At 44.3% G+C, this 72089-nt stretch overlaps 2 protein-coding genes across 3 annotated transcripts; both read left to right on the top strand.

Annotated features, from left to right (window-relative positions):
* The first annotated feature begins 20378 nt into the window (after positions 1 to 20378).
* Positions 20379 to 29134, top strand: LOC129860072 (uncharacterized methyltransferase YdaC-like). Its single transcript, XM_055930408.1, has 3 exons — positions 20379 to 20402; positions 28316 to 28595; positions 28911 to 29134. The coding sequence occupies exons 1-3, from the start codon at positions 20379 to 20381 to the stop codon at positions 29132 to 29134; spliced, it is 528 nt and encodes a 175-aa protein (XP_055786383.1).
* A 14369-nt stretch (positions 29135 to 43503) lies between these two features.
* On the top strand, positions 43504 to 62414 carry LOC129859542 (trafficking protein particle complex subunit 10-like). 2 transcript variants are annotated; one of them, XM_055929423.1, is made up of 23 exons: positions 43504 to 43704; positions 45267 to 45348; positions 45501 to 45636; positions 46968 to 47164; positions 47448 to 47643; positions 47739 to 47850; positions 48210 to 48457; positions 48838 to 48984; positions 52981 to 53095; positions 53446 to 53522; positions 53864 to 53955; positions 54217 to 54357; positions 55316 to 55428; positions 55837 to 56393; positions 56624 to 56765; positions 56901 to 57059; positions 57388 to 57617; positions 58371 to 58471; positions 58801 to 58927; positions 59006 to 59176; positions 59370 to 59550; positions 59718 to 59912; positions 60116 to 62414. In XM_055929423.1, the coding sequence occupies exons 1-23, from the start codon at positions 43644 to 43646 to the stop codon at positions 60370 to 60372; spliced, it is 3837 nt and encodes a 1278-aa protein (XP_055785398.1). In that variant the 5' UTR covers positions 43504 to 43643; the 3' UTR covers positions 60373 to 62414. The 2 variants fall into 2 exon arrangements, with proteins under 2 accessions (XP_055785398.1, XP_055785399.1); XM_055929424.1 differs by lacking the exon at positions 45501 to 45636 and having other exon boundaries at positions 43505 to 43704.
* Positions 62415 to 72089: the final 9675 nt, after the last annotated feature.

Genomic DNA, 72089 nt, shown 5'->3' with positions numbered 1-72089 from the left:
ACCTTTGATGAACTTTCATCAGAATGCAGTGCCAGGAATCTTAGTTCCACAATAAATCGTTGTTTTGTTTTACAATGTCCATTACTTCTGTCGAATTAGCAACTTTGGCTAGCATGTGTAGTTCATGTGTCCATACACATTTACGCTAATGAACGAAAACTTCAAAAAGTGAAATTACAAATCGAATAAACTGGTCAAACTCAGTTGAGAATCAATCTTTTTTCAAGTTTATTTTATATAGCCCTTCGTACATCAGCTAATATCTCGAAGTGCTGTGTTGAAACCCAGCCTAAAACCCCAAACAGCAAGCAATGCAGGTGTAGAAGCACGGTGGCTAGGAAAAACCCCCTAGAAAGGCCAAAACCTAGGAAGGAACCTAGAGAGGAACCAGGCTATGAGGGGTGGCCAGTCCTCTTCTGGCTGTGCCGGGTGGAGATTATAACAGAACATGGCCAAGATGTTCAAAATGTTCATAAATGACAAGCATGGTCAAATAATAATCAGGAATAAATGTCAGTTGTCTTTTCATAGCCGATCATTAAGAGTTGAAAACAGCAGGTCTGGGACAGGTAGGGGTTCCATAACCACTGGCAGAACAGTTGAAACTGGAACAGCAGCAAGGCCAGGTGGACTGGGGACAGCAAGGAGTCATCATGCCCGGTAGTCCTGACGTATGGTCCTAGGGCTCAGGTCCTCCGAGAGAGAGAAAGAAAGAGAGAAGGAGAGAATTAGAGAAAGCCAAGATGTTCAAAATGTTCATAAATGACAGGCATGGTCAAATAATAATCAGGAATAAATGTCAGTTGGCTTTTCATAGCCGAACATTAAGAGTTGAAAACAGCAGGTCTGGGACAGGTAAGGCTTCCATAACCGCAGGCAGAACAGTTGAAACTGGAACAGCAGCAAGGCCAGGTGGACTGGGGACAGCAAGGAATCATCATGCCCTGTAGTCCTGACATATGGTCCTAGGGCTCAGGTCCTCCGAGAGAGAGAAAGAAAGAGAGAAGGGGAGAATTAGAGAGAGCATACTTAAATTCACACAGGACACTGGATAAGACAGGAGAAGTACTCCAGATATAACCAACTGACCCTAGCCCCCCGACACAAACTACTGCAGCATAAATACTGGAGGCTGAGACAGGAGGGGTCAGGAGACACTGTGGCCACATCCGATGATACCCCCGGACAGGGCCAAACAGGAAGGATATAACCCCACCCACTTTGCCAAAGCACAGCCCCCGCACCACTAGAGGGATATCTTCAACCACCAACTTACAATTCTGAGACAAGGCCGAGTATAGCCCACAAAGATCTCCACCACAGCACAAACCAAGGGGGGGCGCCAACACAGACAGGAAGATCACGTCAGTAACTCAACCCACTCAAGTGACGCACCCCTCCTAGGGACGGCATGAAAGAGCACCAGTAAGCCAGACATTCATTTACTCAATAAATGTTCAGGATGTTTTTCTCATATATATCCAATAAAGTCCCAAACGGAGCATTTCTTCATGTCTATATAACCCATGGCAGAGAAGGACATCACATAACCAGTGTGCGTGACCAAGAACTGGTAATCTGCCTGACCAGTCACTCCAATGGCTCTCATCCGGTCCCACGTCAAGCTAGACGCTTCATTCCACGTTCTACTGCCTGTTGACATCTAGTGGAAGGCATATGAAGTGCATACAGATCCATAAATATGGGAGAATTGAATAGGCGATGACTTTCACAGTGACCCATTTCAGAATTTTCCCTTCCTGTTTGGAAGTTTGCCTGCCATATGAGTTCTGTTTTACTGACAGATATAATTCAAACAGTTTTAGAAACTTTAGAGTGTTTTCTATCCAATAGTAATAATAATATGCATATCATATGATCTAGGACAGAGTACGAGGCCGTTCAATTTGGGCACCAATTCATCCAAAAGTGAAAATGTCGCCCCCTATCCTAGAGAAGTTAATAAAATAGTGTCTGTGAGTATAACAGAACTGATTTTGCAGGCGAAAACCTGAGAAAAATCCATTCAGGAAGTAGGTTTTTTGTGTTGGTTTTGTAGTTTTCTATTCAATGCCAATACAGTATCCATTGAGTTAGGACTAAAATTGCAGTTTCTATGCCTTCCACTAGATGTCAACAGTCTTTAGAAATTGTTTCAGGCTTGTATTCTGAAAAATGAGGACGTAAGAGCAGTCTGAATGAGTGGACCCTAAAGTGTCACAGAGCTTTTTCATGCGCGCGACCGAGAGAGTGCGTTTCTTGTTTACGTTTTAAATTGACAACGTTATTGTCCATAGCGCACAGAACGCACTGGGCTAAAGCAGGCACAGAACGCACCGCGCACTGGAGGCACGGTGCACAGAACCGGAAAACATGGTATCTGAACCGTGATCAACTCCTCATCGTAATTACAGGGAGTTGGTTCATGTTCCCACCTTTGCTCCGCTCGCCACCCCGTGTGCCACCCCCAAAACATTTGGGGGGCTGCCTCTCGGGCTTCCGTCGTTTCCTTGATTCCTGGTTTCGTCGCCGTTCCTCTCTCGCTGCCTCCACCTGCTTCCATGGCAGGGTCTTGTTCCCTGCCATAACCTCCTCCCACGTCCAGGATGTCCTCCACTCTCTTTTCTCCCGGGCCCAGGTTCCCTGCTCCTCCTGGCCACGCTGCTTGGTCCTTTGGTGGTGGGATCTTCTGTTAAGCTCGTGGATAGAAGGAGACCAAGGTGCAGCGTGGTAGGCATACATTTTTCTTTATTAAAAATGACACCGAAAAACAACAAAATACAAAAAGAAACGTAAAGCTATATGCAGTGCAGAAAGCAACTACACACAAACAAGATCCCACAACTGAATGTGGGAAAAAGGGCTGCCTAAGTATGATCCCCAATCAGAGACAACGATAGACAGCTGCCTCTGATTGGGAACCATACCCGGCCAACAAAGAAATAGACTAACTATAATGCCCACCCAAATCACACCCTGACCTAATCAAATAGAGAAATAAAAAGGCTCTCTAAGGTCAGGGCGTGACAAGTCCATTCTAAATCAAAACAAACTTCACACATATATTATTTAGAGTAAAGACAAGATTAAATCAAGAATAGTCTGATGGGTGACAATATTAGCCTATCACTTGTGAATTATATATTCACTTGTGAATGATGCCCAGCATAAGGCAAGAAACAGTGCATGTCTTTTTTTGCAACTTTTTCGAATCATAGTCGCACACCTCATCTAGCCTAGCCCATGGGCTTATATGTTTTGATAAAGTTTGTATCACAACTAAAGTGGCCAAATAACTTCTTAAAATTAAGCTTTACCAGGGGTTTAGATCCTAACTGGCATAGATAATCAGCGTATTGTAGTATCTGGGATCTACATCTGTTTATATTAGTTACTATGCTGTTACTAAGCAGTGATGTATTACGGCAGTGTTACGTTACTACACCTAATAGGATATGCACATGCGCACTATTGTGTCTTTTGGAGGATGGAGGTTTGCACGGAGTAACCGGTAAAGAGGTGAATTCGTCATCTTCAACAGCATTCGAAAGCATGATATTATCCATAGGGCAAGCGTAGTTATGGCGGTTGTCTATAAGCACGTTTCTCTCTTGTTGATTAGCAATAGAACAGCTAACTTCTTCCTTTCGTTTTTTATCACGACTTTGCATGGACATGCCGAAATAAATTATCCAATTATTATTCCAGTAACAGGAAAGGTCTTATATCTTGAACAAATAAAAATAGTAATGACTGTAAACTTGTTTTTTTTCACAATCTTTCTGAAGTTTGGTACGGAGCTCGGTAAAAAAGTGTCTGTTCAAGCCGCCATCTTCTAACACACTCAACGTGAACTCTGACATCGTGGCTACCCCTCTCCTTACTCATCAACTCCAGGTCTGACGCCATTGAGAAAATGGTTGGCACGAACACCATGGTTATCGAAGGTTTGAAAAAGACTGTGGAGTTTGCATGTGGTGAAATCAAGGATGTGAAAACAAGAGTGGCAAAAGTTGAAAAAAGTGTGGAAAAGGTGGAAAAGAATAACAATGTCTACCATAGATGTCTCACTGATCTGGAACAATACACAAGAAGATGGAACCTGAGACTACGGCTTGCCAGAGGTGGAGAATGAAGATGTGCGAGGAGAGGCCATCCGCATCTGCCAAGAAGTTATGCCTGCAGAGAAGAGCAATGTCGGTGATACCATAGACGTTGTGCATCGCCTCAGCAAGAAGCAACAGCAAAACAATTAAATATCCTCTTCACTGCCAGATTCTACAGGGATGCTGTCTGGAAAGCTGCTAGGAAGAACGCCTTCCTTCAGAGCCATGGTATGCGTTTCGCCGAGCATCTCAGCCCGGAGGACATAGAAAGAAGGAACAAGTTGTGGCCAACGATCAAGATAGCACGAAATGAGGGAAAGGCTGCTTACTTCGTCGGAGGACGAGGCTTCATCAACGGTTCAGAAATCCATATCCCTCCCTAAAATCTCACCAGAAGGAACAGGTTGATGGTTTCAGCCATGGTATTCTCATTTTCCTTATGTTGTTTACCTAACAAGCATCAGGTGACTATTTTTCAAGAATACTCAGGTACTTCAATTTATTAGTTTGTTCTTGTATGACCAGAAGACCTATTTTGTTAACAAACTTACGAAGAAGATTGAAAGCTGCATTTATTTTCTATGTATACAGTAACTAAGATACTGTTTTAAAGGGCATACAAGTCTGCCCTGACTTTACATGGTTATTGTTCCATTTAGTTATTTCCAAAAAAAGAACTTAGGAACATGTATATGTAAAACATTTTTTATTCAATTATTTTATGATCAGTTTTCATATTTTATTTTTATTTTACCAGGTAAGTTGACTGAGAACACATTCTCATTTGCAGCAACGACCTGGGGAATAGTTACAGGGGAGAGGAGGGGGATGAATGAGCCAATTGTAAACTGGGGATTATTAGGTGACCATGATGGTTTGAGGGCCAGATTGGGAATTTAGCCAGGACACCGGGGATAACACCCCTACGATAAGTGCCATGGGATCTTTAATGACCTCAGAGTCAGGACACCCGTTTAACGTCCCATCTGAAAGACGGCACCCTACACACAGGGCAGTGTCCCCAATCACTGCCCTGGGGCATTGGGATATTTTATTAGACCAGAGGAAAGAGTGCCTCCTACTGGCCCTCCAATACCACTTCCAGCAGCATCTGGTCTCCCATCCAGGGACTGACCAGGACCAACCCTGCTTAGCTTCAGAAGCAAGCCAGCAGTGGTATGCAGGGTGGTATGCTGCTGGCGATATGCACTTAAAATAGTAGGTACCCTTTTATTTAAATTATTATTTTGTATTTTATTTCTCAGAATAGTTCCTCATTACACTAAAGAGGGTTTTAAGTCTCTCTTACTACAAGAACCCTTGGTTTGGTCTTGAACATAATTTTCAGTTGAGTTGAATTTCAAAGCCGGATAACGTCTAGCTCAAAGTTTATGGAATAAGCTATTTTCACTTTAAATGTACTTAAATGGTGCAGATCTCGGTTCCTTATCATTTACGTTCACTGCTCCTACGTCTTTGACTCATCCTACTACAGTTTATACTTTTATATAATCTTTGTTGTTTTGTGTTTGTCTATAGTTTCTCTTAATGCTAGGGGGTTACGATGTGAATGTGAAGCGCAAGGCCTTATTTTTATTTGCTAAACAATTTCAAACAGATTTTTGCTTTCTTCAAGAGTCTCACTCAATTTCGGCTGATGCTAACTTCTGGAGGTCACAGTGGGGCAACGATATTTGGCTTTCCCATGGATCTGAACACTCTGCTGGTGTCACTACAATGAAAAATACCTTTGGTGGTAATATTCTACACTCGGAATGTGACCCCTTAGGTCACTTTATTTGTCTTGTGATCAGTTACAATGACATTACGCTCATTACTGTAAACTTCTACGGGTACAACACCAAACAGGAGAATGATGAATTGCTTGAATCTATAGAGAAACATATACTTCATTGGTTATCTAAATTTCTCAATTCGTTATTATTGATAGGAGGGGACTTTAACATTACTATAGATAATTCAACTGATAGATGGCCCCCAGGTAGACCAACCAATCAAAATTTGGGTTTAATACTTTTTATGGAAAAGTTGGAGAGAGGTTTCCGGCCGACAGATCATTCACTTGGAGTAACAAAACAGGTTCCAGACAATCCAGAATAGATTTTTGGCTTATATCAAAATGTATTGATAGTGAGTGTGTTACTACAAATATCTGTACTACTCCCCTCACAGACCATAGGGCCATTTACATTGATATCAAAATATTTACCCCTGATACAAACCTTGGCAGAGCATCCTACTGGAAGCTAAATAGCTCATTATTAAATAATGATATAGTTAAATTTGAGGTTAAAGATCTGCTCTCACACTTTGGGAAAGGGCTTGTGAAGAAAAATCCTATTGCAAGAACTGTGAGCTCTTTAAATTTGAGGTGTCCAAATACCTTAGAAAATATGGTAGTAATCTTGCTAAGACCAGAAGAGCTGAGGAGGAAAAGGTGATCATTAAGATAACTTCCCTTTCTCAGAGGTCCCCAGCCGGCCTCTCGGGGGAGGAGAAGATGGAACTAATTGAGTTACAAAATAAACCTGATAATATATATAGATTAAAAGCAGAAGGAGCCTTTATTAGATCTAGGAAAAAATGGATTGAGGAGGGAGAACATAATTCATCCTATTTCCTTTAGACTTGAGAAATGTCACTCTAAAAATAACACTATCCATAAATTAAACATTGATGGTGTTATTAAAGATGACCAAAAATGTATCGCTAAATACTGTAGCAATTTTTACAGAAAATTGTATAGCTCTACGTACTGTCAGGAATCCACAGATATGTTTTTTAACTCACTGAATAATGTTCACTCTATCAGTGATATAGAATCTAAACAGTGTGATGAACTCATCAAAGTTGAAGAGATTATAGAGTCTATCAAACATCTAAAGAACAATAAATCACCAGGTGTTGATGGAATTACATCAGAATTTTACAAATTATTTTCTGAACAAATAGCTCCCTTCCTATTTGAAGTCTTTTTAGAGAGTATTAAAAACATTGTTCTCCCTCCTACAATGAGTCAGGGGTTAATAACACTGATACCTAAGCCTAAAAAATAAGTGCTGCTCATCGATAACTGGCATCCAATTTGTCTTCTTAATAATGACTATAAGATATTAGCCTTACTACTTGCAAAAATAAAGAAGTCCTGGATGCAATCATTGATGAAACACAGTCTGGCTTCATGAGGAACAGACATATTTCTAACAATGTCAGACTAGTATTAGACATACTTGGCTACTCAGACCTAATAACTGAGGATAGCTTCATATTATTTTTAGAATTTTATAAAGCATTTGACACAGTAGAGCATCAGTTTCTCTTCCACTCCCTTGAGAGACTTGGCTTTGGGTTTTTTTTCTGTAAGGCTATTAAGACTCTCTATGCAAATGGTAACAGCTCTATCAAATTGAAATATGGCACCTCACCTAGATTTGAGTTAAAGAGAGGAATCAGGCAAGGTTGTCCTATCTCCCCGTACCTGTTTTTATTAATCACCCAACTTCTTACAAATGCTTTAAATAATAGTCCTGTACAATGTATTTCCATAGCTGGTAAAGAAATTATTATAAGCCAGCTGGCTGATGATACTACACCTTTTCTGAAAGACGCTAACCAAATTCCCATATCGATCAATGTGATACAATCCTTTTCAAATCAAATCAAATTGTATTTGTCACATACACATGGTTAGCAGATGTTAATGCGAGTGTAGCGAAATGCTTGTGCTTCTAGTTCCGACAATGCAGTAATAACCAACGAGTAATCTAACCTAACAATTCCACAACTACTACCTTACACACACACAAGTGTAAAGGGATAAAGAATATGTACATAAAGATATATGAATGAGTGATGGTACAGAACGGCATAGGCAAGATGCAGTAGATGGTATCGAGTACAGTATATACATATGAGATGAGTAATGTATGAGATGAGTAATGTAGGGTTGGTAAACATAAAAGTGCATAGTTTAAAGTGCCTAGTTATACATGTATTACATAAAGATGGCAAGATGAAGTAGATGATATAGAGTACAGTATATACATATACATTATATTAAGTGGCATTGTTTAAAGTGGCTAGTGATACATTTTTGATCAATTTCCATCAATTCCATTATTAAAGTGAGCTGGAGTTGAGTCAGTATGTTGGCTGCAGCCACTCGATGTTAGTCTGATGGCCTTGAGATAGAAGCTGTTTTTCAGTCTCTCGGTCCCTGCTTTGATACACCTGTACTGACCTCGCCTTCTGGATGATAGCGGGGTGAACAGGCAGTGGCTCGGGTGGTTGTTTGTCCTTGATGATCTTTATGGCCTTCCTGTGACATCGGGTTGTGTAGGTGTCCTGGAGGGCAGGTAGTTTGCCCCCAGTGATGCGTTGTGCAGACCTCACTACCCTCTGGAGAGCCTTACGCTTGTGGGCGGAGCAGTTGCCGTACCAGGCGGTGATACAGCCCAACAGGATGCTCTCGATTGTGCATCTGTAGAAGTTTGTGAGTGCTTTTGGTGACAAGCCGAATTTCTTCAGCCTTCTGAGGTTAGAGGCGCTGCTGCGCCTTCTTCACAACGCTGTCTGTGTGGGTGGAACAATTCAGTTTGTCCGTGATGTGTATGCCGAGGAACTTAAAACTTACTACCCTCTCCAATACTGTCCCGTCGATGTGGATAGGGGGGTGCTCCCTCTGCTGTTTCCTGAAGTCCACAATTATCTCATTTGTTTTGTTGACGTTGAGTGTGAGGTTATTTTCCTGACACCACACTCCGAGGGCCCTCACCTCCTCCCTGTAGGCCGTCTCGTCGTTGTTGGTAATCAAGCCTACCACTGTAGTGTCGTCCGCAAACTTGATGATTGAGTTGGAGGCGTGCATGGCCACGCAGTCGTGGGTGAACAGGGAGTACAGGAGAGGGCTCAGAACGCACCCTTGTGGGGCCCCAGTGTTGAGGATCAGCGGGGTGGAGATGTTGTTACCTACCCTCACCACCTGGGGGCGGCCCGTCAGGAAGTCCAGTACCCAGTTGCACATGGCGGGGTCGAGACCCAGGGTCTCGAGCTTGATGACGAGTTTGGAGGGTACTATGGTGTTAAATGCTGAGCTGTAGTCAATGAAAAGCATTCTCACATAGGTATTCCTCTTGTCCAGATGGGTTAGGGCAGTGTGGTTGCGATTGCGTTGTCTGTGGATCTATTGGGGCGGTAAGCAAATTGGAGTGGGTCTAGGGTGTCAGGTAGGGTGGAGGTGATATGGTCCTTGACTAGTCTCTCAAAGCACTTCATGATGATGGAAGTGAGTGCTACGGGGCGGTAGTCGTTTAGCTCAGTTACCTTATCTTTCTTGGGAACAGGAACAATGGTGGCCCTCTTGAAGCATGTGGAAATAGCAGACTGGGATAAGGATTGATTGAATATGTCCGTAAACACACCAGCCAGCTGGTCTGCACATGCTCTGAGGACGCGGCTGGGGATGCCGTCTGGGCCTGCAGCCTTGCGAGGGTTAACACGTTTAAATGTTTTACTCACGTCGGCTGCAGTGAAGGAGAGTCCGCAGGTTTTGGTAGCGGGCCGTTTCAGTGGCACTGTATTGTCCTCAAAGCGAGCAAAGAAGTTATTTAGTCTGTCTGGGAGCAAGACATCCTGGTCCGCAACGGGGCTGGTTTTCTTTTTGTAATCCGTGATTGACTGTAGACCCTGCCACATACCTCTTGTGTCTGAGCCGTTGAATTGCAACTCTACTTTGTCTCTATACTGACGCTTAGCTTGTTTGATTGCCTTGCGAAGGGAATAGCTACACTGTTTGTATTCGGTCATGTTACCGGTCACCTTACCCTGGTTAAAAGCGGTGGTTCGCGCTTTCAGTTTCGCTCGAATGCTGCCATCAATCCACAGTTTCTGGTTTGGGAATGTTTTAATAGTTGTTGTGGGTACGACATCACCAATGCACTTTCTAATGAACTCGCTCACCGAATCAGTGTATTCGTCAATGTTGTTGTTGGACGCAATGTGGAACATATCCCAATCCACGTGATCGAAGCAGTCTTGAAGCGTGGAATCAGATTGGTCGGACCAGCGTTGAACAGACCTGAGCACGGGAGCTTCTTGTTTTAGTTTCTGTCTGTATGCTGGAATTAACAAAATGGAGTCGTGGTCAGCTTTTCCGAAAGGAGAGCGGGGGAGGGCCTTATATGAGTCGCGGAAGTTAGAATAACAATGATCCAGGGTTTTACCAGCCCTGGTTGCGCAATCGATATGCTGATAGAATTTAGGGAGTCTTGTTTTCAGATTAGCCTTGTTAAAATCCCCAGCTACAATGAATGCAGCCTCAGGATATGTGGATTCCAGTTTACATAGAGTCAAATGAAGTTCGTTCAGGGCCATCGATGTGTCTGCTTGGGGGGGAATATATACGGCTGTGATTATAATCGAAGAGAATTCCCTTGGTAGATAATGCGGTCGACATTTGATTGTAAGGAATTCTAAGTCAGGTGAGCAGAAGGACTTGAGTTCCTGTATGTTGTTATGATCACACCACGTCTCGTTAATCATAAGGCATACCCCCCCTCCGTCCCTCTTCTTACCAGAAAGATGCTTGTTTTTGTCGGCGCGATGTGTGAAGAAACCAGCTGGCTGCACCGACTCCGATAGCGCCTCTCGAGTGAGCCATGTTTCCGTGAAGCAAAGAACGTTACAGTCTCTGTCTCTCTGGAAGGCAACCCTTGCTCAGATTTCATCAACCTTGTTGTCAAGAGACTGGACATTGGCGAGTAGTATGCTAGGGAGTGGTGCGCAATGTGCCCATCTCCGGAGCCTGACCAGAAGACCGCTTCGTTTGCCCCTTTTACGGCAACGTTGTTTAGGTTCGCCGGCTGGGATCAGATCCATTGTCCTGGGTGGAAGGCAAAACACTGGATCCGCTTCGGGAAAGTCATATTCCTGGTCATAATGATGGTGAGTTGACTTTGCTCTTATATTCAGTAGTTCCTCCCGACTGTATGTGATAAAACCTAAGATTACCTGGGGTACCAATGTTAGAAATAACACGTAGCTGTCAAAGATTGTGTGACACCTTCATATTATGGTATTCCAGCAAAAAGAAGAACTTACATATTTAGGCATAACCATTACAAAGGATCAGAAGTCTAGAGGCTTACTAAATTTTAACCCTCTTATTAAAAATACCCAGAAGAAGCTAAATCAATGGCTACAGAGGGACTTATCTTTAAAAGGTAGAGTCCTAATAACCAAGGCCGAAGGTATCTCTAGACTAACATATGGCGCTCTATCTTTATATCTTGACAGTAAAATAAGCAAGGAGATAGACCAGATGCTTTTCAACTTTCTATGGAGAAACCTAATTACATTAGGAAAACTGTTGCAATGAACACTTATGAGAATGGTGGACTGAATTTTCTGGACTTCACTACTTTAAATAATGCTTTTAAGATCAATTGGATAAAACAATTCCTAAGAAGACCCACTTCTATCTGGAATTTTATTCCTCATCATGTCTTCTCTACTTTTGGTGGCCTTAACTTCATGTTGTTTTACAATTATAATATTGACAAAATTCCAGTGAAACTTTCTGCTTTTCATCGGCAGGTTTTCTTGTCATGGTCCTTCATTTATAAACACAATTTTTCTCCACACAGATATTATATATGGAATAATCGGGATATATTGTATAAAAATACTTCATTGTTTTTAGAATATTGGTTCCGAAATAATATCCTATTGGTGAGCCAACTGGTAAATGCAGAGGGTCTTTTACTCAGTTATAAGGAATTCTTATCACTTTACAAGGTCAATGTAACACTTACAGATTTTGCAATTGTTTTAGACGCCATTCCCTCAGGTGTTGCTCTGTTATTCAGGAACGTGTCAAGACCTGACCCTCAGAGCCTACCTTCTATTGACTCATCAGTAGGAAAGATTTGTTTCTCTTTTGGTCCATTCAACAACAGAGCGATACGAACCTTGTTTCAGCAGGATGTTGTATCTATACCTTATGTCATGCCTTATTGGAATGGATTTATTGATAATATCTGTTGGGGAAAAGTTTGGATGTTGCCACACACATACCTACTTAACAAAATTAAGTAAGTTTCCTTTAAAATTATTCATAAATATTATCCTGCCAACCACTATATGAAGAAGTTTAAGGAAAACATCAACTCAAATTGCTCCTTTTGTAATGACCACCCAGAAACAGTGTTTGCTACTTTTTTGGCATTGTATACATGTAAGAAAACTGTGGCAAGACATCAGTAGATTTATAATTGAACACATTTATGAAGATTTTACACTATTGTGGAGAGATGTACTGCTTGTATTCTTTACATACAATAGAAATAAGCTAAAACATTTTTATGCAATTCATTTCATTATTCTTTTGGCCAAATTTCATATACACAAATCTAAATTTACAAACAAAAAAACACATTTTCTTACCATACAAAAAGAAATTGAACTGTATTTTAAGACAGTTAAATACTCTACTAACAAAAAAGCTGTTAGAATTGTAAGTGTATGTATGTCCCTTAAAACCTGTTGATGATAGGGGGCGCTATTTACACTTTGGGGGAAAATCGTTCACAATTTAAACGGCCTCATACTCAATTCTTGCTCGTACAATATGCATATTATTATTACTATTGGATAGAAAACACTCTCTAGTTTCTAAAACTGTTTGAATTATTTCTCTGCGTGAAACAGAACTCCTTCTGCAGCACTTTTCCTGTCAGGGAGTGAGATTTCAGAAATCTAGGTCCCTGTTCTGAGATCGGTTTATAAGTCCCCATGCAAGCTATGAGGGTACATGCACTGCATACGTCTTCCTCTAGATGTCAGTAAGTGGTGAGACTTTGAATGGAGTCGATTGCGCAATCTGGGACCTTATATTAGACGTGGAACCGGAAGTACCGTTCTTTTCAACAGTGCGCTTGGCGCATGAAGACATCAGGATGGCGTCCTGCAAACGCTTTCGTTTTAGTATTTCTATATCTCCAGTCATGTTTTTATTCGTTATAGGTGTTAAAGACATCATAAGGTAGTTAATTTAAACCGACTTAGCAGTTTATAGCAGTTTATTGCGATTTTCTGGGATTTCTTTCTCATGCGCTTTCAAGAGTTGGACACCTCTCCAGTTGGTGGCTAACATTAGCAGCTATTTCGACCGGACAAGAGGACATCTTTCAACCCAAAGACGATTGTTCTGGAGAAATGACACCTTGCCCAAGATTCTGATGGAAGATCAACTAATAGTAAGCAGTCTTTATGCTCTTAATTCGTACTTATGTTGACAAATGTCAGATAATAATTCCGCCATGAATTATGGTGCGGTCTCGCTTTAGCGCACGCTGTATGCTTGAAGTAACGTTGATTTTAAAAATGTAACCCAGCGATTGCATTAAGAACTAATTTGTCTTTCAATTGCTGTCCAACCTGTATTTTTTAGTCAAGTTTTGGAATAGTTACTGATTAGAATAGGTGCCTTTTCAAAGTATTCTCCTGCCATTTTCTGGGCAGCTTTGCTACTTTTCTCATTGTATAACACGATTTGTGCAGCTAAATATGCACATTTTCGAACAAACTCTATATGCATTGTGTAATATGATGTTATAGGACTGTCATCTGAAGAATTCTGAGAAAGTTAGTGAACAAATTAATATATTTGGTGGTTTATACGTTATTGCTATGTTTTGCTTGAATCAATGCTATTGTGAGCTATTGTGATGTTTGCTATTGTGCTAAGCTAATATAACGTTATATTGTGTTTTCGCTGTAAAACACTTAGAACATCTGAAATATTGTCTGGATTCACAAGATCTGTGTCTTTCAATTGCTGTGTATTTTTAAGAAATGTTTTATGATGAGTAATTAGGTAATACACGTTGGTCTCTATAATTGCTCTGGCTGCTTCGGTGCTATTTTTGACGGTAGCTCTGATGGTAGCTGCAATGTAAGACTGATTTATACCTCAAATATGCACATTTTTCGAACAAAACATAGATTTATTGTGTAACATGTTATAAGACTGTCATCTGATGAATTTGTTTCTTGGATAGTTTGGTTGGTTCTTGGTTAGTTAGGTTGGCTTTGTGCATGCTACCTGTGCTGTGAAAAATGTCTGTCCTTCTTTGTATTTGGTGGTGAGCTAACATAAATATACGTGCTGATTTCGCTGTAAAACATTTTAAAAATCGGACATGTTGACTGGATTCACAAGATCTGTATCTTTCATTTGCCGTATTGGACTTGTTAATGTGTGAAAGTTAAATATTTCTAAAAACTATTTTTTGAACTTCGCGCTCTGCCTTTTCAGTGGAATGTGGGAGGACGCAGGGGCTAGACAGGTTAACCTTTCTAGGATGCACGTTCCGCAAGCAGAACCCCCCCCCCCGCTGAAAAGGCAGCGCGGGAAATTCAAAAATATTTTTTTGAAATATTTAATTCACACATTAACAAGTCCAATACAGCAAATGAAAGATAAACATCTTGTTAATAATCTACCCATCGTGTCCGATTTTTTTTATGTTTTACAGCGAAAACACAACATTATTTATGTTAGATCACCACCAAATCCAAAAAAAAGCCATTTTTCCCAGCCAAAGATAGAGTCACAAAAGCACAAAAAAAACTAATTTTCTTACCCTCCAAAAAGAAATTGAACTGTATCTTAAGACAGTTAAATACTCTACTAACAAAAAAGCTGTTAGAATTGTAAGTGTATGTATGTCCCTTAAGGTCCTTGTGTAATTGTATGTTGTATATTGTATGTGATATTGTACCCCCAAGCTCGATTGTCCATTGTATATAATCTATATATACTTGTGTTCCCTTATGTACTTTCTGTATTGATTTGTTGTTAATAAAAAACTTTTTTTTTTAATAAAAAAATGCACACTATTGTGCCGGGGACTGTAGAGCACGAGGTTTTGACTAAACGAAAACTAACTGTACTCCCGTCTCCTGCCTGGTCATTTCTTCATAACACAAATATTACAGTGGCGACGAGGTGATTAAACTTCTTTAACGGACATTGCTTGAAGGTTAGAATGTTGCGTGAGTAATGAAACTCAAAATAATTATGTAATTCGTCAGTTATTTTTTATTTTCTTTCGCCAGTAGAAAAGGCTAAACACTGCTAGTAGGTACAGTGTTCAGGAGCTGCCAAGTAGCAAGACTATTGGAGTCCAGAATAGCGACACTGCCCCCTGGTGGTTAGATAAATAAAAAACTGTCATTGAATCTATTGAAATTAGGCAATCTCAGTGGAGAAATATTGTCAAGAAAAAAAAAGGAAGAAGGAACGTAAGTACATTATTACAAATGAGTGCAGTGAATGAAGTAATTGCAGAAACTTCTGAAGTGAAAAATTTGATGAAAATTCAGAAAATTAATGAATACAAGGAATAAGGAAGCTGAACAATTAACTGTGAAAATGGCAACCATTGATCGAGTACCAGAGTTTGAGGCTACAAAAGAGGATTTTGATTCCTATTTGGAGCGTTTTGAGCATTGGCTGGCTGAAAATGAAATCAAAGATTAAAAGAAAGCAGACGTATTTCTCAGTGTTTTGGGTCCAACTGAGTATGGATTGCTGAAAGGTCTCATTGAACCAATGAAAGCAGTGGAGTTGAACTATGCAGAACTGACTGAAACTCTTTCAAGGCATTTCAAGCCTAAGCCAATTCTCATTACAGAACGTTTCAGATTTTACCAACGTCACCAGAGTCAAGGGGAAACCGTGGCTGACTACATCCTTGCTTTGAAAAGGCTGGCAAGTACATGTGAGTTTGCACAATTTCTTGATGATGCTCTTCGAGACAAGTTTGTATGTGGTCTCACAGGTGAAGCATATCACAGAAGGCTTCTGTCAGAGAAGGACCTGACCTTTCAGAAAGCCTGTGATATCGCACTTGGACTCGAGCTTGCCCACAGGGATAATATTGAGCTATCGGGATATGCAGAACGTTAGAAAGATGTTCACAAGGTCAGTGATGCACGTGGTGAAAAAGGCTCACAAAAGTCACACTTTTCTCAGTCCCGTCCTCAAGGTTACACAAGAACAAAGCAGCCCACACCTCAAAGGTCTAAGCCAAGTTGCTACAGATGTGGCGGAGATAATCATCAGCACAGTGAATGTCGATTTCAAAATGAAAAGTGCCACAATTGTGGAAAGGTTGGACATTTACAGAGGGTGTGTAAAGCCTCAAAACGCATTGCAAGAGCGCACAAAGTGTCAGACGCAGCACAAGAAGAGGAAGGTACAACTGAAACAGTATTGGAACTGTTCACAGTGTACACAGCTCCACAACAAAAAAATTGAATCTATCTCAACATGGAGTTAGCGGGAAAACCAGTAAAAATGCAGCTGCAGTTCTTTAAAACGTATGTATACGTGTGGGTTGGACACCAAGAGATTGTTGCTGAAGGGAAGACTTCCAGAGAGACTCTACAAAGAAAAACTGAAAGAGTGCCCTCTTCAGCCAGCGTCCATCCACCTTTCTTCATGCACTGGTGACACTATTACTATGTTAGGACAGATCCAGTTACCAGTCCGGTATGAGGGGAAGGAGTGGACGCTACCGCTTGTCATTGTTAAAGGAGAAAAACAGCCTTGCTAGGCAGAAACTGGCTACAAAAGATCAAGTTGAACTGGGGAAAAATCTTCAGTCTGCACCAACCATTGGAGATTGAGTACAGACGATCCAGTGACCATGCAGATGCACTATCAAGACTACCATGCAATAGTGACTCCGACAGTGAAGATAGAGCAGTCCTCCAGATCTCTCTCATTGACGAGCTGCCCATATCTGCTTCAGACATAGCAGAGGAAACAAGGAAAGATCCAGTGCTTTCCAAAGTCTTGGACTTAACATTAGGCGGTTGGCCAACCTTTGTAAATGACGATAACCTTCGTCCATTCATCGACAAGAAAGACCAGTTGTCCACTGATGAAGGATGTGTTCTGTGGGGATCAAGGGTGGTGGTACCTCACAAATTCCAGAGGAGACTGCTATCTGACCTGCATGAGGGACATCCAGGGATCACTCGAATGAAAGAACTCGCCCGCTGTTATTTGTGGTGGCCTGGACTGGATCAGGACATTCAACAGCATGTAGGCCACTGCTCACCTTGTGACGCTGTTCGCAACAAGCCTGCTGCTGCACCTCTTCATCCATGGTCCTGGGCTACTACACCTTGGGAACGCATCCATGTGGATTACGCCAAGATTGACAAGCAACATTTCCTTGTTGTCGTCGATGTCCATTCCAAGTGGATGGAAGTGTTCCCTACTCAACTGACCACAGCTGAGAAGACCATCAATCGTCTCAGACACCTGTTCGCATCCTTTGGACTAGTCAAGGAGCTCGTATCGGACATTGGCCCTCCTTTCACGTCAAACGATTTTGAAATATTTCTCAAGAACAACGGAGTAAGGCACATCCTGTCACCACCTTACCTTCCGGCATCAAACGGAGCAGCGGAGAGAGCCGTGCAAACCTTTAAGAAGGCCTGGACTAGACTCGAGGTTCAGTCTGTGCCCACCCACCAAAGGCTTCCCCGGTTCCTGTTTACTTACCGTAACACACCACACACAGTAACGGAATGTACACCAGCTCAACTGTTTCTGAGACGCCAACCACATACCCGCCTGACATTGTTGAAACCAGACTTGTCAAGCACTGTGGCAAAGCACCAGCTACAGCAGAAGAAAACTCATGACAGACACTCAAAGACTGTCAGAGAATTCAAAGAGGGAGAGAGGGTGATGGTACGTGATTTCAGAGACCCCAAGCGCCTGTGGAACTCAGGTGTGATCTTGCAACGCAGAGGACCTTTGACTTACCAAGTCCAAATTGGTCATCGCCAGGTCAACGTTCATGTGGATCATCTGCTACGGTCCAACGCCCCAGCAGAGACACGCCGAGAGAACAAGAACAATAACGACCCCCGGGACTATTCTCCTGACTGTGGACGTACGAGCCTGACCTTCCACCCGAACCTGGCCCACCACCGGAAGCCCAGGAGGAGCGGAGATATCCTATTCGACAGCGAAGGGCACCTCAAAAGCTTGACCTTTGAGTTAAGCTGTTTCAGGAGGTAACAGACAGAAAAACAAACAAACACTTTAAGATGTCCTAGATAAAAGGAAAGAAAAAGGACATTACCTGGGTTAGTTATTAGGACACAAACTCCATCTTCGGGGCAGAATAATCCCCTGGATTTGTGCTGGGCTCTGAAAAGTCTGCTTCAACCCAGAAGTTGAAAAATGTTTAAGAATGCATTGTTCTGATATTGCATTAGTAGTTCCCTAACATATTTACCTTGTTCTCTGGGAGTTACTACACTCCTCCCCCATAGTGTTTATCTAGGATCTACATCTGTTTATATTAGTTACTATGCTGTTACTAAGCAGTGATGTATTACGGCAGTGTTACGTTACTACACCCAATAGGAAATGCACATGGGTGCTATTGTGCCGGGGACTGTAGAGCACGAGAGGTTTTGACTAAACGGAAACTAACTGTACTCCCTGGTCATTTCTCCACAACACAAATATTACACGTATGAGTTTCAAGTTAGGGGAAGATCATTTTCACCATAAAAATGCAATTTTCTAATAAAAGCATCACATGCATAATTGCATTTGCGGTTACTTTCGATAGTGGTGTTTTCCCGCTAATGCAATATTTGCGCAGACCATGTGTGTATTGCTGCGCTTATAATGTGATGAAATAGCCTAATAGTTTATCAATATTTTAAGCTAAACATTTTGATCTGTTGCGTCAACCCTATTGCGTAAAAAACATTTTTTTGTATGACATTTGTATGAGGACTGTTGTCCTTTCATCCAAACCTGGAGTCACCATACATATAGACATTATATAAAACTCACTGTACTATCAGTGTCAAAAAAAAATTTAACTCTAAAATCCTGAACGCCTATGCGAAACAATGCAACAATCATTACATTATTAAACATGTAAGCTGACATTGACTAAAACCAACTAGCCTAGAGCTAACTAGCTCTTAGCCAAGAAAAAATGTGTTACCATCAAACTAGCGAACTGTGGAATGCTATTTTCGTACGAATATTAACACTAACACATTATATCGTGACATCACATTCTTACATATATTACCTAAAGTAAACTGAGCCTTTGTTCACAGGAAATGAAACGTTGTTGAAAAAAACTACAGAAAGTTCGGTCGCCATCTTAATCTCTTCTCTTACATGTAAACCATTAGCAACCGAGTCTAACTCCATTACTTACAATGGGTAAAGTACCAACCAGATTTTCACTCGGTTAAAATTCCCTTCAATTGCCTTCAAACATCATCCAACTCAGAGACTTTGTAATTAACCGTGTTACCTCAATATTTTGAGTCATATTGCTCTTTTCCACATTACATACCTGAATTAACAGAGCAAAATGATGAGACGGAAAAACGTTCGTTTTCAGAACTAGTCATTCTCCAAGAATAAAGAAGAAATCTCCAAGACCTCACGATCTCACTGATGTCGGCAGTAATTAAATACATATATTAAATGTATAAACCAACAAACAAAATACAACATCAGAAATATGACCATACATATGTTATCAACTTAAAAAATAATAAAATAATAATTTTCAAATAAATTTGACTTATAAACACAGTAGGCCTAAATATTTCCTAACGATATCACAACTTAAATAAAGCCTACTTACTCCTCAACTGGATTAAGGACATCTTGGTAATTATTTTCATAATCTCTAAGGAAACTATCAGGGGCAAAATCGCTTCTGCTGCTTGTAAAGAAACTAACAAATAAATGTCTGTGTCGTCGCCGAGCTCTCAAATACCGTGCCAGTCTCTTACTCTATGAACGGTCACTGCTATCCGGATTCCTTGGGACATTCTTACCCTGAACCCTAAACCTGAAACTAACACTAAACCATTGTATATTTATATTTGATAGAGGTAGAGACATCCCAAGGATCACAAATAACACGGACCCTCTGGGAAAGCCTATGAACTCCTCTATTTGACTGAAAGCCGTGGACACAACTCTTATTGGTTGTCTGATGTAGGCTACTGGAACTGGTAACACAGTCTGTGATTGGCTAACAACATTTAGATCTCTATATAGCGAGATAAAATAACATACCATGCAGATTACCTGTAGATTGGACATAATCTTTTCTAGGCCATTAGCGATAACAGGAAATACACAAGCCGCAGGCTACACTCGGAGGCTACTTTGGAATGTCGGCTTGCACGGGGAAAATGGTAAGTTCATCACATTTATGGTTGAGATTTAATTAATATAAATATCAACTATGCACCTTATCACTTTCATTTACCTCTTAAGGATCCGCCCCTTTTCTTTCAATTTTCGCCTAAAATTACTTTCCCAAATCTAACTGCCTGTACTGTAGCTCAGGCCCTGAAGCAAGGATATGCATATTATTGTCACACCCTGGCCTTAGTTATCTTTGTTTCCTTTATTATTTTTGTTAGGTCAGGGTGTGACATGGGGGAGGTTGGTGTTTGGGTGATTATATGGTTAAGGGGTTGTTGGGTTTTGTGTGTGTGAGTATGTCTAGGTATGTCTATGGTTTAGTGAGGGTTTCTAGGTATGTCTATGGTTTAGTGAGGGTTTCTAGGTATGTCTATGGTTTAGTGAGGGTTTCTAGGTATGTCTATGGTTACCTGAGTGGTTTCTCAATCAGAGACAGATGTCTTTCATTTGTCTCTGATTGGGAGCCATATTTTAGGCGGCCATAGGCATCATGTGTTGGTTGGGTCATTGATTTAGTCATTGTCTTAGTCTGTGTCTAGGTCTGTTTCAGGTTTGCATGTTTTGCATTTAGTCGGTTTTGGTTTCACGTTCTTGGATTTGTTGTTTTGCTTCGTTTGGTCATCTCCTTAATAAAGAGAAGATGTATTATTTACACGCTGCGCCTTGGTCCTATCTCTCTCCCATGGACGATCGTGACAATTATTTGTCCCATTTGAAAGGAAACACTTCAAAGTTTGTAGAAATGTGAAAGGAATGTAAGAGAATATAACACAATAGATCTGGTAAAAGATAATACAAAGAAAAAAATAACCGTTCTTTTGTCTTTTTTTGTACCATCATCTTTGAAATGCAAGAGAAAGGCTATAATGTATTATTCCAGCCCAGGTGCAATTTGGATTTTGGCCACTAGATGGCAGCAGTGTATGTGCAAAGTTTTAGACTAATCCAATGAACCATTGCATTTCTGTTCAAAATGTTGTATCAAGACTGCCCAAATGTGCCTAATTTGTTTATTAACTTCTTATGGCTGAAGGGGCAGTATTGAGTAGCTTGGATGAAAGGTGCCCATTGTAAACGGCCAGCTCCTCAGTCTCAGTTGCTAATATATGCATATTATTATTAGTATTTGATAGAAAACACTTTAAAGTTTCTAAAACTGTTTGAATTAAGTGTGTGAGATTAACAGAACTCATATGGTAGGCAAAAACCTGAGAAGTTCAACTTCCTGTTTGTATTTTTTCTAGAGGTGTCAAATTTTCAACCAAGGGCTGATTCAAAATACAGAGAGATGTGGATGGATTTGCACTTCCTACGGCTTCCACTAGATGTCAGCAATCAACAGAACTAAGTCTGATGACTCTAATGTGAAGGGGGGTCGAATTAGACAGAATTTAGTATCAGGTCCCATGAGGTGACCATGCATTCCCCACGCGTGTTCACGTGAGAGGCAGCTGTGTTCCATCTCTCAATTGAAGTCGTTATAGTTCTCCGGTTGGAGAGTTATTCAAGATGTATGTTAACTACATTCTAAAGATTGATTCAGTACATCGTTTGCCATGTTTCTACTGACTATAACGGAATGTTTGGACATTTCGTCACGTTATAGTGGTCGCGCTTTGAGACTTTGGTTAGGGTTTTGGTAAACAATTCGAAAGTAGCTAATTTGACATAAATAACGGACATGAACGAACAAATCAAGCATTTATTGTGGACCTGGGATTCATAGGACTACATTCTGATGAAGTTCATCAAAGGTAATGAAACATTTATCATGTATTTTCTGGTTTCTGTTGAGTCCAACATGGTGGCTCCGTCTCAGATTATTGCATGGTATATGGATTATTGCAAGTTTTTTTGAAATCTGACACAGCGGTTGCATTAAGGAGAGGTATATCTATAATTCCATGTGTATATATGTATTATCATCTATATTTATGAGTATTTCTGTGGAAACGATGTGACTATGCAAAGTCACTTGATGTTTTTGCAACTAGTCAATCTAGTCGCCTCAATGTAAACTCAGAGTTTTTTATATAAATATGAATTTAATCAAACAAAACATGCATGTATTGTGTAACATGAAGTCCTATGAGTGTCATCTGATGAAAGATTAATCACTAACCTTCGATTATTTATCTCTATTCTGGTTTTTGTGAAGCTATATTTAGTTGGGATAAATGGCTATGCTTATTGAGGTTTTGTGGTGACCTAACATAATCGTTTGTAGTGCTTTCGCTGAAAAGCCTATTTGAAATCGGACACTTTGGTGGGATTAACAACAAGATTACCTTTAAAATGATATAAGACACATGAATGTCTGAGGAATTTTAATTATGAGATTTCTGGTTTTTGGCGCCCTGCACTTGGACTGGCTGTTGTCATATCAGTCCCGTTACCGGGACTGCAGCCTTAACACGCAGGCATCACGCAGACGTTAGTAAGGCATTGGTATGATGACATGTTAGCTAACGTTACACGCAGGCGTCACACAGACCTTAGTAAGGCAGCCACACAGTGGTACGGTTGCCTAGGCTTAAATAACACAGACGTTAGTAAGGCAGCCACACGGGCAGCCACACAGTGGTACAGTTACCTAGACTTGTCTGTCTGTTATCCCCCCCCATACCCCATCCTACATCGGCCGGTCTAGCATGTATACATTGGGCAGACGTAGGCGAGATGTATGTGTGCTGTAACCCTTGATAGGCTTTCAGCAGGACAATAGACTCTTGCCAAGTTTAGGGACTTTAAATGTATTGATGGATGTTTGCGAGGCATGACACTTCACATATCTCTTTGTATTTCCCACCAAATGCATTGTTTTCTAACCACATATTGATGGATCTGTAACAAGTTACTATAGGAATAAATATCACTGAATGACAGAAATATTGGAATAAAGTATTTGAAGGCAACAAATTGTTGCTTACTGAAACACCCAAAGTCATCCAATTGTTATAATATGATTTGAAACAATAGACTACCCATGTGTGGTCAACTATTTCAGCACAGTTTTGCGCTGCTCTGAGACAAGCATGGGGACTGGTCTTGATAAATCAATCCAATTTTTATTTTCACTGAATCTCCATTTGGGTGTGAAATTAGGGTGTGGAAATGTTAGGATTATTTTGCTCTTCACTCGCAGTCACTTAGTAGCTTAAGCCTACTCCCGACAGTCATGTTGTACATGGCAATATTTTCCTACCGGAAACCCTGAGGCCTACATAGGCTAATGTAAAATGCATTTTCGTTTTTCTGAGAATAGAAACACCATAATTTTAAATAAATGTAAGCGAAATTTCTAACAGTTTAAACAGCACAGTAAATGCAATAATAATTTACAAACAAATTATAATCAATCCCATATGGTCTGTTCTAACAAAAAAGATTTTAAAGTTTCTAGTACAGCCATTATTAAAAACAGTCAAAAGCATTCGTGAATTCAATCGCTTTAGCTGACATGTTGCGCTATATTCATTGTTTAGTTATTCAAGGCTCCTTTTGTTATTTTGTTTTATAACTAGAATGCTTGACTGTATTTTAAAGACATGGATGACTTGTATGCTGTGTGATGACATGCACAGATGAATGAATGATTGATTGATATACAGTATTCTGAAGTAAGCCTTTATGCCAATAAGTACGCTATGCTAAAACAGCTACAGTAAACAGGACTCTTAGCCTACAACTCCATGTAATTTCAATAAATTAGATTCTCAAAGATGCCCTCTGGTGGTCAAACTAACATTAATGGCAACAATGGCTGACAGTAAAATATTATGACGTCATGCACTCAAACTTGCCATACCATTCAGTAGCATCGGTATGACGCAACTTTTAAAGGAAGAACCACTGTAGGAGGGCCAAGCATAGGAAATAGCCCTTTCAGTAGTTTAGTTAGAATAGGGTCCAGTATGCAGCTGGAAGGTTTAAATGCCATTACTATTTTTGTGAATGTGTCAAGAGATACAGGATTAAAAAATGTCTCCATTGATCCTAGGTCCTGGCAGTTCTGTGCTTGGAGAAATATGCAGTTTCAAAGAGGAGTCTGTAATTTGCTTTCTAACGATCATGATCTTTTCATCAAAGAAGTTCATGAATTCATCACTGCTGAAGTGAGAGCCATCCTCTCTTAGGGAATACTGCTTTTTAGTTAGCTTTGCGACAGTATAAAACATTTTTGGGAGATTGTTCTTATTCGCATCAATTAGGTTGGAAAAATAGGATGATCGAGCAGCTAGTTGCAAAATTTCCAGTTTGGTGGAGGGCCATTTCCGTTCCAATTATTTGGAAGCTTGTTTCAGGGCTCAGGTATTTTTTGTATACCAGGTAGGTAATTTCTTGTGACAAATGTTTTTTGTTTTTAGGGGTGCGACTACATCTAGGGTATTACACAAGATTACATTTAGATCCTCAGTTAGGTGGTAAACCGATTTTTGTACTCCGACGTCCTTGGGTAGGTGGATGGAGTCTGGAAGGGCATCTAGGAATCTTTGTGTTGTCTGAGAATTTATAGCGCGGCTTTTGATAATCCTTGGTTGGGGTCTGAGCAGATTATTTGTTGCGATTGCAACCAAATCCTGGTCCGATAGTCCAGGATTATGAGAGAAAACATTTAGATCCACAATATGTATTCCACGGGACAAAACTAGATCCAGGATATGACTGTGGCAATACGTAGGTCCGGAGACATGTTGGGGAAAAAACCCACTGAGTCGATGATGGCTCCAAAAGTCTTTTGCAGTGGGCTTGTGGACTTTTCCACCAAATAATGTGAATATTATCTGCCATGACTACAAGGTCCGATAGGAATGTAGGGAACTCAGTGAGGAACGCTGTATACTGCCTTAGTAGGCTTGTAAATAGAGCTATAACAAGTGATTGAGTAGGCTGCATAGATTTCATGACTAGAAGCTCAAAAGACAAAAACGTAGTCATTTTCTTTTTTGTAAATTTACATTTATCTACAAACGTATACATTTTGGGAGGTACAGAAAACAGTTTTCAACCAGCGATTGAGTTGTGAGACTATGTTGTAGAGCTCATCACTACCCCTAAATGGGAGAGGGCCAGAGACAATTACCTGATGCCAACTCATCTTTCTTGCTAATTTACACTCTGAAGCTATGTTGTGCTTAGCAGTGGCGATTTTAGCATGTAAATCTTGGAGGGGCAAACTCCCCCCAACTGTATTTTTATACATGCCAGCAAAGTCACAACACAACACTTAACAATACATTCATTGCACTATAACGGTGACAACCGGTGCCCACAAACGTTTAGGGCCTACATAAAGCTGTCCCAACAGCAGAGCTTTCTTTCCAGCACCATGGAGTGAATCCTTACCACCGCTACACCTGGCTATCAGCGGAGCCTTGTCTGGCAGTGAAACAGTTCATTCAGCCTAGTTTACTGCATTTAAAAAAAAACATAGCTGATATGGCTGACCATATCTCCCTGGCATATTACATTATTTATGTGTAACAGTATAACTTTACGTCATCCCCTCGCCCCGACACGGGCGTGAACCAGGGACCCTCTGCACACATCAACAACAGTCAACCACGAAGCATCGTTACCCATCGCTCCACAAAAGCCGCGGCCCTTGCAAAGCAAGGGGCAACACTACTTAAGTCTCAGAGCAAGTGACGTAACTGATTGAAATGCTACTAGCACGCACCCGCTAACTAGCTAGCCATTTCACATCCGTTACACTCACCCCCCTTTCAACCTCCTCCTTTTCCGCAGCAACCAGTGATCCGGGTCAACAGCATCAATGTAACAGTATAACTTTACGTCGTCCCCTCGCCCCGACACGGGCGCGAACCAGGGACCCTCTGCACACATCAACAACAGTCAACCACGAAGCATCGTTACCCATCGCTCCACAAAAGCCGCTGCCTTTGCAAAGCAAGGGGCAACACTACTTAAGTCTCAGAGCAAGTGACGTAACTGATTGAAATGCTACTAGCACGCACCCGCTAACTAGCTAGCCATTTCACATCCGTTACATATGCAGAAGCGTATAAGACATTGTTAGACTCACTTTGTTGTGCGCGGCGGTCCTTCTCGGGAAAATTTTGTCATCAAAGAAAAAGGTTTACAATTACGTGTCGGATGACGGTTCAAAACATATTTTCCCAGTCTGACTTCCCAGTTGCAATGCTTGCGGTTAGCCACTGTCACCGATGCTTTAAAAACAACTCATTGTTGAATTTGCTATACGTTTTATCTATATTTTCTCTTCATATGACAAGGATTAAAAAGAATTTGTCATTAGACTTGATTCGTGATGATGACTGCTCGCTAAGATTGTGAAATTAAGATGTTGACATGATCAATCCAATCAAAGCTACTGTACATATAATGTGATTTGATGTAATTTCTGTGGCCAATGACCTTGACCCTTCTTGGAAGGGCACTTGTAATATAACACTAGGACCCAAAGGGCTGAAATGTTGGATATCTACCCTTACAAGGACTGCAGCTAGGCGATTGCACAAGGTCCCCATGAGTGACAGAATACTGAGCCAATCACTGCGCAATGCTCCTATTTTCTGCTGGCCCGCCCCACCACCACAGATAGCACTGAGCTAGACTGAAACACCTGCATTTTGGAACTGCCTTACTCGAGAAAACAAAAAGGAAACCATGGTTGTATACTGCTTTATTAACTAAATGATATATTTATTTTTTTACATTGTTTGCAAACTGATACGTGACACGTAATAAGGCCAAAATAACATGCATGCCCCCCCACCAATTTGTTTTGTATATATTATAATTATTTTAACTTTTTTTGTACAAAAAATAAATACAAATGTGTGTCTCAAAACAGGTGGGGCAGAGCCATGAATGACTAGTCGCCACTGGTGCTTAGTGACCTCTGACTGTTTTATCCTAACATTATTGGTGCCGACGTGGATAACAATAACCCTGTACTCTCTACACTCGCCAGTTTTAGCATTAACCGGCACCCTCTTCAGATTAGCCTTAAAGTCGGTAGCCCTGCCCCCTGGTAAACAGTGTAGGATCTCTGGATGATTCTTTTTAAGTCTAATACTGCAGTTAATGGAGTAGCCAGTGACTAAGGTTTTCTATTTGTCAAAGCTAATGGTGGGAGGCTTTGGCGGCTTAGACCCTGTAACGGGTGGAGGAGAGACCTGAGAAGTCTTGAGGTGGGATTTAATATACCTTGTTTTATGACACCACATATCTTTCAGATACACAAAAAGCAGGTAGAAAGGAGATGGGATTTCTGTCTGTGTATGAAAGGGGTATTACTGTCCCGCTCGCTATCCTCAAACTCCCTGTCATAAATCGACCGAGGCGCAGCGTGCATGTAGTTCCACATCTTGAAGGTGAAACCAAAACAACCAAAAAAACAAAATGGTAAACAGCAACGAACGTGACGCAAACCGAGGTGCACACAAACACACGGAAAATAATTACCCACAAAACACAGGTGGGAAAAGGCTACCTAAGTATGGTTCTCAATCAGAGACAACGATAGACAGCTTCCTCTGACTGAGAACCACACCCGGCCAAACACATAGAAATAGAAAATCATAGAACATAGACTGCTCACCCAAATCACACCCTGAGCAAACCAAAATAGAGACATAAAACACTCTCTACGGTCAGGGCGTGTCAATTACTTTATAGACACACAGACACACTTAGATTTTAGTCATTTAGCATACACTCTTATCCAGAGAAACTTACAGTAGTGAGTGCATTAATTTTCATTCTGGTCCCCAGTGGGAATCAAACCCACAACCCTGGCGTTGCAAGCACCATGCTCTACCAACTGACACACACACACACACACACACACACACACACACACACACACACACACCAATTGATCCAGTGCCATCAAATCTACTCTGTCCGCCAGGTTGGCTTTGGTCCAGGCCTGGGGCTCCAGGAGGCTTTGAAGTACCTGAACCCCAGGGGCAAGTTGTTTGGCCTGGACGTCTCAGAGTACATGCACAAGGTGTGCTGGGAGCGTCTGGGCCCTCAGCTGGCTTCGGGGAAGGTCCACCTGCTCCAGGGCAGGGTGGAGTGTATTCCCCTCCCGGACAACTGCATTGACAGAGTCTTCCACTCCAACTGCCATCTCTACTGGCCGGACATGGCCATCGCCACCGCCGAACTGCTCCGTGTCATGAGGCCAGGTTAGTGGAAGCACGGCACACACATGCATATGCCACAGGCACACACAAGATGCAATTCTTTATTGCAAACAGTAGAGGACAATGTGAGTGCAGCCAGAGCCATACTATACAAGCTGTATAACAACATGCACTAAACGTTTACTGCATCTCCACAGCACTGCATATCTATAGAGTTATCACAGTAGCCTATACAGGAAGACAGTATTGCAGTGCCCAGAACCTGTTGTTGTTGTATCTCTCTGTATGATGGTTATAATAGAAATAGAAGGATAGTTCTAATGAATAAAACCACCTCCTTTTCTTCCTTCCCGGTAGGAGCGAGGATGTTGGCAACGTGTGACCTGGGCTTCCTGCGTCATGGTGTGACGCAGGGCTTCTTCAAAGGTGATATGGTGGAGCCTGAGCCCTACATGCAGGCCCTGAGGGCTGTGGGCTTCCTGGGGGTCAGCATGGAGGACCTGATGGACGAGGGAAAGAGCTTCCAGGTCATCTATGCTACCTCTCCACCTCCCTCCACCACCGAGACTCAGAACAGTTAGGAACACGTTCTGTATGTACACTCTGGATGTGTTTGATGGATATAACAGCATATTGTATCATAAAAACGAATGTTACATTCCACGGAGAGTACGTCTGTTCATACTCAAGGTTTTATATTGAGCACTTGTATGTTACTGTGATGATTGGTTGTCAGAAAAAAAGTATTTACCTGTCATTCACTTTGCATGGGAGGGTTATACACAGTACAAGTCTGGTCCTTGGTTGTTTACCAGTTTTTATGTTCTGTATTCAGGGCACATATAGTTAGTGGCTGTGCCCTGATAGGCTCCTTACTAAGTTAGCCACGGGCAGTGTCACCCCTGGGTGATGTCAGCGTTGCTGGGGGGCAGAGCAGGAGCTGCTGCTGCTACAGTTGCTGCTGATGCCACAGCTGGGTTCAGTAGAGTGAACAGAGCTAGCATATCCAACACCGATGGAGCTGTTAGTCCATGATCAGCCACAGCTGGACAGAAGCCCCAGGGAGGAGTAGGGCTCTGGCAGGGGCATGTGAGAGATGCCTTCCAGGGCACAGTCCCCTGGTGGTGAGCAGTGGTGTTCAGAGGCCTCAGAGTCTGTGGGCACCAGGTGGGATTTGGGCACCAGGTGATAGCATGACACCGTGTAGGATTTGCTGGACATTCTGTGTGAGCCTGGGGGGAAAGCAGCAGAAGATACATGCCTAAATAGTGTTTTCTGATTAGCTCAGACAGTTCATCTAGACATAGTTCTAACATTAAAATGGCTGCCTAGCTCTAGTGTGCCACAGAGGATAATGTTTAACAATGGTCTAAGTAAACCATATAATTAATATGCATTGAAATGTACGTGTGTGTATTGTTGTGTATGTTTTCCATATCCATCTCACTGGTCACCGATGTCAGTTCAACATTTAGTTTTGATTTACTTTTGGTTGAGTTGTCAACTAACCTGAATTCAACATGAAATGTCACCATGTCATTGGATTTAGGTTAAAAGTTGGGTGAAAAAAAAGATGAAATTTCCTTTTTGCAAGTCCAATCAGTTTTCCACATTGATTCACCACATTGAATTTCTTTGTTGAAGTGATGTAGGAAACAACGTTGATTCAACCAGTTTTTGACTTGCAGGATTGTCTGTCTACAGTATTCAGTTCCATTAATGGTCAAACTGAATATTTATTTTAGTTATTGGACGTATCTGCGGTGGAGGACTGCCATTTCCCTCTCCTTCAACACATCCATAGCAGCACAGGCTTCATTCTAGACATTAAATTGCAACTTTAAAATGTTCAATGCAGCCACTTTTATCTGACTATCAAATCACTTCTGGGTAACAATTAAGTACCTAACTGTGATTATTTTTCACCATTTTAATTGAAACCAAAAAAAAATTCTTAGCAAAGGGCAATTTCTCAAGCAAGAATTTTGCTAGGAGTGTCAGAGTGGAAAAATGACAATTTGCGGTTATTGGCTGCAGTGGCAATTTTAGCATGGTGGGGCTAACACCTTTTTTTTGTGTGTGTGTGTGTGTGTGGGGGGGGGGGGGGGGGGGTTGCATGCCAGCAAAGCCACTACAACACTGAACAATTCATTAATTGCACTAGAACGGTGACAAACGGTACCCACAGACTGTTAGGGCCTAAATAAAGCTGTCCCACACCTTACCACTGCTACACCTGGCTATAAGTGGAGCCTTGTCTGACAGCAAAACAGTTCATTCAGCCTCATTTACTGCCTTTTACAAAAACATAGCTGATATGGCTGACTTGCTTAAACAAATGTAGTTTCTACTGACAATTGAGATGTACAAACTATGGCATAAGGGGACGACAAGCAGATAAGAGTGTAACGATAATCCTCCTCCTCTTCATCAGAAGAGGAGGAGTAGTGATCGAACCAAGGCGCAGCGTAGTGAAATGACATGATTTATTGAACACGACGGAAAAACAAACTAAACTTGCATAAACAAACAAAACAAATAAACGATGCAGACAGACCTGAACGACGAACTTACATATAACGTGAAGAACGCAATGAACAGGAACAGACTACATAAAACGAACAAACCGCAAACAGTCCCGTATGGTGCAAACATATACACAGACACAGGAGACAACCACCCACAACGAACACTGTGAAACCACCTACCTAAATATGACTCTTAATTAGAGGAACGCCAAACACCTGCCTCTAATTAAGAGCCATACCAGGCAACCCAATAAACCAACATAGAAACAGAAAACATAGAAATTCCCACCCAAACTAACGTCCTGACCAACTAACACATAAAACTAACATAAAACAGGTCAGGAACGTGACATAACCCCCCCCTCAAGGTGCGAACTCCGGGCGCACCAGCAGAAAGTCTAGGGGAGGGTCTGGGTGGGCATCTGACCACGGTGGTGGCTCAGGCTCTGGACGAGGTCCCCACCCCACCATAGTCAATCCCAGCTTACGTTTACCCCTTATCATGACCACCCTCTTATTTCCCCCACCTAATTTAAGGGGCAACACCAAGATAAAGTACAGCTCCGGGACAAGGTAGCTCAGGACATAGAAATAGCTCAGGATAAAGAGGTAGCTTAGGATAGAGGGGCAACTCCGGACTGAAGGGCAGCTCCGGACAGAGAGACAGCTCTGGACTGAGGGGCAGTTCTGGATTACTAGCCGCTTCTGGCTGAGGGGCAGCTCATGGCTGACTGACGGCTCTGGACGCTCATGGCAGGCTAACGGCTCTGGACGCTCATGGCAGGCTGACGGCTCTGGACGCTCATGGCAGGCTGACGGCTCTGGACGCTCATGGCTCTGACGGCTCTGGCTGCTCATGGCTCGCTGACGGCTCTGGCTGCTCATGGCTCGCTGGCGGCTCTGGCAGATCCTGTCTGGCTGGCGGCTCTGGCAGATCCTGTCTGGCTGGCGGCTCTGGCAGATCCTGTCTGGTTGGCGGCTCTGGCAGATCCTGTCTGGTTGGCGGCTCTGGCAGATCCTGTCTGACGGACGGCTCTAGCGGCTCCTGTCTGGCGGGCGGCTCTAGCGGCTCCTGTCTGGCGGACGGCTCTGTAGGCTCATGGCAGACGGGCGGCTTTGCAGGCTCATGGCAGACGGGCGGCTTTGCAGGCTCATTGCAGACGGATGGCTCAGACGGCGCTGGGGAAACGGATGGCTCAGATGGCTCTGGGGAGACGGATGGCTCAGATGGCTCTGGGGAGACGGATGGCTCAGATGGCGCTGGGGAGACGGATGGCTCAGATGGCGCTGGGGAGACGGATGGCTCAGATGGCGCTGGGGAGACGGATGGCTCAGATGGCGCTGGGGAGACGGATGGCTCTGGCCGGATAAGGCGCACTGTAGACCTGGTGCGTGGTGACGGAACTGGAGGCACCGGGCTAAGGACACGCACCTTCATGCTAGTGCGGGGAGCAGGGACAGGGCACACTGGACTCTCAAAACGTACTCTATACCTGGTGCGTGGTACCGGCACTGGTGGCACCGGGCTGAGGGCACGCACATCAGGATTAGTACGGGGAGAAGAAACAGTGTGTACAGGGCTCTGGAGACGCACAGGTGGCTTAGTGCGTGGTGCCGGAACTGGAGGCACCGAACTGGATACACGCACTACAGGGAGAGTGTGTGGAGGAGGAACAGGGCTCTGGAAACGCACTGGTAGCCTAGTGCGTAGTGTAGGCACTGTAGGTACTAGGCTGGGGCGGGGAGGTGGCTCCGGAAATACCGGACGTGCAGGCGTACTGGCTCTCTTGAGCATTGAGCCTGCCCAACCTTACCTGGTTGAATGCTCCCGGTCGCCCGACCAGTGCGGGGAGGTGGAATAACCCGCACCGGGCTATGTAGGCGAACCGGGGAAACCATGCATAAGGCAGGTGCCATGTATGCCGGCCCGAGGAGACGCACTGGAGACCAGACACGTTGAGCCGGCCTCATGACACCTGGCTCAATGCCCAATCTAGCCCCACCAGTGCGGGGAGGTGGAATAACCCGCACCGGGCTATGCACACGTACAGGAGACACCCTGCGCTCTACTGCGTAACATGGTGTCTGCCCGTACTCCCGCTCTCCACGGTTAGCCTGAGAAGTGGGCGCAGGTCTCCTACCTGCCCTTGGCCCACTACCTCTTAGCCCCCCCCAAGAAATTTTTGGGTGTTACTCACAGGCTTTTCGGGCTTCCGTGCAAGACGAGTCCCCTCATAACGCCGGTTCCTCTCTCTCTTCTCCTCCGCTCTCCGAACTGCCTCCAGCTGTTCCCATGGACGGTGATTCACTTTAGCCCATGGTCCTTCTCCTTTAAATACCTGCTCCCAACTCCACAAGTCCTGTATACTCTCCCGTTGCTCGACATTACGCTGCTTGGTTCTGGATTGGTGGGTGGTTCTGTAACGGTAATCGTCCTCCTCTTCATCAGAAGAGGAGGAGTAGTGATCGAACCAAGGCGCAGCGTAGTGAAATGACATGATTTATTGAACACGACGGAAAAACAAACTAAACTTGCATAAACAAACAAAACAAATAAACGATGCAGACAGACCTGAACGACGAACTTACATATAACGTGAAGAACGCAATGAACAGGAACAGACTACATAAAACGAACAAACCGCAAACAGTCCCATATGGTGCAAACATATACACAGACACAGGAGACAACCACCCACAACGAACACTGTGAAACCACCTACCTAAATATGACTCTTAATTAGAGGAACGCCAAACACCTGCCTCTAATTAAGAGCCATACCAGGCAACCCAATAAACCAACATAGAAACAGAAAACATAGAAATGCCCACCCAAACTCACGTCCTGACCAACTAACACATAAAACTAACAGAAAACAGGTCAGGAACGTGACAAAGAGGCAATCCGTAATTTGGATTAAGACATTAATGAGCGAGCTAGGATGGACGTAGTCAATATTACTTTTTGTTCAGCACTTTTGAAATGAACAGTGACAGAATTCAAAACATGGGTCGCTTGTACAGTGTTCTCCTTGTACACCAAGTCAGAACCGTAGGATAAATAAAAGGGGCATATAAGCAGACAATGAAAGCTCTTACAATATTCAATGATTTAATTTCTTTAAAAAACAGGCTATAGGCTACATGTGCACCACAAAGTCAGAACAGTAGGTGAAATTAAGAGGGGGAAATAGACCAAATTATTAGGGTGAGTCACATTTCTAGCCTTTTAGTATGAAAATCCAGACACATTTTTTACTAAACCAACACTATTTTAGGGGTCTGTAATAAGGCATTTATAAATTGTGTGTTTACCATTTATCAATCATTACTTTCATGAATAAATCATTTACTAATCATTAGTATTGTTGCAGTCACTCATCTAAAGTGAGTGCTATTTACAGTGCCTTCAGAAACTATTCAGACTCCTTGACTTTCCACATTATTTTTGCATTAGCCTTATTCTAAAATAGCTTCTTTTTTTTTTTTAAAGCATCCTCTACACAATACCCCATAATGACAAAGCAAAAACAGGTTACTTTCCATAAGCATGATGGGGATGTTAATTTGCTTAAAGTGAGACTCAGAAATGACGTTGCCACGAGCATCACCGCAGATATTTAGATGAGAGAGATGCAAGACTTTGCTCTCACACAGTATCTGTGCATGGGTTCACTTCACACTGATCACAAGGTAATAGCCACGGGACTAATTTTCCTTTATATGCGTAACAATCATATGCGTATAATCAATGGGCTACTGGAGAGGAGGTACTGTTCTGTATATTTGGAGTGTACGTTTTGGGGTGTGTTGAAAGGTTTTGTTGGGCCTTTTCTTAAAATAGAAAAAATAAATGTTGACATCAACGAAAGTTAAAATATAAATTGTCAGTCATATTATATTTTTTACTCCCAACAAACTGTTTATTACAAGAAAATGCAAACATCATTACAGATATTGTGTAACCTAACTCTCCAGACAGAGGATCTCTTCTTCTTCTGTTGGGCTGTAGAAGGCAGCTGTATGCTGTTGGGAGATGAGGGGACTGTCCGAATCGTGTGTATAGGTGGCAGGGAAGTCAGGCGCAGGAGAGTCAAACGGAGTGTAAAATGGAGTCTTTTAATGAATGTCCAAGTAACATGCTCCATAACACTAATAAGAAAAGAACATAAACAAATATGGGTACGAAGACCCGTCGCGCACCTATACACATAAAAACAACACTGACAATAAACAATCTCTGACAAAGACATGAGGGGAAACAGAGGGTTAAATACACAACATGTAATGGATGGGATTGAAAACAGGTGTGTGAGAAGACAAGACAAAACCAATGGAAAATGAAAAATGGATCAATGATGGCTAGAAGACCGGTGACGTCGACCGCCGAACACCGCCCGAACAAGGAGAAGCAACGACTTCGGCAGAAGTCGTGACAACAACTTACCACACAACATACACTTAGTATTACTTTCTTAGCAGTATACATATCGCCCTGGCATATTACATCATTTATGCAGCAGCATACAATACATTTTTGGACTCACCTTGTTGTGCTGTGCTCACTTGAACAGGAAGGTGGCGCCGTGGTCCTTTGTGGGCAAATTTTGTCATTAACTTTGTCATCAAAGTCTGGCATTCTCTGGATTTATGGTGCATTCAAGACAACTGTGAACTCGGGGGGAAAAAACAATCTTGAATCATGATGAAGTCAGTGATCTTCAGGTTGTAGCTCTAGAAAGAGGCCCGAGTTCCCGACTTACAATTCCGAGTTGGATAACCTTTCAAGAGGTATTTTCCCAGTTGGAGCTTGTTTTTTCCTGAGTTCCCAGGTGTCTTGAACTCACTGAAGTCAGATTTCCAAGTTCTGAGTTAACAGTCGTTTTGAGCATGGCAGAAATCATGCTTGATTGACAGCATTGCCAATGTTGAATGTCTATCATTTTAAGCTTGGAAAAGAGAACCTTAAACCGAGGATTGGGACCACACACCCACTCCACTGAATAGCAGGCTAGAGATTGCTTTGCAATGCTTGCAGTTAGCTACTGATTCCTTCCAAACCACTCATTGTTGAATTTGCGATTTCCAACTTGTTGTGTAATGTTTATGTCTAATGGCCGATGAGCACCGATACTTTTTATCTATAATTTCTCTTCATATGACAAGGATTAAAAATGATTTGCCAGTAGATTGTCGACTTGATTCATGATGATGACAGCTAGCTAAGATTTTGAAAGTATGACGTTGACATGATCAGTCCAATCAAAGCTACTGTAGATTTGACGTCATTTTATCTTCGGCCAATGACCCTGAGCCTTCTTGGATGGGCACCTCTAACGTGGCAGCACCGAAGGGGCATGCATTTTCAAGCTCTACCCATAGATTTGGCAGCGACGTAGTGTCCCCATGAGTGAGAGAACACTGAGCCAATCACGGCGCAACTAGAGAACATTACAAACCCCTACGTTCCGTATTTTCCACTGGCTGCCCCACCACCACAGAAAGCACTGAGCTAGGCTGATACACCTGCATTTTGGAGCTGCCTTAAGAAAGCAAAAACAAGACCATGTTTGTATGGAGGCTTTAACCTGTTTGGGCTGCAGCCCGACACCGGTACACTTATGACAACATCCAGCTCAAGTGCAGGGCGCGAAATTCAAAAGATATTTTTTTTAAATATTTAACTTTCACACATTAACAAGTCCAAGACACCAGATGAAAGGTGCACATCTTGTGAATCAAGCCAACATGTCCGATTTTTAAAATGTTTTACAGGGAAGAAACAATATGTAAATCTATTAGCTAACCACGTTAGCAAAAGACACCACTATTCTTACTCCATCAGTTTTTGACTCCATCAGTAGCTATCACAAATTCGGCCAAATAAAGATAAAAATAGCCACTAACCAAGAAACAACCTCATCAGATGACAGTCTGATAACATATTTATTGTATAGCATATGTTTTTTTCGAAAAACTTGCATATTTCAGGTATAAATCATAGTTTACATTTCAGCTACAATCAGAAATTGCACCGAAAGCAGCCATAATATTTACAGACAACAACGTCAAATACCTAATTACTCATCATAAAACATTTCTGAAAAATACATAGTGTACAGCAATTGAAAGACAGGCATCTTGTGATTCTAGACAATATTTCCGATTTATTAAATGTTTTACAGCGCAAACAAAATGTAGCGGGATATTAGCATAGCCACAATAGCCAGAAACACTTGGGCGCCCACGACCAGTCAACATGCACGATAGATATTAGAAATAGCATCATAAAATGTTTCTTACTTTTAGTGATCTTCCGTCAGAATGTTGGATAAGGTGTCCTTTGTCCAGAACAGTCGTTGTTTTGATCTGGAACGGCAAATATCGCTCTTCATTTAGCATGGGCACTTGCAAAGTTGCACGGATCACTCCAACGTCAACAAAGTTAGAGAACGGAACTGGGCAAAACTCCCGAAAAAATTTCACTAATCTGATTAAACTATATTGAAAAAACATACGTTACGTGATATGGTGACATGTATCAAATAAAATCTAAGACGGAGATGTTCGTCGTTCATAACGACAGCTAAACAGAAGCCATATCAATGTCCTCTTTCGCACGCTCCAGAAACAGGATATGGACGGTCACGTCAAACAAAGACCTTTTATTCCACCTCAGACAGAGATAGACACGAAATGTCTTCTCTCACCGCATCTTGACAACCAGGGGAAGGCGTAGGAAGTGTTTGTAGACTCTTACGTGTCACGCCTATGTATAGGCATGCAGTTGAACAGAGCATAGATTTCTGACATTTCACTTCCTGGTCAGGAAAAGTGCTGCAGAAGGAGTTCTGCTTCACTCAGAGAAATAATTCAAACGGTTTTAGAAACTAGAGAGTGTTTTCTATCCAATTGTAATAATAATATGCATATTGTACTAGCAAGAATTGAGTACGACGCCGTTTGAAATGGGCACATTTAATCTGGCTACTCAATACGCCCCCTGCAGCCATAACAGGTTTTAATAAGTCAATGTTTACATATATATATTTTTTTTAACAAACTGATATGTTACACGTATTAATGTAAAAATATTATGCAAAAGAGGCAACCCCACCAAAAGAAATAAATGTGAAAGCCGGCAAGACACCTTCATCGCTTCCAGAAAGAGCTCATCTGCGCCCTCCCGCAGCCGGGGCAACAGAGTCTGCAGGTAGGCCTGCAGCAGCATGGCCGCGTTGGTAAGGCGGCCAAGAGAGCAGAGGGACTCATATGTGGCTTTCAAGTCCAGATCAAAGACTCTGGAGGGTCCAGGATTCAGTTGCGGGTTCCGCTCTATAATCTCCCGGTCCGGGAGTTCCAGGGCAGCTATCATGGTGTCCTTGGTCGGGTACTCCCAGGGGCCGAGTGACTCTGCCCCAGCAACATAACTCCATGGTCCAGTCTCTGCTGTGAGTCGGAAGCGCCCCCTGACAGAGGCCCAGCTCTCCTGCAAGGCCTCGCTGAACTCAGCAGAGATGGGGACAGATGGAGAGTCATCACTGTCCCCCAGTTTGATATCCAGTACAGAGGCTACCTGAGTGAGTAGGTATGCGCCCTCCGCTCAAGGTGGTCCAAGCGGTCCGACTCCTGCCCCCGTCCAGGACTGGCAGCAGATGGGCTCTACCTGCAGTGGCTCCGGCCACGCTTCCTGGGAGGGGTACTGGGCCCAGTAGAGGGACTAACAGCTCGCTGGTGCACCACTCCTGAGGGAGGGAGCTCGCCCTCAGCCTGACCGACCCACTCACGCATGGCCTCCACGCATTTTGAGAACACCACACAAAACAGGCATTCATTAGGGCACTCCAGCACCCTCTCCGCATGGCTCAAACCCAGGCAGTGCATACACATGGTATGCAGATCCCCAGGGGGATGACACCATCACACCTGTCACAAAGGGAAGCCATATATCAGCCATGCCAACAAGGCCACGGAGCAGGGGTCCGACACTTATGTCATGACTCGCTTGGAGGAATAGGAACCCGGTGAGGGATAAATTACCCAGTACCTCTGCAAAAAACAGGTGGGAAAAGCCGGCACACAAAAAGAAAACAGCAACCAGGTAATGGATTTGATTTATTTGTTTTTTGCCAACTGCAATATTACCTAGCCGGATTAATATCCAAGCAGCACCATATGATGGAGTAACTTCATTAAGGAACTCCAAAATTAATGTCTCAACATAGTGGAAAGCCCACCATGATACTCTTATACTCTGCAGGGAAAAGAACAAGAAAAAAACCTGCATGTTAATTAGCAGAGAAGCATGATAAAGCAATTCACAACACACATAGAACAAGCCAGTCGGAAAGGTGTGTAAGGTAAATTGCAGTTTGTGGCAGCAAGAGCCACAATACTAATGGACGCACACAGAGTCGTAACGTAACGCTAACAAAACACAAGTATGACAAACCACAGGCGTAGATACAGATAAACCGCACACAGCAAGTGGAGCACTCAAGAAGGGCTGGCCATGCGGCTAGCTGCTCCAGGCTGCAAACAGCCAGTGAGTATACTTCCATGCAAGATATTACACTTACACGGAACCCAAACCGGCTGCGCAGGTGTGCCGTCGTGCGCTATCGTGCATACATTTATTTTGTCCCCCTACACCAGATGCAATCACGACACGCAGGTTCAAATATCAAAACAAACTCTGAACCAATGAAATTGATTAGGGGACAGGTCGAAAGGCATTAAACATGTATGGCAATTTAGCTAGTTAGCTTGCACTTGCTAGCTAATTTGTCCTATTTAGCTAGCTAATTTGTCCTGGGATATAAACATTGAGTTGTTATTTTACCTGAAATGCACAAGGTCCTCTACTCCGACAATGAATCCACAAATAAAACGGTCAACCGAATCGTTTCTAGTCATCTCTTCTCCTTCCAGGCTTTTCATCTTTGAATTTATATGGCGATTAGCATCTACACTTTCATACTATTACTAGGACAACCGGCAAAACAGTTAGTCTTTCAATCACCCACGTGGGTATACCCAATGAGGCCTAGCCAGTCTCCAGACCTGAACCCAATAGAAAATCTTTGGAGGGAGCTGAAAGTCTGTATTGCCCAGCGACAGCCCCCAAACCTGAAGGATCTGGAGAAGGTCTATATGGAGGAGTGGGCCAAAATCCCTGCTGCAGTGTGTGCAAACCTGGTCAAGAACTACAGGAAATGTATGATATCTGTAATTGCAAACAAAGGTTTCTGTACCAAATATTAAGTTCTGCTTTTCTGATGTATCAAATACTTATTTCATGCAATGAAATGCAAATTAATTACTTAAAAATCATACAATGTGATTTTCTGGATATTTGTTTTAGATTCTGTCTCTAACAGTTGAAGTGTACCTATGATAAAAATTACAGACCTCTACATGCTTTGTAAGTAGGAAAACCTGCAAAATCGGCAGTGTATCAAATACTTGTTCTCCCCACTGTATGTCTGGGAATTTGCAGGTGCCTTGGTGGAAGAGTGGGGTAACATCTCACTGCAAGAACTGGCAAATCTGGTGCAGTCCATGAGGAGGAGATGCACTGCAGTACTTAAAATGCATCTGGTGTTACTTTAGATTTTTTGTTCAGGGACACATTATTCAATTTCTGTTAGTCACATGTCTTTGTAACTTGTTCAGTTTATGTCTCAGTTGTTGAATCTTGTTATGTTCATACAAACATTTACACATGTTAAGTTTGATGAAAATAAACGCAGTTGACAGTGAGAGGACGTTTCTTTTTTTGCTGAGTTTATATACTAGGTAGTGTCAGAGGAAGGCCCAAAAAATTGTCAAAGACTCCTGTCGCCCAAGTCATGGACTGTTCTCTCTGCTACCGCACGGCAAGCGGTACTGGATCGCCAAGTCTAGGTCCAAAAGGCTCCTTAACACCATCTACCTCCAAACCATAAGACTAATGAACAATTAATCAAATGGCCACCTGGACTATTTACATTGACCCCACCCCCCCACACACACACTTTGTATTACACTGCTGCTACTCGCTGTTTAATAGCCTCGTTATTGTTACTTTGTTTTTTAGATTTAATTTAATTTTTTACTTTAGTTTATTTAGTAAATATTTTCTTAACTCTATTTCTTGAACTGCATTGTTGGTTAAGGGCTTAAAGTAAAGTAAACATTTCATGGTAATGTCTACACCTGTTGTATTCGGCGCAAGTGACAAATAACATTTGATTTGATTTTGATTTGAAAAAGCTCTGGGCTCTTCTGAAGGAGGCCAGACTCCTGAGCTCTGAGAGAAAAGCCACAGAGCCGGATGTTAGCAGGTTATACAATGTGTTAAGTGTTTTGCTAGCTATGAAGTAGAGCTTTAACGTGTAGACATCGGTGAGGTTACTCAGACCTATAATGCTCCAAAGTTGTCATGCTGTTATAATCAGCCTGGTATGATCACCCATTTCTCTTTTGACTGACTAGGCCATCATACAGGAGATGCATCAAAATAAAGAACTTGGCTGGGGGGTGTGGAGCCAGAGACAACAGTGGGGTTAAACTGTAGAACCCAGTTCCTATATTTGAATATAAAAATAGATTTTTTTCAAACAAAACTACTCTACATTTTATCTCTAGAATCCTCAGGATGACAAATCAGAGCAAGATTACTGAATGTAAGTACATTATTTACCTTCAGAGGTGAATGTATCAAACCAGTTGCCGTGATAAAAGTGTTTTGTTGTGCGCTATCCTCAAACAATAGCATGGTATTTTTTGTTGTAATAGCTAGTGTAAATTGGACACTGCAGTTATATTAACACATTCTTTGCTCGCTTCAAGGCAAACAATACCGAGCCAATCTGGAAGACACTCGTTGCTCCGGATGACCAGGTCCTTTCACACGCTGAGGCTGACGTGAGGAAAAACTCTCAAAAGAGTGAATACTCACAAAGCCGTCAGCCCAAACCCAGATGGCATCCCTGGCTGCATCCTCAGAGTGTGTGCTGACCAGCTGGCTGGTGTCTTCTCTGACATCTTCAAACTCTCCCTGTCCCAAGCCGTAGTCCCCACCTTCTTCAAGGAGACCACAATCATCCCAGTGCCCATCAAAAACAAGGTGACATGCCCAAATGACTATCACCCCGTCACACTCATCTTGGTCATCATGAAGTGCTTCGAGATACTGATCATGGCTCACATCAAGGCTAGCATACCAGGCACACTGGACCCACTCCAATTTGACTGTTCATTGATTACAGTTCAGCATTGAACACTATTGTTCCCTCCAAGCTCAACACCAAACTCAGACACCGTGGGTCTGGACACCACCCACTGCAACTGGATCCTGGAATTTCTGACGAGCAAACCACAGGCTGTGAGGATTGGCAACAACACCTACTCCACACTGACTCTTAACACAGGTGCAGGGGTGTGTCCTCCGCCCTCTGCTGTACTCCCTTTTCACCCATGACTGCATGGCTTTACACGACACCAACTCCATCATCAAGTTTTCTGACCACACAATGGTTATAGCCCTGATAACCAACAATGATGAATCAGCCTATGGGGAGGAGATAAGTGAACAGGCATTGTGGTGCCAGGACAACAACCTTTCCCTTATCATCAGCAAAATAAAGGAGTTGATTGTTGACTTCAGGAAGTAGAGGGAAACATCACTGAGGCTGTGCTGCCAGTCATCCAGGACATACTGTATATTCTGTATATTGAGGAAGCCCAGCAGTATCATCAAGGATCCCACACACAAGATGTTCACTCCCTTACCATCGGGCAGACGGTATTGGAACATGAGGTCTGATACCAAAAGGCTTAGCGAAAGTTTTTATCTACAAACCATCAAACTGCTTAACACTTGAACTGGACTGACCACCTGCACTGACTCTCCGCACCTTAGTGCACACACACACACACACACACACATGTTTCATGAGCTGAAATAAAAGATCCCATAGTGAGGCCCATTTTTTTTTAGGTATTTGTGACCAACATATGCATTTCTGTATTCCCAGTCATGTAAAATCTATAGATTAAGGCATAATGAATTTGTTTCAATTGACTGATTTCCTTATATGAACTGTAACTCAGTAAAATCGTAGAAATTGTTGCATGTTGTGTTATATTTTTGTTCAGTATAGTTAAACAAATAGCTACTCATAATATCTGCATTGACCCCTTTTGCACAAACTCGTTCTGACTATGCACACATACTTATATTGACACTCCAACACACACACACACACACACAGGCACACATTTGCTACACGCACGCACGCACGCACGCACACACACACACACACACACATATAATAGTTATGGTGCTTTTAAGACAACTGGGAACTAGGGAAGAAAAACGAGGTCAAATCATGAAGTCATGAACGCGGCATTATTCTCGTTGATTTTGTGCCGGATGTCGTCATATTGTCAGGGACATACAGGAAATGGAAAGGAAAAAGGCCCAATTACGATACAAATAGAAATGTACAGCTCTGATAACGACGCTAGTGATATTGTTCACTTTCAAATGGAGGACTAATGTTGATTCTCGGAATCCATGGAGACCCATGAAGAAACGCCAATAATCTACACAATGGAAAACAAGCCGATTGTGACATGTTAGTTAACCTTTGAGTTGTCTCGTCAACGTTAGCTAGCTAGCAATGTTAGCTTGCTTGGCTAGCCAGCTACTGTAGCTAGCTACAGTATACCTCAGTGGTTGCTGTGCGGTGTGAATCTGAGTGACACCTCAACCAATGCAGTGGCCGCTGCAGATAATCTATTTTGTCTAACCGGCATACTAGCCAGCTACCGTATACAGTTTTATAAAGATTGTTTCAGAAGTCATACATTGACAAATTTGAAAAGGGCATAGCTTGCTAGCTTGGTTACAGTTAGTAGCTAACTAGCCAACAAAATAGCCTATTCCTTATGCAGCATTTCGGCATCCCCTCACTGTCTTATTTTACATAGTCGGCTCGTGCTTTTTTTTAGCTAGCTAGTTAACAAGTTACTAATCAAACGAGGCCTGTATAAGAAGAGCTACAAGTAGAGGTCTGTCAATGTATCAATGACAAGTTCAAATTATATTGGTCACATACACATGGTTAGCAGATGTTGATGCGAGTGTAGCAGAATGCTTGCGCTTCTAGTCCTGACCACGCAGTAATATCTAACAAGTAATCTAACATTTTCACAACAACTACCTTTTACACACAGTGTAAAGGAATGAATAAGAATATGTACATATAAATATATGGATGAGCGATAGCCGAATGGCATAGACAAGATGCAGTAGATGGTATGGAGTACAGTATATACATATGAGATTAGTAATGTAGGGTATGTAAACATTATATAAAGTGGAATTGTTTAAAGTGACTAGTGATATATTTATTACACCCAATTTTTAATTATTAAAGTGGCTAGAGATCTGAGTCAGTATGTTGGCAGCAGCCACTTGATGTTAGTAATGGCTGTTTAACAGTCTGATGGCCTTGAGATAGAAGCTGTTTTTCAGTCTCTCGGTCCCAGCTTTGATGCACCTGTACTGACCTCGCCTTCTGGATGATAGCGTGGTGAACAGGCAGTGGCTCGGGTGGTTGTTGTCCTTGATGATCTTTTTGACCTTCCTGTGACATCGGGTGGTGTAGGTGTCCTGGAAGGCAGGTAGTTTGCCCCCGGTAATGTGTTGTGCAGACCTCACTACCCTCTGGAGAGCCCTACGGTTGTGGGCAGAGCAGTTGCCGTACCAGGCGGCGATACAGCCCGACAGGATGCTCTCGATTGTGCATCTGTAACATTTTGTGAGTGTTTTCGGGGACAAGCCAAATTTCTTCAGCCTCCTGAGGTTGAAGAGGCTACCTAGACAAGACCCTGACAGGACGTACTTTCAAGAACATATTTTCTAGCTAGCTGGTGTAGTTCGCTATGATCTCAAAACACAAATAGTGCTGTTATGTTGCAAACTCAGACTGTTGCTCTGGGTGATGTAGCCTAAGGTGTGCAGTGAGACCTAACTAGATGGCTAGCTAATAAAATGTAACGAAACAAAGGAGTCACAGATCTCGTTGATCCCTGAAAATGGAATAAGATGCTGGTTGGAAGCACAGACTAGCTGTCTGCTCTCCCTTTCTCTCTTCTTCACTACTCTTCACTGTCTCTCAACCCCGACACACAGGTGCTGGCGACCAGAGCCTGTTCACTTCCCTCTACACCTCTCTGGCACAGCAGTTACCCAAGGAGCCCATGGAGTGGAGGAGGTGAGCTATTGTTTGCACTTCGCTATCAGATGTGTGTGTGCAGGCATGCGCAACTGTGTGGTTAGTGCAAAGTTGTGTGTGTACGTGTTTGAGTGTGTGGCTGACTGTTTTAAGTTCCTTTGTTTTCAATGCCAATGTCTCCTCATCTGAAGGTCCTACGGACGCGCACCAAAGATGATTCACCTTGAGGCCAACTTTGTTCAGTTCAAAGAGGAGCTACTTCTTAAGGATGGAAACAGAGCCCTGCTCACCTTTCCCTTCCTGCACATATACTGGACAGACTGTTGTGTGAGTAGTCAGCTAGTCACTATTTGATTTAGTAAGAGCATATTGGACAGACCGGCGTTGTTGGTATCATAACATTCAACACCGTATTATGATTCACAAGAGCTCTAATAGCTGTTTGTGTGTTCGTCTCATATGGGTGTAATAATGCTATTTTTATTTCTAAATCTCAACATGTAAAGCGCACCTCCCATTTGCCATTTGGATGCATGGGCTATAGCCTGTCTACCATTGACTATCAGCCCGTCACCCACCACTTTGCAATGTGAGCTTGAGGCAGTATAACTGTTTGAAACCTGAACGTTTTACTTTACTTCAAATAATGAGGCATGTCTTACCTTGCTTCAAAGTAGCCTTTTCATCTCTGTCACATATGGAACATTAGTTGCGCTGTTTTGAACTGTGTTTTCCACTAATTGCATTTTGGCAAATGTTTGAAAATGACGTTTTATTGGCTGCTCCATTACAGGAGTTGCATGTTCAATAATAGGCTATAGCCTTTTGACCTTAAGATGATAGGCGTGCTATTGTTGCATGTTTCCGTTAAGCTCTTAATGAAAAATGGCCGGTCCTTGTTATGCATGCATCGTATCATAGAGGAAGAGGTGAAGCGAGAGGTTTCAATCTAATCTAAATCTGTCCAAAACAAGTCCAATTAGTTTCTATGGGCTTATTTTGGGCCTAAGCTTGTCGCCTGCCTTCCCACCTTGGGATGACTCACATTGTTAGGGCGAGAACAGATCTGATAGCATTTTTTGGGGGGCACGTCATTTTACTGTTTGGAAAATGTTTTACTGTTTGTTGACCGCTTAATGAGGGTCAGTTTGCGTCCGTAGCATGGAATCTACAAGGTGTCGAAAGCGTTCCACAGGGATGCTGGCCTATGTTGACTCTAATGCTTCCCACAGTTGTCAAGTTGGCTGGATATCCTTTAGGTGGTGGACCATTCTTGATACACACAGGATATTGTTGAGCCAGCAGTGTTGCAGTTCTTGACACAAACCGGTGCGCCTGGCACCTACTACCATACCCTGTTCAAAGGCACTTAAATCTTTTGTCTTGCCCATTCACCCCCTGAATGGCACACAATCCATGTCTCAATTGTCTCAAGGCTTAAAAATCCTTCTTTAACCTGTCTCCTCCCCTTCATCTGCAGTGATTGAAGTGGATTTAACAAGTGACATCAATAGGGATCCATAGCTTTCACCTGGTCAGTCTGTCATAGAAAGAGCAGGTGTTTATTAATGTTTTGTGTGTGTGTGTGTGTGTGTGTGTGTGTGTGTGTGTGTGTGTGTGTGTGTGTGTGTGTGTGTGTGTGTGTGTGTGTGTCTCAGGACACAGAGATGTACAAGGCGTCGGTGAAGGATGACATGCTGCGGTGGCAGAGCACTCTGCGACTGCACGGCTCGGTGGACTGGCTCATCGTGGTGGTGGAGAGCGAAGCCAAGAAGAAGAACAAGACCAACATCCTGCCGCGCACCTCCATCGTAGACAAGATCCGCAACGACTTCTGCAACAAGCAGAGCGACAGGTCGGCAACATCACCGCTCTGATCTCTTGTTAGAACAGAATCTGAGCTATTTTGTCTACCAAGGGACCCTCCTCCTGGAGATCTACTGGGCATGCTGCCTTCTGATCCATTTCTGTTGTGTAACACACCAGATTCATCTTATCAAGGACCTGAGCAACTCATTTAGTAGAATCAGATGTGCTAGATGAGGGATGGAGAAAAAGCCTGCAGGAGTGTGGCTCTCCAGGAGGACTTTTCTCTCTAATACCACCTCCCCACTCTCTCTCCCCTCCACATGGTTTAGGTGTGTGGTTCTGTCTGACCCTCTGAAGGAGTCGTCTCGGTCCCAGGATTCGTGGAGCTCCTTCCTGACCAAGCTGCGCACCTTGCTGCTAATGTCCTTCACCAAGAACCTGGGCCGCTTCGAGGATGACATGCGCACGCTCCGCGAGAAACGCACCGAGCCCGGCTGGAGCTTTTGCGACTACTTCATGGTGCAGGTGGGTCACTCCCACCACCTGTCAATCATCCATGCTCTACTACAGGGGAAGCAGTTGTAACCTATTTAACCAATGGGGGTGTGTATGTTGTGCAGGAGGAGTTGGCCTTTGTGTTTGAGATGCTGCAGCAGTTTGAGGATGCTCTGGTCCAGTATGACGAGCTGGACGCTCTCTTCACTCAGTATGTCCTCAACTTTGGGGCTGGAGGTAGAGTGTTTACTAACCCTACCATGGCTCTACAGTGCGACCATTTTACTTGCATATGCGCCTAAATATTTAGCTGTGTGACCTGCAATTGTTGTTTAGCAGCACCAGTGTGCTAAGAAAAATGAAGGATTCCAGCTTTATTACCCCCCAAAATATTTAATTGTGCTTCAAAATGTTTTTCGTGTACGCCTACATTTTTCGACTTAGGTGCACACATGCTCCTTGTAAAGAGGTCAGCGTAGAGCCCTCCCTACCTTTACTATAGGCCTATTTGTGTGTGTGTTTACTGTACTTCTCAGGGCAACATCTTATTCTTGTGGCCATGTCTGTTGTGTCTCTTTCTATGTTGTGTCTTTCAGACGGGGCCAACTGGCTGGGCTCGTTCTGTGCCCCGGTGAAGCGCTGGAGCGGGCTGCTCCTGCGGCGGCCCATCGACATGGAGAAGCGCGAGCTGATCCAGCGCTCCGAGGCCAGCCTGCTGGACCTGCGCAGCTACCTGTTCTCCCGCCAGTGCACCTTGCTCATCTTTCTCCAGAGGCCCTGGGAGGTCACCCAGCGAGCCCTGGAGCTGCTGCACAATTGTGTCCAGGAGCTGCGCCTGCTCGAGGTATAGTGCGTTTTTGAGTACTGTATTGCAGTCAGACTGGGCCAAACTGCTGACATACGACTCACCTTCGGTCCCAAATTACTACTCATTATGTGATGAAGATGAACTATTCTGCAGTGTACCTCATCTTGCTCAAACCGATCCCCTCAAACACTCTGATTCTGGCCATGCACACTCCAGTGTTTCCCCTACCATTGTATAACTCTGTTGCCTCCTGCCAAAAAGAGTTTGGTTGGAAACATCAATTTTGGTGTTATATATTGGCTTTAGTTTATGCATGAGCTGTGTATCTGTGTGTGTGGGAGGCAGATGGAGAAGGTTTGTGGATTCAAAAAAGCATATAAAATGTAAATCTAGAGAGCCTCATCCTGTGTGTGTAGGTGTCTGTGGTCCAGGGGGCGTTGGACTGCTGGGTGTTCCTCAGCTGTCTGGAAGTGCTGCACAGGATCGAGGGCTGCTGCGACCGCGCCCAGCTAGAGGCCAACTGCTCCCACACTGTCGGCCTGTGGACCTACGCCACAGAGAAGGTACCCTACCTACCTACCTACATATAAAGTGCATTCGGGAAAGTATTCAGACCCCTTGACTTTTTACACATTTTGTTACGGCACAGCCTTATTTTAAAATTGATTAAATAAAAAATGTTCATCAATCTACATAATGACAAAGCAAAAACAAGTTTTTAGAAATTTTCACACCATCCTGTGTAAGGGCTATTTGACCAAGAAGGAGAGTGATGGAGTGCTGCATCAGATGACCTGGCCTCCACAATCCCCCGACCTCAACCCAATTGAGATGGTTTGGGATGAGTTGGACTGCAGAGTGAAGGAAAAGCAGCCAACAGGTGCTCAGCATATGTCGGAAATCCTTCAAGACTGTTGGAAAAGCATTCCAGGTGAAGCTGGTTGAGAGAATGCCAAGATTGTGCAAAGCTGTTTTGAGGTCTTGACTATAAATTTACAATGTAAAAAATAAAGAAAAACCCTTGAATGATTAGGTGTGTCCAAACTTTTGACTGGTATTGTAAGTATTCAGATCCTTTACTCAGTACTTTGTTGAACACCTTTGGCAGCGATTACAGCATAGTCTTCTTGGGTATGACGCTACAAAATTGGCACACCTCTATTTGGGAAGTTTCTCCCATTCTTCTCTGCAGATCCTCTCAAGCTCTGTCAGGTTGGAGGGGAGCGTTGCTGCACAGCTATTTTCAGGTCTTTACCGGAGATGTTCGTTCGGGTTTAAGTCCGGGCTCTGGCTGGGCTACTCCGGACATTCAGAGACTGGTCCCGAAGCCACTCATGCGTTGTCTTGGCTGTGTGCTTAGGGTTGTTTTACTGTTGGAAGGTGAACCTTCGCCCTTGTCTGAGGTCCTGATCGCTCTGGAGCAGGTTTTCATCGAGGATCTCTCTGTACTTTGCTCCGTTCATCTTTCCCTCTATCCTGACTAGTCTCCCAAGCCCTGCTGCTGAAAAACATCCCCACAGCATGATGCTGCCACCACCATGCTTCACCGTAGGGATGATGCCAGGTTTCCTCCAGGCGTGACCCTTGGCATTCAGGCCAAAGAGTTCCATCTTGGTTTCATCAGACCAGAGAATCTTGTTTCTCATTGTCTTGAGTCTTTAGGTGGCTTTTGTCTCCAAGCGGGCTGTCATGTGCCTTTTACTGAGGAGTAGCTTCTGTCTGACCATTCTACCAGAAAGACCTGATTGGTGGAGTCCTGCAGAGATGGTTGTCCTTCTGGAAGATTCTCCCATCTCCACAGAAGAACTCTGGAGCTCTGTCAGTGACCATTGGGTTCTTGGTCACCTCCCTGACCAAGGCCCTTCTCCCCCGATTTCTCAGTTTGGCTTGGCGGCCAGCTCTATGAAGAGTCTTGGTGGTTCCAAACTTCTTCCATTTAAGAATGATGGAGACCACAGTGTGTTTTTTTTGGTAACCTCCCCCAGATCTATGCTTGACACACTCCTGTCTCGGAGCTCTACGGACAATTCCTTCAACCTCTTTGCTCTGACATGCACTGTCAGCTGTGGGACCTTATATAGATAGGTGTGTGCCTTTCCAAATCATGTCCAATCAATTGAATTTACCACAGATGGACTCCAATCAAGTTGTAAAAACATCTCCTAGGATGATCAATGGAAACAGGATGCACCTGGGCTCCTGAGTGGCGCAGCGTTCTAAGGCACTGCATCTCAGTGCTAGAGGCGTCACTATAGAACCTGGTTCGATTCCAGACTGTATCACAACCGGCCGTGATTGGGAGTCCCATAGGGCGGTGCACAATTGGCCCAGCGTCGTTAGGGTTTGGCCCGGGCTAAGCCGTCATTGTAAATAAGAATTTGTTCTTAACTGACTTGCCTAGTTAAATAAAGGTTAAAATAAATACATTTCGAGTCTCATAGCAAAGGGTCTGAATACATACAGTTGAAGTCGGAAGTTTACATACACTTAGGTTGGAGTCGTTAACTTATTTTTCAACCACTCCACAAATATCTTGTTAACAAACTATGGTTTTGGCAAGTCGGTTAGGACATCTACTTTGTGCATGACACAAGTAATTTGTCCAACAATTGTTTACAGACAGATTATTTCACTTATAATTCACTGTATCACAATTCCAGTGGGTCAGAAGTTTACATACACTAAGTTGACCATGCCTTTAAACAGCTTGGAAAATTCCAGAAAATTGTCATGGCTTTAGAAGCTTCTGATAGGCTAATTGACATAATTTGAGTCAATTGGAGGTGTACCTGTGGATGTATTTCAAGGCCTACATTCAAACCCAGTGCCTCTCTGCTTGACATCATGGGTAAATCTAAAGAAATCAGCCAAGACCTCAGAAAACAAATTGTAGACCTCCACAAGTCGGGTTCATCCTTATGAGCAATTTTCAAACGCCTGAAGGTACAACGTTCATCTGTACAAACAATAGTACGCAAGTATGAACACCATGGGACCAAGCAGCCGTCATACCACTCAGGAAGGAGACGCGTTCTGTCTCCTAGAGATGAACGTACTTTGGTGCCAAATGTGCAAATCAATCCCAGAACAACAGCAAACCTTGTGGACCTTGTGAAGATGCTGGAGGAAATGGGTACAAAAGTATCTATATCCACAGTAAAACGAGTCCTATATCGACATAACCTGAAAGGCCGCTCAGCAAGGAAGAAGCCACTGCTCCAAAACCGCCATAAAAAAGCCAGACTATGGTTTGCACCTGCACATGGGGACGAAGATCGTACTTTTTGGAGAAATGTCCTCTGGTCTGATGAAACAAAAATAGAACTGTTTGGCGATAATGACCATCATTATGTTTGAAGGGAAGAGGGACGCTTGCAAGCCGAAGAACACCTTCCCAACCATGATGCAGGGGGGTAGCAGCATCATGTTGTGGTGGTACTTTGCTGCAGGAGGGACTGGTGCACTTCACAAAATAGATGGCATCATGAGGATGGAAATGATGTGGATATATTGAAGCAGCATCTCAAGACATCAGTCAGGAATTTAAAGCTTGGTCGCAAATGGTTCTTCCAAATGGACAATGACCCCAAGCATATTTCCAAAATGACTTAAGGACAAGAAAGTCAAGGTATTGGAGTGGCCATCACAAAGCCCTGACCTCAATCCTATAGAAAATTTGTGAGCAGAACTGAAAAAGCGTGTGCGAGCAAGGAGGCCTACAAACCTGACTCAGTTACACCAGCTCTGTCAGGAGGAATGGGCCAAAATTCACCCAACATTGTGAGAAGCTTGTGGAAGGCTACCCGGAAATGTTTGACCCAATTTAAAGGCAATGCTACCAAATACTAATTGAGTGTATGTAAACTTGATGAAAGAAATAAAAGCTGAAATAAATAATTTTCTCCACTATTATTCTGACATTTCACATTCTTAAAATAAAGTGGTGATCCTAACTGGCCTAAGACAAGGAATTTTTCCTAGGATTAAATGTCAGGAATTGTGAAAACTGAGTTTAAATGTATTTGGCTAAGGTGTATGTAAACTTCTGACTTCAACTGTAGGTAAGTTGGGTGTTTCAGTTGTTTTATTTTGAATGAATTTGCAATCATTTCTAAAAGCAGTTTTCACTTTATCGTTATGGGTTATTGTGTGTAGATTTATTGGGTAAAAAATTATTTAATACATTTTAGAATAAGGCTGTCACGTAACAAAATGTGGAAAAAGTCAAGGGGTCTGAATATTTTCCGAATGCACTGTACGTACTGCACCTCTGATTCTAACACACACCGCTACAGGTACACTGTGTTAGCCCCTGCCCTGAGGACCTACACTGTTCTAAAGTCACAAGGGGCTTGTTTTCTGGAAGTATGCTCAATGGAGGATCATCATTAAAAGTGCTTCTTAGTCCAAGACTAGGCTTAACCTGTGTCTGCGGAACTGGCCCAAGGAGTTTTACGTGGTCAAGAAACTCTGATGACACACTTTCTGGTGATCGTCGTAAGACTCCATTTCCAGCTTGTCATTGTGGCCTTATGTATGTTGTGTTGTTGTGTTCCCAGCTAAAGTCTCTGGGCTACCTGTGTGGCCTGGTGGCCGAGAAAGGCCCCGCCTCCGAGGACCTAAACCGCACCGTAGACCTTCTGGCTGGCCTGGGGGAAGAGAGACCAGAGACGGGTATTATATACACACACACTAATGCCATAGGCTTTAGCTCAGCTGGCTAACACAGGTGTGCTAGAGACCCAGTTGGTTCACAATAGGCCCTTAGTTATAAAGTAGGAGTACCTGAGCATCGGATAATGTTGGATGGTGTCATTTGATAATGGTTGTGCTGTGTTGTGTGCCATGTCAAAACCGCGTAGCCCTCTGTTGTGCAGATGACTCTGTTTGAGGTTGAAGTGGGTTACTTTTACCGTCAACACAAACACATCATTGTGGGGACTTGGAAGTTCTTTGCGCTAAGGAAAAAGCTGAAATGGTCTCTAGAGATAGTCTAAGTGTCTCTCCTGTGTTCTCTCTTCCAGTCAACAGCCTGCAGAGCCCTTACAAAAAACTCAGTGAGGCCTTATCGTCTGTGGAGGCGTTTGAAAAACACTATCTGGTAAGTGCCATGCGGATTAAGTGGATAATGGTGTAGCCAGTTACAGTGGTCCTTGTTAAGAGCCTTGATTATGCTTCATCATGTTATGTGTGTGCGTGGGACACTTCCTAGACAGAGTGCCTCTGTTTATAGTTTTGGTATCTAGTTCATTGGGCCCCGTTGCAAACCAGGCCCGCTCTCTTTAGGCACTGGGGCAGAAAGCCATCACAGAGCTAAACATTCTTATTTAGTGAATGCCGTCTTTGTCCTCTGATGATCCTTCTCTCCCTCCCTCTCTCTCTCTCTCTCTCTCCCCCTCTACCCTGCTCTCTTACCCTCTCTCCCTCCCTCCTTGTTTTCAGGAGCTGTCTCATGCTGCTATGGAGATGTACAGAACAATAGGCAGGATGCGCTCATCCCGGCTCGTTGGAAAGAGTCTAGCTGAGTTTTACATGTGAGCCTTTTTATCTTTTTCTGCGTTCTCTCTGCCCTCTCACTCTCTATCTCTGAATTGTGTTTGAGGGAATCATTTCGATTTTAAATGTAGTATACGTATTGTAAGTTTTCAAACGATGAAGGTTTCTGGGAAAATGATTAGCCCCGGTCAGCTAAAGGTGCTAATGTCTACTGAATGAAAGACTATAGGGTTGCTCTAATTGATTGATGCTAAACGATTAAAAACGGTGTTAACTGTGTGTGGTTTGTGTGTGCGTAGGAAGAAATGTGTCCCGGAGAGAGCAGAGGGCTTCCTTGATGACTCTCTGAGGTCCTACGTGGCAGAGGGGTGGAGCCTGCAGGTGACTCATACCAGGAAGCAGATGGCAGAGTGTCAGAAGCTCTTGCAGCAGACCGAAGAGTATCCTTCAAAAATACTACGTTCAAAACAACTGGGAACTCTGGGGGGGAAACAAGCTCCAACTGGGGAAAAATCGCTTTGAATGGTGATCCAACTCGGAATTCCAACTCGGAAACTCGAGCCTCTTTCAGGCCTCCTTTCTAGAGCTCTGACTTTATGACTTGAAGATCACTGACCTCATGATTTGACAAAGAGTTTACACATTGACCACCTCACTACAGGGTCGTATTCATTATAGCACACTGTTGCAAAACAAAACAAGTGTTTGCCATTGGACAAGTTCAGGTAGTCCCTGCCTGTTTCCTTCTGTTTTCTTTCTGTTCTGTGCCTAGTGTATATGACCCAATGTCAATCAGTCTCAGTGGGCGTGTTCGACATTGCAACCAATTTTAAAGGCTAATCGAGACTGACTACGAATCACCTTGCATCATAAATAACTACTCAATGTTATTTGTAGGTCAGTCAGCCACAATCTACCCATAATACATCACGGTTTAGATGCTCTTAACACGGACAATGTCTTCATTGGTGTACATTCTATATGACCCAGGGTCATGTTCAATAGGGCCAACCGTAGCAACGTTTTTTCAATGGAAAACAAAAACGTGGGACTCCTATTAGAAAGATAGTACCTCCCTGGTTCATAGCGTTTCAGAGTATTATTTCTTTCCCCCATTTTGTGTCTGCTGAACACAACCCAGGCTTCTGTGTTATCACTTGTTTGAGAGGTCATCCGTTAAATGAGTGGGTGCACTAAAGATTTCCATCATGGGTCGCTAGATGAATAATGACCACAAAGGAAGGTTGGCTACTATTTTACCCCTATCCAATCCGCATGCTCGGTAGGGAATCCTTTCTGAAGGCTCTCTCTCCTTTCTCTCTCCCATTGCATTGAAATAGTCAAGATACAGACACCTGGCTATCTTCTAGTTCAACTTTCCTTGACTCACTGTGCCAGCTACCTGCAGACCAGTGCTTTGCTGGCGGGCGACGCCAACCTGACAGAGGAGGAGAGGAAGCACTTCTGCCAGGAGATCCTTACCTTTGCCAGCCAACCCCCGGCACCCTCAGGTGAGCACACACACACACACCACGTACACTCGAGACATGGCAGGAACAGACAGTTGTTTGTTCTCATTGATGCAGGAAGAAAGTTGAAAGCTTCTAATTGCACAATGAAAAATTCAAGGATCCTTGTCTGGTTGTCTCAACTTCTGAGAGACTTGCCAACTAAACTGGTCAAACATGTAAATAGTGGCTAGTTTTTCTCCCAAGACTGATCAACATTAGCTTGGTCCCCAGATCTGTTTGTGCTTTTGATTGCTCCATTTTCATTGTCAAGCCTGACAATTCCATAAGGAGAAAGACTGGCACCCAGGCTAGACCAACATAACTCTGACTTCACAATGTGTCCATGTAATGCCATGCCCTCTGTCACTTCCCTCTCTCATCCCCCTCTTCCTCCTCTCGTCTCTCCAGACCAGACTGTGGCTCTGAGCATGGCGGCATTCGCCCAGCTGCGCCAGATGCAGTTCAGCCCGCCTGGCGCCGTGGTGCACGTGGGTGCCGCCCTGCAGCTGGAGCTGCGCGTGCGCTGCCTGATGCCTGTGGCCGTGCAGGTGGAGCAGCTGGCTGCCACTCTCCACTTCAGCCTGGAGCAGGGCGGGGCGAGGGGCCGGGCGGGCAGCACCCAGAGGAGGACAGGCCAGGGACCACAAGGCCAGGGGGACGGGGTGGTCCTGTTCCCCCATGGAAGCCCCCTAGCTGGGGCCGGGTTGGGCGCTCCGCTACCCCCCGCACTGGAGCTTTACGAAATGCAGGACCGCAGCCCGTCGGACAGCTCGCTCAACTCCACGGGGGTGGTGTGTAAGAACATGCACCTGCTGCTGCGGCGCCATGACAGCTCAGCCTCCCTGGACACGCCCACCGCCGGGGCCCTCCCGGCAGCGGTTGCCGTGGACGACGGGGCCCAGATGCTGAGGGCACGCGACATAACGCTGCAGCCCGGCGACAACAGCATCTTGTTCACGGCCCCGGTACGTTTTTTTTCAGCCTCCTATAATGTCATCAATAGTCATGTCTCGAAGCCAAGTCCACCCCATGACTCATTTTCAATTTGTCTAAAGAAATCTGTAATCTCCTTGCCTCCTCTCCATTAAAACAGAATGGGGAACGCTGTCGATTAGAGGTCAAGTGTTACTTTATCCCTCCTTGTCGGTTTCTCTTTTTCTCTTCCCCCTCTCTCCACTCTCACCCTTTTCTCTAGACTGGAGAGCCGGGCTCATACACGTTACGTCAGCTGTGCGGGAGCGTGGGGAGAGTCCAGTTTGTCCAGTCTCACATCTACCCTGTGGTGCAGTACGAGGTCTACTCCCAGGAGCCTCAGCTCACCATCGAGCCCCTCTCAGGTCCGTCTGTCTGGCCCTCTGTCCCCCTCTTTTGCCATAAACAGTGGATGCTAATCACTGCCTGTTGGACTGGGTCATCCTTGTCTTTTTACATTTGTGACTGTGTAACCGTGTGTATCTGTGTTTGCCCTCCAGACAACCTGTTGGCAGGCATTCCCCAGAAGGTGAAGTTCACCATAGCAACAGGCCACTACAGTGTGAAGAAGGGTGACGCACTGCAGCTTAGCAATACAGACTCCATGCCCATCCTCCACTCCAGCTGCTGCTCTGCTACCATCCTGTCCAGCACGGGAGGTCAGCCTTTCTTCCATCCACTCTGGGTCAAGGGTCAGAGAGGTTAAAGGGATAGTTCATCCAAATGAACAAATTTGCCTCGTTACATTGAAAGTAGTCTATAGACGAGGAGAGACTGCAATCCAAACCTTTTGTTTAACTAGCCAATGCTTCCAATCACTAATATTAGCCCAGGCAGGTCTGGGGGTTACCATGGAGATCAATGACCCTCGGTCCATATGGGGAGACACCTTTAGCTTTCCATGCTGACTGCCTTTCCCTACTAATGCTGATGCTAACTATTTTCTGTTCTCTCTCTCTCTCGCACCCTCTCTCCATCTCTTTGCAGAGCGCGTGGGGGAGCGTGCTCTTTCCGTCCAGTCATCGGAGAAGGTGACCAGCATTTCCCTTCCCCCCACCCCTCCCTACCACACCCTGGAGTTCCAGCTGGAGGTGCTGTGCCACATCCCCCCCACGCCCTTCAAGCCCGACATCGAGCATCTCACCAACGGCGAGGTCCGCCACCGGCCCAAGAGCCACAGCCACGCAGACAGTGGCATGATCAACATCGACCAGAAGGTTAGAAGACCGTTTGTCCTCTTAGCCTATAGAGTTAACCCCAGGACCACCTTTGTCATCTTTTTTTTATTTTTGTAAAAAAAAAAATGCCCCTTTTCTCCCCAATTTTCGTGGTATCCAATCGCTAGTAATTACTATCTTGTCTCATCGCTACAACTCCCGTACGGGCTCGAGAGAGACGAAGGTCGAAAGCCATGCGTTCTCCGAAGCACAACCCAACCAAGCCGCACTGCTTCTTTAACACAGCGCGCCTCCAACCCGGAAGCCAGCCGCACCAATGTGTCGGAGGAAACACCGTGCACCTGGCCCCCTTGGTTAGCGAGCACTGCGCCCGGCCCGCCACAGGAGTCGCTGGAGCGCGATGAGACAAGGATATCCCTACCGGCCAAACCCTCCCTAACCCGGACGACGCTAGCCCAATTGTGCGTCGCCCCACGGACCTCCCGGTCGCGGCCGGCTGTGACAGAGCCTGGGCGCGAACCCAGAGACTCTGGTGGCGCAGTTAGCACTGCGATGCAGTGCCCTAGACCACTGCGCCACCCGGGAGGCCCCTACCTTTGTCATCTTTTAGGGTCATGTTCATTAGGCACCCAACGGAAGACAACAGACTGAAACGGAGGGACTACCTGGATTTGTCCAATGAGTATTCCGCCTCAAAATGTCTGAAAGTGTTTTGTTACGCTGTGCCCTAATGAACATGACCATGCCTAACCGATGTTTACAGCCCTGTGTGTTCTCTTTCTCTCTCCATAGGTCTCCATCGACTGTCCCTGGTCCATCTACTCCACACTCATATCCCTAACCTTCTATGTCCCTTTCAAAGCCAAGCACTCAATACTCTCTGCTGGGAAAAGGTAGGACACACACACTCCACCTGCTTTTACTGTATGGGGAAACATTTTTGTCACGCATAGTCACAGATGTGTGCAAAGAAATACAGCATGATTAAATTTGAACCTTTTTTTTTTTTTTATTTACTGAGTGATGCACGCAATGCAAATTCCAATTGCAGTATTTGGAACTTGCGTTGGGTAATATATCTTCTCGTCTACAGGATTTGAAATGCTCAAACCAAAAAAATCGGCGCCCTCGGTGTCTATTCAATGACGTGTCTGCTCAGTCATTTAGTAAGGGATCTATGGTGACGTTGAGAATCTAAATATTGATCTGACTGGTCACACAGGAAGTACATACAGGTGTGTCTCCAGAACGTGTCCGACACAAACTTCCACCTGGCGGACCCGGTCCTCACAGAGCGCCAGCCCACAATCCCGGTGGAGCTGCTCTCACTCAATGCTAAAACACAACAGGTGAGTAACTGACCGTGCACACACCTCATCTGTCACTCACTCATCTGTCACTCACTCATCTGATCCTCTTTGCCTCAGACGGTGTGCAGTCAGCAGTCCGTGTTCTGCCTGTGGGAGATGCGTTGGGTCAAACACCTCCCGCTGTGCCTGCAGTGTGCATTCTCCGCCAGCTTCGCGCCCGTCTCCGCCTCGGACGCACACACAGCCTTCAAACCCTACCGCTACGAGTTCCAGCTGGACCGGGTCTCTGTGCGTATACTCCAGACCCACCTCTGGGTCCCCATCATTAGGCATCACATGGAAGAAAAACACATAATTTTTTTGTTTTCCATTGCAAAACGAATGAACACAGCCCTGTTCTCATCACAAACAAACGCTGTTCTGGTTGTCGAACTTCGCTCAATGTTGCTAACCGTGGACTCTGCTAACCCCTCCTCCCCAGACCCTTTACAGCTTGAAGGCCGAGATCTTGCCGCCGTCTGGCGACCAGCACTGTCGCACCGGCGCCCTCTGTGGCCTCGAGATATCCATCACACGGCAGGCGGAGCCCAGCGAGACTGAAGGGGAGGAGGAGGAGTCTACAGAAATAGAGGGCCTGAGGACCACCAAGCTCATGTATGAAGGTAGGACACGGGAAGGTGTGTGTGTGTGTGTGTGTGTGTGTGTGTGTGTGTGTGTGTGTGTGTGTGTGTGTGTGTGTGTGTGTGTGTGTGTGTGTGTGTGTGTGTGTGTGTGTGTGTGTGTCCATGTCCGTTATTTACCTGTCTACCCCGGTGTGTGTTGTCTGCAGTAGTGGACAACAGCAGTAACTGGGCGGTGTGTGGCAAGAGCTCGGGGGTGGTGTCCATGCCCGTGGCTGCCAGCGCCACACACAGGGTTCAGATGGAGGTCATGCCCCTGTTCGCCGGGCACCTGCCCTTCCCCAACATCAAAGTGTTCAAGTACCTGCCCCACAGTGCCGTCCCAGCCATTCAGCCGGACACAGGTATGTAACCCACAGCTGCAGAACGGTACTTAAGCTCAGTCCGTAGGCATGTCTCCCATTACTTAACAAAATGGTAGTTTATATTTTGTGCCGTCTTTGTCGACCTCTTACACGCTGTTTAGATTATTTGCTTATAGGCGTTATTACAGCGTGTTGTACTCGGTCACATGCACTCGTCTCCCTCTCTCTCTGGCCGCTCACAGACAGCTGCTTAGAGAACGACACCATGTCCCTGCTGGACAAAGGTCTGGACGACCAGGGCGACACGGCCAGCATCCGTAGCCGGGGCAGTGTCCACTCGGTGGGCAGTGGGGAGCAGCAGCGGGAGCAGCAGAGGGGTCTGCCCATGCCCCGCCTGGAGCCCTTCAGTCCAGGACAGGTGTTCTATTGGAGCCAGGGGCGGCAGGTGCTGGTGCTGCCTGTTACTGACGACCATGTGATGGAGGTTAACGTAACATGACCCCTGTGGGCCGCTGCCCCGCCCCCCGCTGTGCCCCCACCACGCCTGGACCTCTGTGGTTTGGTTCCTGGCTGTGGTTCTGGAACCGGGACGTGGCATGGCGGCAGGGAACTGACACTGGCTCTCCTCTCAGGACTCATTGCTGGCCGACCACTGGCCCTGCTCCTGTTCTGGCCTGAGTTCCATCTGCTGTATTTTTATCTTGTCAATCTTTTTCAGTATTCACTGAATTCTCATATAAAAATACCCCTCTCTCCCCCCACTGTCAGCGAAGAGGGTTTGGTGTACCTGTAATACTAGCTCTCTTATTGGTTCGTGCTCCATGGACACAGTAAACCGCTTAAAACTGTTCTGCATAGAACCCCCCCCACGCACCTGTGACTGGTTTGCTGGTTCCACTGATCGCCAACACAACCTTCTGTATGAGGCACACATGGACAAACTAATGTGTGTTTGGACAGGGGTGCTTTGGTTTGTGGTTGTTTGTATTGGTTGGTGTGTGTCTCTGTCTATGCATGACATGGCAAGTTGTGATAGATGAAGGGAAAGAGCGGGGCCAGTTCATCGTGTGTGTGCGTGTGTGCGTGTGTGTGTGTGTGTGTGTGTGTGTGTGCGTGTGTGTGTGTGCGTGTGTGTGAGTGAGAGCAATATCTACTTAATTTTTCCTCCTCACTCACTTCTAGCCCCTTGCCCCCCAAACCCTGCTGAATCCTCTATCCTTTGCTGTAGTCATAGTGCCACCCTCTGGCCACTGTGCAAACTGTTCAATATGTACATATTATTCCAGAGGAATCACTGTACTGACTGACTGTGTGCAAAGGCTGCACCAAAAACAAATTGTCTCGAAGGAATATGTTAGAGGAAAAATAAACTATTTTTGTTTTCGAGCAGGTGGGAGACGCACTTAATCTGAGTACTAACGAACACATGCTTTTGGCTCTGGAAGAGGACCTATTTTTGCCTTGTTTTTGGTTGTTCAGGTTTTAAGGTTCACTGAAATTCACTTATTCAGGTATCGGTGAAACCTGAGAACAATGGGTTGTTTTCAGTTACTTTTTGTCTGAAAGTGACCGTCTGTTTGAAGTGTTACCATCATGTGTTCTGTATGACTTTGTGGTTTACTTGAATGCGAGCAGGTAAATTCTATGTTTAGTAAATGTGGTGTCTGACCTTTTTTTTCCTTTTTTCTCAGACATTCGCTGTTGCTACGGTAACTGTGTCAGGGAGAGCACTTATCATAGCACAATTCTTTTAACAGAAACAACAATTTAGGAGGGGAAATTTGCTTGTATAAATGCGATTTTCATTCGCTTATTGACCTATTTTTGTACTCTGTCGCCGGTCAAGTTCTGGTTGTTGCTCTGTGTCTGTCGGTGTGGTTGGTTGGTATCTACTGGAGGCCAATGAGGGCTTTGGGCCTGAGGCCTTAGCACACCCCCTCAGCTATACTCCTGTCCTGTATTCCTAGACCTCTGGGCTTGTATCTAGCATAATCCCACAAACAGAAAGTAGTGTTCACCTCCAGGACGAAAGTCAGAAGGCTTGTTCCCTCTATCTGGCCGTCTTAATGAAAGAGAACCCCTCCCACTCAGACTCCACATACAAAACGTACTGGCCCGATCCTACAGCAACACGGGCCTGTCTTTGCAACTTCCATGTGTCCTCGGTGTGTACAAGGGTGTTTAACTGGTCGGGAAAACTGATATAATGAAGACTAGTGATATCAGTGCTCGTCTATGTACTCATCTTATTTTATGTCCAGCTGTATTTATTGTCTTATTTTTTATATATTATTTAATGGCAAATAGCTGGAAGGGATGGAATCAATCACACTCACAAAAATAAATAATGCCATTGGGAATTGTCTGGTGATATTTTTATTTTTTTCAACAGTCATTAGTCAATGAAATCAAATTAAAAAAAAAAAATGTATGTAAATGATTTCATTGAAATTCAGCACCACTTATTGTTTTCAGAATAATTATTTAAACTAATCATATGTATGCATTATACAGTTGAAATTAAATATACCTATGTTTTAATGTGACTGTTGTGGTGCTCAGTGAAGTATTTGTGCGAAGGGAAACTGGACGTTGTTTGGGGTGGCTCAAAACACCTACAAGGTCTGATTTGGCTACTATAAACCTGTATGGTATCGACTAACTTGATCCTCAATGTGCTTCCTCACTACTACAAAGTCGCATGCAATTTTGTCACACTCATAGCTTTTGTATATGAAGGGTGAGAAGTCCAAGTCTGAGGAACAGAGACCGCAGGAGGGGGGGTGTGTGCATAGAGCAGGTCAGAGGGGGCAAGCCATGGAGGAACTTGTAGGTGCTCATGAGGCACTTAGGTGACGGGAATCTGACAGGGATCCAATGTTTGGGACACAATTATGTCTTACATTTCAGTAGCCTTATATACACTGCTCAAAAAAACCTGCTGGAGGTCATGTTGCAGGGCTCTGGTAGTGCTCCTCCTTGCACAAAGGCGGAGGTAGCGGTCCTGCTGCTGGGTTGTTGCCCTCCTACGGCCTCCTCCACGTCTCCTGATGTACTGGCCTGTCTCCTGGTAGCGCCTCCATGCTCTGGACACTACGCTGACAGACACAGCAAACCTTTTTTCCACAGCTCGCATTGATGTGCCATCCTGGATGAACTGCACTACCTGAGCCACTTGTGTGGGTTGTAGACTCCGTCTCATGCTACCACTAGAGTGAAAGCACCGCCAGCATTCAAAAGTGACCAAAACATCAGCCAGGAAGCATAGGAACTGAGAAGTGGTCTGTGGTCACCACCTGCAGAACCATTCCTTTTTTGGGGGTGTCTTGCTAATTGCCTATAATTTCCACCTTTTGTCTATTCCATTTGCACAACAGCATGTGAAATTTATTGTCAATCAGTGTTGCTTCCTAAGTGGACAGTTTGATTTCACAGAAGTGTGAAAGTGTGAAACACTTAAACAACATTGTGTTGCTTAAGTGTTCCCTTTATTTTTTTGAGCAGTGTATATATATAGAAGAAATCTTCAGATACAGGGCTATTGTGGCAAGTTATGTAAAGCAGTTCCATAAAATACTTTTTATATAAAGTAATATAAATGTAAAGCAGTTCCATAAATGTAAAGCAGTTCCATAAAATAATTTTTTACTGAACTGCTTTACAATACGTGCCACAGTAGAGCTGTAAAACAGTGTGCTATATTAGCCATTGTGTGCTGTGCCTAGGGCTGTTGCGGTGACCCTATTACCGTCACACCTGGCGGTCATGAAGGCAGTCAAATTCCATGTGACCGTCTAATCACGGGGGAAAAAAATTCACCTTTATTTAACCAGGTAGGCTAGTTGAGAACAAATTCTCATTTGAAACTGCGACCTGGCCAAGATAAAGCAAAGCAGTTTGACACATACAACAGCACAGAGTTAGACGTGGAATAAACAAATATACAATTAATAATACGGTACAAAAATCTATATACAGCATGTGCAAGTGAGGTAGGATAAGAGAGGTAAGGCAATAAATAGGCCGTGGTGGCAAAGTAATTACAATATAACAATTAAACACTGGAATGGTAGGATGTGCAGAAGATGAATGTGCAAGTTGAGATACTGGGGTGCAAAGGAGCAAGATAAATAAATGCAGTATGGGGATGAGGTAGATTGGATGGGCTATTTACAGATGAGTTATGTGCAGTGATCTGTGAGCTGCTCTGGCAGCTGGTGCTTAAAGCTAGTGAGGGAGGTAAGAGTCTCCAGCTTCAGAGATTTTTGCAGTTCGTTCCAGTCATTGGCAGCAGAGGACTGGAAGGAGAGGCGGCCAAAGAAAGAATTGGCTTTGGGGGTGACCAGTGAGATATACCTGCTGGAATGCGTCCTACGGGTGGGTGCTGCTATGGTGACCAGTGAGCTGACATAAGGTGGGGCTTTACCTAGCAGAGACTTGTAAATTACCTGGAGCCAGTGGGTTTGGCGACGAGTATGAAGCGAGGGCCAGCCAATGAGAGCATACAGGTTGCAGTGGTGGGTAGTGTATGGGGCTTTGGTGACAAAACGGATGGCACTGTGATAGACTGCATCCAATTTGTTGAGTAGAGTGTTGGAGGCTATTTTGTAAATGACATCGCCGAAGTCGAGGATCGGTAGGATGGTCAATTTTACGAGGGTATGTTTGGCAGCGTGAGTGCTTTGTTGTGAAATAGGAAGCCCGTTCTAGATTTAATTTTGAAATGGAGACGTTTAATGTGAGTCTGGAAGGAGAGTTTACAGTCTAACCAGACACCTAGGTATTTGTAGTTGTCCACATATTCTAAGTCAGAATCGTCCAGAGTAGTGATGCTGGACGGGCGTGCAGGTGCAGGCATCGATCGATTGAAGAGCATGCATTTAAGAGCAGTTGGAGGCCACGGAAGGAGAGTTGTATGGCATTGAAGCTCATCTGGAGGTTAGTTAACACAATGTCCAACGAAGGGCCAGAGGTATACAGAATGGTGTCGTCTGCGTAGAGGTGGATCAAAGAATCACCAGCAGCGAGAGCGACATCATTGATGTATACAGAGAAGAGAGTTGGCTCGAGAATTGAACCCTGTGGCACCCCCATAGAGATTTCCAGAGGTCCGGACAACAGGCCCTCCGATTTGACATACTGAACTCTATCGGAGAAGTAGTTGGTGAACCAAGCGAGGCAATCATTTGAGTAACCAAGGCTGTTGAGTCTGCCAATAAGAATGTTGTGATTGACTGAGTCGAAAGCCTTAGCCAGGTCGATGAATACGGCTGCACAGTAATGTCTCTTATCGATGGCAGTTATGATATCGTTTAGGACCTTGAGCGTGGTTGAGGTGTACCCATGACCAGCTCTGAAACCAGATTGCATAGCGGAGAAGGTACGGTGAGATCCGAAATGGTCGGTAATCTGTTTGTTGACTTGGCTTTCAAAGAAAGGCAGGGTAGAATAGATATAGGTCTGTAGCAGTTTGGGTCTAGAGTGTCTCCCCCTTTGAAGAGGGGGATGACCGCGGCAGCTTTCCAATCTATGGGAATCTCAGACGATATGAAAGAGAGGTTGAACAGGCTAGTAATAGGGGTTGCAACAATTTCGGCAGATAATTTTAGAAGAGAGGGTCCAGATTGTCTAGCCCGGCTGATTTGTAGGGGTCCAGATTTTGCAGCTCTTTCAGAACATCAGCTATCTGGATTTGGGTGAAGGAGAAGTGGGGGAGATCGGTGCGAGCTGCTGTGGGGAGCTCAGGGCTGTTGACCAGGTTAGGGGTAGCCGTAGACAAATGCTTATTGAAATTCACAATTATTGCAGATTTATCGGTAAAGACAGTGTTTCCTAGCCTCAGTGCAGTGGGCAGCTGGGAAGAGGTGCTCTTATTCTCCATGGACTTTACAGTGTCCCATAACTGTTTTGAGTTTGTACTACAGGATGCAAATTTCTGTTTGAAAAAGCTAGCCTTAGCTTTCCTAACTGCCTGTGTATATTGGTTCCTAACTTCCCTGAAAAGTTGCATATCACGGGGGCTATTCGATGTTAATGCAGAACGCCACAGGATGTTTTTGTGCTGGTCAAGGGCAGATAGGTATGGAGTGAACCAAGGGCTATATCTATTCCTGGTTCTACATTTTTTGAATGGAGCATGCTTATTTAAGATGGTGAGGAAGGCACTTTTAAAGAATAACCAGGCATCCTCTACTGATGGGATGAGGTCAATGTCATTCCAGGATACCCCGGCCAGGTCGATTAGAAAGGCCTGTTCGCTGAAGTGTTTTAGGGAGCGTTTGACAGTGATGAGGGGTGGTTGTTTGACCGCAGACCCATTACGGATGCAGGCAATGATCACTGAGATCTTGGTTGAAAACAGCAGAGGTGTATTTGGAGGGCGAGTTAGTTAGGATGATATCTATGAGGGTGCCCATGTTTACGGATTTGGGGTTGTGCCTGGTAGGTTCATTGATAATTTGTGTGAGTTTGAGGGCATCAAGCTTAGATTGTAGGATGGCCGGGGTGTTAAGCATGTCCCAGTTTACGTCACCTAGCAGCACGAGCTCAGAAGATAGATGGGGGGCAATCAATTCACATATGGTGTCCAGGGCACAGCTGGGAGCAGAGGGTGGTCTATAGCAAGCGGCAACGGTGAGAGACTTGTTTCTGGAAAGGTGAATTTTTAGGAGTAGAAGCTCGAATTGTTTTGGTACAGACCTGGATAGTAAGATAGAACTCTGCAGGCTATCTCTGCAGTAGATTGCAACTCCCATCAGCTTTCTATAGGCTAGGCCTAATATATTTATTTATTTACTTTTATAATTTTAAGCAAATTGCTTATCTTTACAACAGGACTATAGCCTACTTGGCTGGCATGAAAATAAACCACAGGAAAAGCATCCTCCATTTGCTATTTAAGTGCACAGAAGGTGTATTTTTTCCCGCTGCCCCTGTTTCGAGACAGGAGCATGATTCTTAATTTTTTTTTTAAATGTAACCTTTATTTAATGAGCAATGTCAATTAAGAACTAATTCTTATTTACAATGACGGCCTGGCAAAAGGCCTACTGCGGGAATGGGGGCTGGGATTCAAAATACATTTAATAAAAATATAGGACAAAACACACATCACGACAAGAGAGACAACACAACACTACATAAAGAGAGACCTAAGACAACAACATAGCATGGCAGCAACACATAACACAGCATGGTAGCAACACAACATGACAACAACATGGTACCAACACAACATGGTAGCAGCACAAAAAATGGTACAAAAATTATTGGGCACAGACAACAGCACAAAGGGCAAGAAGATAGAGACAATACATCACGCAAATATGCCACAACTGCCAGTAAGAGTCTCCATGATTGAGTCTTTGAATGAAGAAATTGAGATAAAACTGTCCAGTTTGAGTGTTTGTTGCAGCTCGTTCCAGTCGCTAGCTGCAGCAAACTGAAAAGACAAGCAACCCAGGGATGTGTGTGCTTTTGGGACCTTTAACAGAATGTGATTGGCAGAACGGGTGTTGTATGTGGAGGATGAGGGCTGCAGTAGATATCTCAGATAGGGGGGACTAAGCCCTAAGAGTGTTTTATAAATAAGCATTAACCAGTGGGTCTTGCGACGGGCATACAGAGATGACCAGTTTACGGAAGAGTATAGAGTGCAGTGATGTGTCTGTCCTATAAGGAGCTTTTGTGGAAAATCTGATGGCTGAATGGTAAAGAAAATCTAGCCGCTCAAGAGCACCCTTACCTGCCGATCTATAAATTACGTCTCCGTAATCTAGCATGAACAGGATGGTCATCTGAATCAGGGTTAGTTTGGAAGCTGGGGTGAAAGAGGAGCGATTACGTTCGTAATGGCTTCTATTTCACCGTTGGTGACAGGCAGTGGCTGAGACAGCAGATGTTCTGACATTATACACTGCACTCTTTGAGTGAGATAGTTAGCAAACCAGGCCAAAGACCCCTCAGAGACACCAATGCTCCTTCGCCGGCCCACAAGAATGGACTGGTCTACTGTATCAACAGCTTTGGCCAAGTCAATAAAAATAGCAGCACAACATTGTTTACAATCAAGTGCAAACATCATTGAGGACCTTTAAGGTGACACATCCATAACCTGAGCGGAAACCAGATTGCATACCAGAGAAAATACTATAGACATCAAGAAAGCCAGTCAGTTGATTATTGACTAGTTTTTCCAAAACTTTTGATAAACAGGGAAAAATAGAAATAGACCTGTAACAGTTAGGATGAGCTTGATCTCCCCCTTTAAATAAAGGACGAACCGTGGCTGCCTTCCAAGCAATGGGAACCTCCCCAGAGAGAAGAGAGGTTAAAAAGGTCAGAGATAGGCTTGGCGATTATAGGGGCAGCAACCTTAGTGAAGAAGGTTCTAAACAGTCTGATCCAGAAGTTTTTGGGGAGTCAAGTTTAAGGAAATCCGTAAGCACCTCGGACTCAGTGACCGCCTGCAGGGAGAAACTTTGTAGCGGGGCAGGGGAAAAAGAGGGAGGAGCATCGGGCTAGTTGCATTAGAAGGGGTGGGAGATGAGAAAATGTTGGACAGGCAAGGAGGCATGGCTGAGTCAAATAGGAATCCTGACTTAATGAAGTGGTGATTAAAAAGCTCAACAACCACATCATCAACTTTGAGGGACATGGGCAGCTGTGAGGAGGAGGGTTTATTCTCCAGGTCTTTAACCGTTTTCCAGAACTTCTTGGGGTTAGACCCACAGAGAGAGAACTGCTCTTTAAAGTAACTAACTTTGGCCTACCGGATAGCCTGAGTGCACTTATTTATTGTTTGCCTGAATGAGAGCCAGTCAGCCTGAGTATGCATGTGCCGAGATTTTCGCCAAATGCAATTCTTGAGGTGGAGTAACTCTGCAAGATCACGGTCGAACCGACAGAGGGGATCAAGCTTATTCTATACCAATATACGGAGGCCAGGTCATGGAGGACGGCTTGCTCATTAAAGTTTTTAGCAAGAGTCTATGACAAATCAGGACAGGTCGTTTCACTGAGCAGCCATTACCAACACAGGCTGTAAAACAGTGATCACTAAGGTCATTGCAGAAAACACCAGACTGATACCTATCAGGATTATTTGTGAGGATAACATTGAAGAGAGTAGCCTTTTATGGGTGTTTGGAGTCATACCTTGTGGGATTGGTAATAATCTGAGAAAGATTTAGGGAGTCCCATTGCTTTAGGACTTGGTCAGGTGGTTTAAGCATGTCCCAGTTTAGGTTACCTAGCAGGACGAATAAAACAAACATTTTCATTTTACCCAAACACATACAGTTGAATTTAGAAGTTTACATACACCTTAGCCAAATACATTTAAACTCAGTTTCACAATCTGACATTTAATCCTAGTAAAAATTCCCTGTCTTAGGTCAGTCACCACTTTATTGTAAGAATGTGAAATGCCAGAATAATAGTAGAGAATGATTTATTTCGGCTTTTATTTCTTTCCTCACATGGGTCAGAAGTTTACATACACTCAACTAGTATTTGGTAGCATTGCCTTTAATTGTTCAATTTAGGTGAAATGTTTCTGATAGCCTTCCACAAGCTTCCCACAATAAGTTGGGTGAATTTTGGCCCATTCCTACTGACAGAGCTGGTGTAACTGAGTCGGGTTTGAGGGCCTCCTTGCTTGCACACGCTTTTTCAGTTCTGCCCACACATTTTCTATAGGATTGAGGTCAGGGCTTTGTGATTGCCACTCCAATACCTTGACTTTGTTGTCCTTAAGCCATTTTGCCACAACTTTGGAAGTATGCTTGGGGTCATTGTCCATTTGGAAGACCCATTTGCGACCAAGCTTTAACTTCCTGACTGATGTCTTGAGATGTTGCTTCAATATATCCACGTAATTTTCCATCTTCATGATGCCATCTATTTTACATTTACATTTAAGTCATTTAGCAGACGCTCTTATCCAGAGCGACTTACAAATTGGTGCATTCACCTTATGACATCCAGTGGAACAGCCACTTTACAATAGTGCATCTAAATCTTTTAAGGGGGGGGTCAGAAGGATTACTTTATCCTATCCTAGGTATTCCTTAAAGAGGTGGGGTTTCAGGTGTCTCCGGAAGGTGGTGATTGACTCCGCTGTCCTGGCGTCGTGAGGGAGTTTGTTCCACCATTGGGGTGCCAGAGCAGCGAACAGTTTTGACTGGGCTGAGCGGGAACTGTACTTCCTCAGTGGTAGGGAGGCGAGCAGGCCAGAGGTGGATGAACGCAGTGCCCTTGTTTGGGTGTAGGGCCTGATCAGAGCCTGAAGGTACTGAGGTGCCGTTCCCCTCACAGCTCCGTAGGCAAGCACCATGGTCTTGTAGCGGATGCGAGCTTCAACTGGAAACCAGTGGAGAGAGCAGAGGAGCGGGGTGACGTGAGAGAACTTGGGAAGGTTGAACACCAGACGGGCTGCGGCGTTCTGGATGAGTTGTAGGGGTTTAATGGCACAGGCAGGGAGCCCAGCCAACAGCGAGTTGCAGTAATCCAGACGGGAGATGACAAGTGCCTGGATTAGGACCTGCGCCGCTTCCTGTGTGAGGCAGGGTCGTACTCTGCGGATGTTGTAGAGCATGAACCTACAGGAACGGGCCACCGCCTTGATGTTAGTTGAGAACGACAGGGTGTTGTCCAGGATCACGCCAAGGTTCTTAGCGCTCTGGGAGGAGGACACAATGGAGTTGTCAACCGGGATGGCGAGATCATGGAACGGGCAGTCCTTCCCCGGGAGGAAGAGCAGCTCCGTCTTGCCGAGGTTCAGCTTGAGGTGGTGATCCGTCATCCACACTGATATGTCTGCCAGACATGCAGAGATGCGATTCGCCACCTGGTTATCAGAAGGGGGAAAGGAGAAGATGAATTGTGTGTCGTCTGCATAGCAATGATAGGAGAGACCATGTGAGGTTATGACAGAGCCAAGTGACTTGGTGTATAGCGAGAATAGGAGAGGGCCTAGAACAGAGCCCTGGGGGACACCAGTGGTGAGAGCACGTGGTGAGGAGACAGATTCTCGCCACGCCACCTGGTAGGAGCGGCCTGTCAGGTAGGACGCAATCCAAGCGTGGGCCGCGCCGGAGATGCCCAACTCGGAGAGGGTGGAGAGGAGGATCTGATGGTTCACAGAATCAAAGGCAGCCGATAGGTCTAGAAGGATGAGAGCAGAGGAGAGAGAGTTAGCTTTAGCAGTGCGGAGCGCCTCCGTGACACAGAGAAGAGCAGTCTCAATTGAATGACTAGTCTTGAAACCTGACTGATTTGGATCAAGAAGGTCATTCTGAGAGAGATAGCAGGAGAGCTGGCCAAGGACGGCACGTTCAACAGTTGGAGAGAAAGGAAAGAAGGGATACTGGTCTGTAGTTGTTGACATCGGTGGGATCGAGTGTAGGTTTTTTCAGAAGGGGTGCAACTCTCGCTCTCTTGAAGACGGAAGGGACATAGCCAGCGGTCAAGGATGAGTTGATGATCGAGGTGAGGTAAGGGAGAAGGTCTCCGGAAATGGTCTGGAGAAGAGAGGAGGGGATAGGGTCAAGCGGGCAGGTTGTTGGGCGGCCGGCCGTCACAAGACGCGAGATTTCATCTGGAGAGAGAGGGGAGAAAGAGGTCAGAGCACAGGGTAGGGCAGTGTGAGCAGAACCAGCTGTGTCGTTTGACTTAGCAAAGGAGGATCGGATGTCGTCGACCTTCTTTTCAAAATGGTTGACAAAGTCATCTGCAGAGAGGGAGGAGGGGGGGGGGGAGGATTCAGGAGGGAGGAGAAGGTGGCAAAGAGCTTCCTAGGGTTAGAGGCAGATGCTTGGAATTTAGAGTGGTAGAAAGTGGCTTTAGCAGCAGAGACAGAAGAGGAAAATGTAGAGAGGAGGGAGTGAAAGGATGCCAGGTCCGCAGGGAGGCGAGTTATCCTCCATTTCCGCTCGGCTGCCCGGAGCCCTGTTCTGTGAGCTCGCAATGAGTCGTCGAGCCACGGAGCAGGAGGGGAGGACCGAGCCGGCCTGGAGGGTAGGGGACATAGAGAGTCAAAGGATGCAGAAAGGGAGGAGAGGAGGGTTGAGGAGGCAGAATCAGGAGATAGGTTGGAGAAGGTTTGAGCAGAGGGAAGAGATGATAGGATGGAAGAGGAGAGAGTAGCGGGGGAGAGAGAGCGAAGGTTGGGACGGCGCGATACCATCCGAGTAGGGGCAGTGTGGGAAGTGTTGG

This window comes from Salvelinus fontinalis, chromosome 7 (genome assembly GCF_029448725.1).
Source record: "Salvelinus fontinalis isolate EN_2023a chromosome 7, ASM2944872v1, whole genome shotgun sequence".
NCBI lineage: Eukaryota > Metazoa > Chordata > Actinopteri > Salmoniformes > Salmonidae > Salvelinus > Salvelinus fontinalis.
This window is presented reverse-complemented; position numbering and strand designations above follow the sequence as displayed.

What these genes read in the sequence shown, in the direction of transcription:
- LOC129860072 (XM_055930408.1), top strand. Translation starts at nt 20,379, where the DNA reads ATGTCGGCTTGCACGGGGAAAATG. An exon ending in CGGCTTGCACGGGGAAAATG is followed by an intron (nt 20,403 to 28,315) that starts GTAAGTTCATCA and finishes TCTGTCCGCCAG; the next exon opens with GTTGGCTTTGGTCCAGGCCT. An exon ending in GCTCCGTGTCATGAGGCCAG is followed by an intron (nt 28,596 to 28,910) that starts GTTAGTGGAAGC and finishes CCTTCCCGGTAG; the next exon opens with GAGCGAGGATGTTGGCAACG.
- LOC129859542 (XM_055929423.1), top strand. Translation starts at nt 43,644, where the DNA reads ATGGAGACCCATGAAGAAACGCCAATAATCTACACAATGGAAAACAAG. An exon ending in CCTCAACTTTGGGGCTGGAG is followed by an intron (nt 47,851 to 48,209) that starts GTAGAGTGTTTA and finishes TGTGTCTTTCAG; the next exon opens with ACGGGGCCAACTGGCTGGGC. An exon ending in AGCCATTCAGCCGGACACAG is followed by an intron (nt 59,913 to 60,115) that starts GTATGTAACCCA and finishes GGCCGCTCACAG; the next exon opens with ACAGCTGCTTAGAGAACGAC.